The sequence below is a fragment of the Phacochoerus africanus genome, chromosome X (assembly GCF_016906955.1).
Source record: "Phacochoerus africanus isolate WHEZ1 chromosome X, ROS_Pafr_v1, whole genome shotgun sequence".
NCBI lineage: Eukaryota > Metazoa > Chordata > Mammalia > Artiodactyla > Suidae > Phacochoerus > Phacochoerus africanus.
The window spans coordinates 87,665,634-87,737,722 of record NC_062560.1 but is presented as its reverse complement, the minus strand read 5'-3'; the positions used below and the strand labels follow the sequence as shown (position 1 = coordinate 87,737,722).

At 42.0% G+C, this 72,089-nt stretch overlaps 3 protein-coding genes across 3 annotated transcripts in view; 1 reads left to right on the top strand and 2 right to left on the bottom strand.

Annotated features, from left to right (window-relative positions):
* LOC125118087 (nuclear RNA export factor 2-like) overlaps nt 1-6,148 on the bottom strand; it is a 14,857-nt gene extending 8,709 nt beyond the window's left edge. The window contains exons 1-4 of the mRNA XM_047764230.1: nt 6,002-6,148; nt 1,047-1,182; nt 809-992; nt 422-575 (exon numbers count right to left, since the gene is read on the bottom strand). Coding sequence (XP_047620186.1) covers nt 422-575; nt 809-992; nt 1,047-1,182; nt 6,002-6,148 — 621 coding nt within the window. The remainder of the gene's footprint in view (nt 1-421; nt 576-808; nt 993-1,046; nt 1,183-6,001) is intronic.
* A 25,152-nt stretch (nt 6,149-31,300) lies between these two features.
* On the bottom strand, nt 31,301-42,846 carry LOC125118086 (melanoma antigen preferentially expressed in tumors-like). The gene is made up of 5 exons (XM_047764228.1): nt 42,759-42,846; nt 41,557-41,671; nt 33,703-34,002; nt 32,630-33,232; nt 31,301-31,811 (listed from the first exon to the last, which is right to left on the bottom strand). The coding sequence occupies exons 1-5, from the start codon at nt 42,844-42,846 to the stop codon at nt 31,301-31,303; spliced, it is 1,617 nt and encodes a 538-aa protein (XP_047620184.1).
* Nucleotides 42,847-67,590: 24,744 nt separating this feature from the next.
* The window catches only part of BEX5 (brain expressed X-linked 5), a 10,276-nt gene continuing 5,777 nt past the window's right edge, over nt 67,591-72,089 (top strand). Inside the window, exon 1 of the mRNA XM_047764227.1 lies at nt 67,591-67,655. Within this exon, the coding sequence (XP_047620183.1) occupies nt 67,591-67,655 (65 nt within the window). The remainder of the gene's footprint in view (nt 67,656-72,089) is intronic.

Sequence of the window (72,089 nt, the reverse complement as noted above, 5' to 3'; positions counted from 1 at the left end):
TTGCTCAGTGGGTCAAGGATCTGGCGTTGCCGTGAGCTGTGGTGTAGGTCACAGACGTGGCTCGGATCTGGCGTTGCTGTGGCTCTGGCGTAGGCCAGCGGCTACAGCTCCGATTGGACCCCTAGCCTGGGAACCTCCATATGCCATGGGTGCGGCCCTAAAAAAAAAAAAAAAAAAAAAAAAAAAAGGCAAAAAACAAATAAACAAAAAATAAGACACACACACACAGAACAAATTACAACCGAATCACTATACTGTACACTGGAAACTAACACAGTGTTGTAAACCAACTGTACTTCAATAAAAAGAAAAGGAAAGCCTTCCTCCAAATAAAGCAACATAATGTGTTTAATTAATGTGGTCTTCCTTGTACAGGGTTCCAGAACGTCCTCTCCAATGCAGACCTGGCCAAGCTACTCACCGTGACCTTGAACCAGCTCGACAGGGTTCTGTCTTGTGTGTTCTTCCCCTTTTCTCTCTCCAGAAGTTTTCTATCTCTCCACACAGTAATATGGATGTGGCCCTCACTGTGCCATCTTACTCTCCTCTTGTCACGTCGGGCAGTATAGGGAGAGCTGCAGGGGGAACATGGAGAGAAGAAGGGCGAGTGCCCATCAGTGCTCAGAAAGTCATTTACACACCCTTGCCTCTTTGACACCAGGACTACAATGATGATTTCTCAACCACTGGTCCACTTCTAGCATGCTTCGTCTTTCCAGGGCAAGGAGGAGAAGAGGTCCATGGAGAATGGGAGAGCTGCACAATCCCAGGGGCTGCCGCACGCAGACCCTGCTGCCCGGTCACTTACTCTCTTCCTTTGGGGTCCACCTGGACATCCCTCATCATCACATTTCCATCCTCCTCCTGGAGCCCTGAAGGCTGAGGCTCATATCCACCATGTTCATAATGAGGGCTCCTCTTGCTCAAACTATGTGGGGAAGAACTCCAACCTTCACTTCTTTCTTGAGATGAACTACCCACATCGTCATAGTCTGTAAAAGGGGAACGAACAGATGAGCGTGAAGACACGTCAGTGGCCCACTCACCTTGTACCCTGTCCTGGGCTAAGAGGATGGTAGGGCAAGCAAAGCACCAACCTGCCCTAAGGGACCCATCCCACACACCCCAGAAAGGAATCCCTTCTGCCTGTCCAGGTAGGAGGGCCTTCTCTGACTGATGGCACTAGCAGGGGAGGAGCCCAGGAGGAGGAGGAAGGGGGAGGGGGAGAAAGGGGATGAGGGGGAGAGGAAAACTGTGTCGAACCTTTGAAAACAAGAGAGCGGGATTTATAATGAACAGAGGCGTGTGCGTCCCTGGGTTAGACTGGACCCCAGCCACATGCCAGGAAGGTGCCTGAATCTCATCTTCCCTCAGGGCTTTCTAACCACCACACCAATCCCTGGGAGGCGACCTCTCTCTCATGCCTCCCAAACCCAACCAGCCACCAGACTGATTCCACTACCAATCAGCAAGCTCAACTTCCTCTGTCAGGGCAGCGTGAGCTTTAAAGTCAGGCGGGACCCATGTAGCAGCCTTCTCAACTGTCCCCCTCCCTCCAGCCCTGCTCTCTACAGTACTCCGTTTGAAGTGGCCAGAGTGACCTCTCTTGAGGGCCAGCCTGAAATGCCCTTCAGCTCAGGAGGTGACTCCTTCTAAGCTCAGTTCTTCCATAACTAGGCCCCGAATGACAACCGGCATGATGTGTCTACTACCTGACATGCTGAATGACAACCAGCATGATGTGCCAACTACCACTTCCAGGTGTTTGGGGATTCTTCACTCTGCTTTCTGTTGCTGATTTCTACTTTGATTCCGTCATGGCCAGAGAACACACTGTGGGTGACTGAACTTACTGAGGTTTGTTTGAGGGTCCCAGAGATGGTCTGACTTGTTTGGTGAATGTTACACAGACCCTCAGGCGAAAAATCCTATGCTGCTGTCACTGTGTAGCTTGTCCTATTTGTCATGCAGATCCTGTCAGTGTAATGTGTTATCCAGAACTCCTATATCCTTGGAGACTTCTCTCTAGTAATTCCATCACTTGCTAAGAGGCAGGGTGGGGAGGTGTTGAGGGCCTCAACTCTAATTATGGACCTGGCCGTCTCTCCTTTCAGCTCCATCTGTTTCTGCTTTGTGTACCTTGAGGCTCTGCTGCCTGGTGCACACACATTGAGGATCATTGTGCCTCCCCAGTGGCCTGATCCTTTTGTCATGTTCTAAGGCCTTTTTGGTCTCTTATTCTTTACTCTGACCTCTCCTTTTTGGATTGCTGAAGCCACAGGTATGCTTAGCAAGTGTCTTGGTTATACCTCACCCGGTAGCCACCCTTAGGAGTTGCGTTGCCATTCACGCGTCCACCCACAAACTGTCCCCACCGACATATCTAATTCACCACGTGAAAAGCTTTGGAAGCTATTTTGGCAGCTGCAGAAATACGATGGTGTCAATGACCTCTCCCATAGGTGGATTCACTAACGGTATTTTATTTTGACCACATTCCACTGAAACCGTGAACCAGCAGATAGGCCTACTAGTGGTTGGGGCGGCGGGAGTGGGGGTGGTGGGGGGGAGGGATGACTGTGGTAACTGCACTGCGGGAAACCGGCTTCCTTTGGGGTTCTAGCACTTTGGGTTCTCTAGGTTTGTGTGTTGTACATTTTGTACATTAACGATTCCATGCTGTCTCAGGGCATGGCACGCTTATGAGCAGAAATTCTCCCACTCACTGCCGATCACTCCTCCATGTAGTGATTACGACCTGGGCTCTCATTAAGTCCTCTGGGGAGTCACTGCTTTCACTGTGTGGCCCGCTGTCAGGACACTCCCGCTACTCACAACCTCTGGGACCTGCCCTGAGCGGCACTGGAAGTGACATTCAACTCGGCGAGAGAGCACTCGACCCACAAATGCCACTTCTTCAGTCTCTAAAACTTGGAGGTGGCCTGGAGGGCTCTCTTTCTCCCAAGCTCCAAATCCAACTGGTTGGGAAATTCCCTTGCCCCCCCCCCCCCCAAAGTATGTCCAGAATTGAGCCACTTCTCACCACCCCCATCACTACCAACCTGGCCAAGATACCAACATCTACCTCCTGGATTCTATGACCATCCAACTTGCCCCTCTGCTGTTCATCCTGGCTCCCCTACCTGGCTGTTTTCAACCCAGCAGCAAAGCAGAAGTCAAATAATTTCGTTCCTTTACTCAGCACCACAAAACAATGGTTTGAATCTCATCAACATGTTAAGAAGCCACGAGTGCACAATGATACTAGTCAACCATAACAACAACAAAGAGGAACCTGACTGGTGACCTTTGGGAAATGCCAGGAAACCAACTCATTTTCATGAGAATCTATCATTAAAAGGAAGAAAATCAAATATTAATGGAAAGAGTAAGGGCACGTGGTCAACATATGGTGTATAGGCAGAGGCAGAGTCATTTCGAGGACCGACATTACGTCAGAAATACCATGGCCGAGGGGAAAGCGGCAAACTGAGCTAACAGCTCCAGCGGTCCCCAGGCTGACCAGCTAAGTCGGGTACCTAAACAGGCCCCTCATCAAGGTGATTCAGATACAAGCAATCTCAGGCATCGCCTTGTTTTGGGACTCTCCCAGGAGAGTGGGCATGTGATCAAAAGCCACAAAGGACCATCACACACATGTGCCCACTCACATACACACACACACACACACACACACACACACACCCAGTGGATACAGGCACAGGCACACATGCATTCACTTACTGAACACTTGCATGTCAGTGTGATCCCTGTCTCACAGTCCTGCTGCCACAATCAACGGTGATCACAAGAATATCATAAAGCAACTAGTGCTTCCCACTCAGGCTGCCTGAGTTGCCCCTCAGGCTCCACCACGGATTAGCTGATCCGCCCAGGAAGAAATAGCCGTTAGAATCCTTTATGACATCACGTGCGTGTTCCTATGGCTCCTTCCTGTGCCACTTTGGAATCCTGTCGACATCACCGCCATGCCACTAGGCGTCTGGCACCTGCATCCCTGCTACGGTAAGGAAGGAACAGGGCGATTAGGAACCAGTGCTTGCCCAGCAGCAACCAACAAGTGCTCAGTGTTGGGAACTCTCACTAGACTTATTTGACCTCCACGCAGAAACCCCATGACGACTGTATCCAAGGCCACGAATATGAGGGGCACAGGGGTCTGATACATTTCCCAGGATTCTCAGACGAGTCAGTGTCCCCACCTATCGGTCCATCTCCGCATCCTAAGTGTTCTCCCAGCTACTGGTACTGGTTCTCTTTTCACGGTGAGCTTTCAGCAATCAGGGGCAGACTTCTGTGATTACACCTGGGATGATGTTTTGTGACCAGGACCTAGTCCCTCCTGCTTGGGCGGGTCCAGGTGCCTCTTCACAAAGCCTGCAGAGAGCTCTGCTTTGAACCTGATGGAGAAATCTTTTTGGATCACAGGGTTTGTACATTAGCAGTCCTCTTGGGCTGGCAATGTCCAGCACAGAATTAACAACGAATTAATATTCGCTAAAAGAATGTGTATAATGGAGATTTGGGATCGTCAACAAAGCCACATTTGAGAATCCACACGTCTCAGCCATTTCTACCCACACCTACCTATTTCAGAAAGGAACAAGAACAACAACAACAACAACAAAAAACTGCGCTGCAGAACTGTCTCACGACTTGCCTGCAAAACTAGCCTGTGTTGAATCTTGCTTTTGCAAAACAAGTATTTTTCACTAGCGTACAGTTAGAAATAGAGCCAAGCCCCTCCCTGTTGATTAGCACTAGAACTACGGCTTTTCTGATCACAGGAAGGAGGCGTTGGTAAACAAGTGGTGACAGAAACAAGGAGACGCTTGCCTTGAATCCAGAAGACATAGCTTCTTCGTGGATGTCTGGTGTGTGGGGGGGGAAGAGTTCTGGACCTGCAGTTATGTCTGTGGGTGCTCGGCTTTGTGACAGACAGTAAGCACGGCCACAGTCTCAGAGCAGGGGAGGAGTGTGTGTGCGTGTGCATGGGCACATGTTAATGCTGTGCATTCTAAGCTTTTGTAATTAGGTTACAGATACACGTGTTCCAAATCATGTTGGTGAGTGCGTAGCCACCAAAACTGGATCCTCCTCTACATTTTCTGCATCCCACGGTATTACGCATGCCCAGTGTTTGCCGCTTGCTCTTAGTCTTGGTATGCTTTTTTTTTTTTCACTGATTTTTTTCATATTTGTCTTTGATTTTTTAAATTATGAAAGTAATAGAGTTCTCTGTACCGAAGGAATCTAACAAAAAACCTAAAAACAACAACAAAAGAACAATACCCATGGGTTGGCCAGGGTTATAGCGCATCCCCTGCAGTGGAGGCCAAAGGACCCAGTGGAGCACAGCTTGGGCTTGGGCTTCAGAGGAGGTCCAGATTTGAGTCCCTGCTCTTTGGCTCCCCAGAAGAACCACACAAACGCTTTCCAACGTGAGACATAGCGTCCTAGGGACAGTTGGTGATAGTTATAGCAATATACATTTTTGCTAACAGCATAGGAGAGCCCAATTTAAGCATATAACATGCTTAAACCATTTCAAAGTCATTCTGATCCTGACATTTCACATTTTGAATTCATCACACAAAGTATCTCCTACCTAATGACATACCTACAGTTACATGGCTGTGCTTCAAGGCTCTTTGGCGCAGAAGGACAATGGGACCAAAGAGAGGGTGCTATCATCAGAAGAGGAGTAGCAAGGCCCATCCTTGGAATCAAGGATAAATGGAAAAGAAGGGACGTGAGTACCTGACCCACAGAGTGAAACGGCCAAGGAATGGGTGTATGGGTCACAAAGATGAGAGTGAGCACTGGGAAGAGAATGAACCACAAATGGTAACAAGCTCTGAGGACTGAATTCGCCCTGGCCACTTGCTCTCCTCCCCCTGCCCCCCGCTTCCCCCCCCCCCCCCCCCCCGCACTGGAAACCTTCCTTTCTCTCCATGTGTAGTTTGTCTGTCTCTGTTACTTTGCCTTCAACTGGAACACCAGTGAAACAGTTCCCACACTGTCTGAGAAAGGAGAGACCATACAGGGGAACAGCATGCAACCACGGGCCTCTTGGACTAAAGGCTGGAGTGCAGGGCTTCTTGCTTCCAGACACCACACTCGTCATCGCCCATCCAACTTTGTGTGAGTCCCATCCCAGTGCTCATTTCAGTCCGAACACAGAGCCGCTCACACATTGCTGATTCTGGGCAAAGGCTCTGAGGTCAGATCGACCGGGGTTGGAAAATGGTGCTAAATGATGGTCCAAGGCAAGTGACTGTGACCTTATGGTGATTCAGTTCCTTGCATCCCACACACCACCCCACCCCCTGCCAAACTGAAGGTAGTAGGAGTTTCTGCCTCATGAGGTAATTGTGAGAACTGAATTGGTATATATGAAGATACACGGAAAGCTTCTGGAGAAATGCCTGTGACCGATGAGCCCCACAAGTAAGTTAGCTATTACTCGGTCATGTACTTAATAAACCCCTGGTGTTTAGTAAGGGCTGAATGTGTGTTAGTGGCATCTGTTGTTCCAAAAAGGAAAATGGATGGCTGTGTGGGCACAGGCTACAGTGTCAGCTACTCAGCTATCTTAGAAAGGGGTCCATAGTAAAACAGGGCAGCCCTGGTGGGAAATAATCTGACATACTATCTAAGGGAACCAAAATGAAAACTTCAGAGGCTGAAACAGGCATGTGGAAGGATTAAGTCTGTGGGGGGTGGGCTTAAGTCCCCATTTCCAATCTCTAGGCAAAAAAAAAAAAAGCATCATTATTCAAAAAATAGTTTAGGCTTAAGTGGTAGGCTACAAAAAGCAACACAGAATATTCTTTGACACCACGTGATACAATGTGAAAAAAAAGTCCAGATATAAAACTGTATGACACAGTATGGTTCCACCAAAGAAGATAGGAATGAATGTTTATGTTGTTACGTGTAAATATAAACACTAAAAAGTCAAGATAAGGCAACCCGTGAGGATGTCAACCGTGTTTCTAAATGAGTGGCTGGAAGGCACAAGGGTTACACGTTCGGATTTATGCTTCACTTGTGTTAAAGGATGTTCATGCCTGGCTCAGGGTTTTCCCAGGTGCTTAGGGGGAAGCACTATACCTGTTGGCTCCTTGTGCAGCATCATAGGAACAAGTTAGCACTGATAAGCTGATGCAAGTCTCTCCCTGCTCATTAATAGGCTGTATCACTTTAGACAACTCCCCAAACTGCTCCTGATTCATGGTGCTTTATATGTAAAATTCAGCGGTTTAGGTGAATCAGCACCTTAATCAAGATCAAGACCATATACCACACCCCCCCAAAAGGTTCCCAGATAACCTCCTCTTCATCCTCTGGCCCCTCACAAACTTTGATTGGCTTTCAGTCTCCTTCCTCCTCTAGAATTTGGTATAAATTGAATCAAACATTTCATAGTTCTTTGTGTCTGGCTTCTTTTAACTCGGCAACCTTTTTTTTTTTTTTTTTTTTTTTTTTTTTGAGATTCATCCATCCACGCTCTTGCCTTTTTCTTGCTGAGTAATCTACTCCTGTATTGATTTGGTTTTTACCTTCAATGTTGTTTTAATGAGGTTTCAGGAGGAAGTGAAAGTCCATCCTTCTGTCCAATCAGCCAGCTTCTTGGTCAGTCTTCTGTTCTTGTATAAAGGATATCATTTAACTACCTTAAGGCCTTTTTCAGCCTCTTCTATTTTTTCTATTCCCCCAGTACCATCACTCCATGTGCTGAGTTTGTTCTGTCCCTTCCATGCTTGCCCTGGGTTGTGACTGCCTCCTGCAGAGAAGACTTCACTGTCAAGTCAGCCCAGGGCTCCTGGGAGCTTGACTTTAATCCATATCTGGCTCTGGGCTCACCAGTGGTTTGATTTCCACCCTGACCCTACCACTGGTGACCTCTGCCTTACCTCTGAGATTCCCCATTTCCCTCCTTCCTTCCTGCCTGCCTGCTTTCCTGCCATCCTTCCTGCCTGCCTTCCCTTTCTATCTCTCAGGAGACTATTCTCCACTTCTTACACAGGAATTCTTATTTCAAACTTCCCAGCATTGCTACATATTTATTATTATTGGAATTTATACGCATTCATTATTCCAACAGGATTATTCCAAAACCACAGGTATGAGATGTTTACATGAAATACTGTAAAACAGCTGCACTCTCATCATTTAAATTGTTCAGGCAGTTCTCAACTTGGTTTACACACGTGAGCCACCTGGGGAGACTGAGAAGCATCACTAGCTCCAGGCCACGCCCATGACGATGAAAACAGACTGGGGTCAGGCTAGGGTAGTTACATTTTTAAAACCCTTCGTGTGATCGCAGGGTGCAACCAAGGTTGAAAACCACCGTGTTATAAGGCATCAGCTTTCAGGGTATGCTTGCTAGAAGACCTTAAGAACGCCTACCCCCTCATTTTTCTGAACTTCCAGTCAGGGCTGTTCTGGGAACCTAGTGATTCCATGAGCTTAGAGCAGGGACTGGCAAGCTATGGTCCATAAGCTTTACCTGGCCTGCAGCCTGTTTCTTTTTTCCTTTCATTTTAACGGTTTTATTGAAGTATCCGTTGATTTCCAATGTTGTAATAGTTTCGTGTACAACCACGTGATTCAGTTTCACACCTACAGCACATTTCAGATTCTTTTCCCACATAGATTATCACAGAATCTTGGGTGGAGTTGCCTGTGCTATACAGCAGGCCCTGGCTGGCCAACCATCCCTTATACCTCAGTGTGCATATGGCAACCCCAAACCCCCTGTTTCTGTACAACCTACAAGCTAAGAATGATCTCTACATATCTGAATGGTTAAAAAACATCCAAAGGGGAATCATATTTCCTAACTTGTGAGAATTATCTGGAATTCATACATCCCTAGCCATGCTTACAGTTTTATTGGAAGACAGCCGTACTGTGTCTGGGCCAGCTTTTGCTCTACAATGGCGGCTTTGCATAGCTCCAGAGGAAGCTGAAAGGCCTGCAGAGCCTCAAACATTTGTGATCTGTCCCTTTCCAGGAAAAGTCTGTTGAGCTCTGGCTTAGAGCAAGTGCCCTTAAAGCCAGTGCACAGTAACTGTGGTAAGTGGCTGACAGTCCCTTTGGCTAAGCCTGGGAAGAAGATTTACTGTAGTTACTTGGGACTTCATTGCAGGGTGTGCCCTTCCCCCGTAGCCCACTCATTCACAGTGTTCTGGGTCAAGTGAGGGAATAGAGTAAGGGATTATCATTCACCCTCCAGATAGCTCACGTCACCCGTTCTAGAGTTTTATTTATTTCTTCTTGTGTTCTTGTACTTTATTATTAGGAAATATTTATATTTTACTTAGTTTTACATGGATGAATGCAACTTTAGAGGATGGTCAGGTATTTCCAGAACCTAGGGATCTTTTGATCAACTGGCCACCCAGATCAATATTGCTCTAGATTAAACCAATGTGTGACTACCCTTTCATCCTTGCTGTTTACTGAGGTCAACATCACTTACCTTGAGGCAGGAGCTTAACTGCTCCTACTGGGCCTGCAACTCCAGGATCCCATCACCCCCACTGCAATGAGGTGACCATGTCAATGGAAGGACCTCCCATCTCATCCGTGGCCTACACTAGTCAGCCACTTCAGAACACTTCAAAGACAAAGATGCCCCCTGCACTAATATGTTTCTCAGTGCTGTGGGGAAAGGAGTGTCCTCTGAGTCCATAACAGCAGCTGCCTGGTCCACCAACACACTGACTTCAAACGCATCTCAATTCAAGGGACCACAGGTGGTAACTCTTGCAACTCTCTCACCATGGCGTGCCATGGAACGCCAATGTTCCATCCTCTAATCACCTGGATCCTTACTGTCTTCAGAGCCTCTTGGGCCCAATAACTTTTCCTAGATGCCCACTTCCTTCTGGGGCCTTCCCTTTGCTTGCAACCAATTTTGCTGTCAGGTATTCTACTCATCAAAATCCCCACTTGTTTATGCCAGAATTTGTTCCAGCTATTTTACGAAAAGTAAGACATTCTTAATAAACTGTGTGGCACAGCTTAGGAAAACACTGTGAGGGCCAGAAAAGTGGGCTTGGGTGCTGCACAGCCAGGGGTGCCCATTCATGCTATGGGGCTGTGACAGCTGAAACACCATTGCTTCCTGCATGCTACCTGACATGTATGCGTTCTAGAGCTGCTCTTAGGGCTCCATAAGAACCAGAGGCCCCTCCCATCATCCACAGTTGACCATGTCACTGAGCCATACATGGTTTCCACATCATTCAGTTACATACATCTCCAAGTCTCAGGATGGTGTATAGGCCTGATAAACTCGAGATTTCATTTAGAACCCTAGCTGTAAAGGGTTCTGGTAATTGTGTGTACACACACACACACACACACACACACACACACACACACACGTTTCCTTTCATGGTTTTAGCTTCTTAGCCTCTAAAGAACAGGAAAGCTTATGAGTGTTTCAGAATGGAAATGGTACTTTCTATTTGTTACAATTATTTTGTCTATATTAGTCTAACACTCAACAAACTTATGAACCTCAAGCATCAACTTTAATTTTCTGCCACCTCTCTTGAATTTATATGAAGATGACTATATGATGTTGACAGCTGTATTTTCTGTATACACTCATGAATTCACACATATATATATAGATGCACATATGTATTCTGGCTTACTGTTCTGCCTACAGAGGTAGAAGCGGTTGGGGAAGTCATCTTTGTCTCTTTTCTGATTTTAAATGGAAGGTGGTTTTTTTGTTGTTTTGTTTTTTGTTTTGCTTTTTAGGGCTGCACCCTCGGCATATGGAGGTTCCCAGGCTAGGGGTCTAATGGGAGCTGTAGCTGCCGGCCTACGCCACAGCCATAGCAACACCAGATCCGAGCCACGTCTACGACCTACACCACAGCTCATGGCAACGCCAGAGCCTTAACCCACTGAGTGAGGCCAGGGATCGAACCCGCAATCTCGTGGTTCCTAGTTGGATTCGTTAACCACTGTGCCACGACAGGAACTCCGGAATGTGTTTAATGTTTCACTATTAGTATGCTGTTTGATGTAATGGTTGTTGTTAGTTTAAAGAGACTTCTTCTGCTTTATTGATTCCTGAGAATGACTGTTGTTGTCATCGTTTACTGCTGATTGGTTGTTTAACTTTTTTTTGTAGGCTTTTTTTTCTTTTTCTTTTTCTTTTTTTTACTGAATACTTTGTGATTACCGTCCTTTCCTCCTTTCCTTATTCCCCTGATGGGCTCAATTGCATCACAGGTGTCCTAAAACTAAACCAACTTTGCATGCCTGGGATTATACCCAACTCTGTCCTACTGAGTTTCCTTTTGGAGCCATGGCAGGATTTCAGTTGCTATTAATTTATCTTTAGTTTTTGCATTTGTGAACTGAGATCGGCTAATAATTTTGCCTTCCCATGTATTCTCTGTCAAGAATACTTTGAGTAATACTAAGATTTTTCATTTCTTCAGCATGGAAACTTGTGGTTTTCTCTGAGATCTGTCTGTTGACTCTAAATTTCCAATATATCAGCATAGCTTTTTCCTAGCACTATTGTGTCATTTGACGCTTTGTTGAAACTGCAGGTTTGACAGCTTTTTTCATTCCAAAGTGGCTTATCTTTGCCTTATCTCTGATTTTCTTGGTCCTCCTGGGGAGAGGGTTCCTTATTGTCTTATCTCTTTAAAGTGCTTGCAGCTAGCATTTTTAGTTGTTGAACTCTGCCATCTCTGTTATCAGTTTCCTTAATGTCTGCTCTTATTTTTATTATCTTTCTTTGACAATAGCGGAAAGACATGAGATTACTCTTTGTACATTAATGATCAGTGAGCAAACTTTTCATCTACCATCAGGTTTTATTTTGTAATTTTTATCCTTGAAAATAACGGACACTCAAATGTCCAATCCATTCATCTATTTGGACGAGAGCTGCAGTTTTGCCATGCTCGTGTCTTTAGCCAATGCCACCATGTCTCTTCAGGTCCGCTTTTGGCACATCAGATGATTAAGGCAGAGGGAACAAGAACATTGAAGTAATAGGATCTCTATTATAAATACAGGTGACCCTCAAACTTCGTGTACAAGACTTGGATTGAAACGGACAGTCTATCCTCACCTAGGGATAAGGTAAATGATATTTTATCTAAAATTAATTATATATTAGTTTTCATACTGTTTTTATAACTTTGCTTTCAAAGAATTACATAAATTTAGAGTATGCCTCATGCTCTCTCTCCCTCTGTGTCTACCTATCTCTAGTAATTAGAGAAACTCTGTATCAGCCCATCATCAGCACAGGTATGTGTTTTGTTGTTGTTGTTGTTGTTGTTGTTTTAGTATATATCTGTTTCCCATGGCGTATCATGAGTGTGACTGTGATACTGCATGCCATAAAAGTTTGGTAATGATTCTTTCCTTCGTGTATTGGCTAGGCTACCATGAAGCAGTGGTATCCATCACACTAGACAACCATAAAGCAACCATATTGCTGCTTCTTCATTATCAGTGCACGAATCCTTATACCTGTAAATGAATATGAACTTCACTTTCACATCATCTTTTAACTTTTGGTGTCTAGTGTTAGTAATATGTAAAACATCTACAGTGTTTTGGATCATATAATACAGTGTGGATGTAGGTACTGACAGAATGATTATTCTTGTAAACAGATGATGCAAACTTTCAGTATCCGTAAACAGAGTACGGTAGCGTACGTGTATTTTCTCTTCATACAGTTGTCTTTTCTTTGACCGACTTCAATGCGAAAATACACTCTATAACACATGTAACACCCCAAATAGGTGCTTTTTTTCACTGTTCACGTTATTGATAAGGCTTCTGGTCAACAGTAGTTATATTACATTTGGGGGGAGCCAAATGTTCTATGTGAATTTTTCAAGTGTGCAGGGGCTTGGAGCCCCCCCACCCCACCCAATCCCCATGTTGTTCAGGCATCACCAGTATATATGTATTTGATTTAAGTGAATAGCATACAATATAGGAAAGAGTATAGAAAGACCATCGACTTTGAAAACATGCCCGTCTGGATTCAAATCCTGGCTCTGTCCCTTACTGCCCAGATGATTTATGCAAGGATTCAATCTCTCAGAGCCTGAGCTGCATCAAGCAGGAGTCAGTGGTGTTGCTTGTCAAGTGTTTCCGTTTCTCCCCTGTCCCGGGGCGCCTGGCAGTACTGCACTTCCTGATTTACCCCCTCAGTTTGGGCGGGGCGATAGATGTGACTAGTTCTGGCTAATGGCTTTGAGTGATACGTGTTATTTCTGGGCCAGAACGTATAGTTGTTGGCTTGACACCTCTCCAATGCCCCGCCTCCAGCTCCCTTAACCTCCTTCCCTCAGGCACAGGGATTGACAACTTTCCAGATGGTGGCTGCTCTGTCAGTTCGTATCCCTGAGACATTTCAATAAGAACAGATCAGCTCTCTGACATCTGTCACCCCGTGACAGCTGTGCAATTGCCACAGACATGTAGTGGGAGGTAGGTATCCGCCCCCGAGCCTTGGGGATTGTCTATTACCACAGCCCAGCCCAGCCTCTCCTGACTCGTGTATTTCTATCGGTAAACTGAAGTAACACCCTCTCAGGGTTTTTCTGAGGGTTACGTGAGTTGACTTACACGACGAGGTCACCACAGTGCTTGACTCATGATAGGGACTCAAAACAGCAGCTTTAATGGTTAAATAATAATAACAAAACTGTTTTGGAAACCTGTGTATTGGGACTATTTCAACGAGAGGCACTGTGCCTGCTGATCCTGATAGGTAAGGTGTATCTTGCTTTCCCGAGGGGGGCGCTATATTTGCTCTATAGTAGACAAGACTTCTTCACAATTTGCACTGATGCGCTTATTTTTGCTGCCACGCTATCAGACACATGCTTTCTGAAGAATGAAGAAGTGAAAGGGCTTAAGGAGGAGAGAGACTGGCCAGTGAGATAAGATAAAATGAATTCAAGAGCAATAAGCCATTTCTTCATGAGAAGAACAGATGGTGATTATTACAAACAAAAATTCCCTTGTTCTCAGTAAACAAAGGCGCGAGGTTTGAAAGTGCTGGAAGATTTCGTCTGGACAGGTTTCCCCAGACAGTTTTCTGAGGAATGCTCCTTCCTCAGATGCTCTATGGAACACTGTTTCATTCCCGCATGAGCTGGGAAAGCTATCCCTCCCCTTAGGCTTATGATTGCATGTTGGCATCTTATCTAAGAAACCTCCTAGCATGAGGAACTCCATTTACCTTCAGTCCTGTGTGTCCCACGCTTCTCTAAAGGCGAGTCCATTTTTGTTGTTGCTGATTTGGGGGCCTTGTGTCTGGCAGAACCAGCTTGGAAGTGCTGAGATGAGAGAAAAATAAAGTGGATTATTTAAGTGGCATGTAATATGAACTATCACAAGCGACAATATTCTTGAGCCATGTGTTTCAGTCCCCTATCAATGTAAACATAATGTTGCTATCTGCTCAGCTTAACCCATTCAACACCGGTTTCATGATGTACTAACTATGAGGAGCACCTGGGATCGCACCGAAGATTTTTTTAGGTCGCGTCACTAGTATTTTCCAAGCGAAGGAAAGGGGGGGAGTTTTCAAGAAAGAATCTAAGCAGGGAGGGTTAGAAAATCAGGGGGGAGAGCAGAAACCACTAGTGTCTGCCCGGATTACTTATTTAAACCTTTCAGAGAACCTAAGCACCAAAGGATTGTGACTCCACTCCCAGAGGTATTTTTGTAAAACTACTGAACTTCAAATTAAGTATAAGAAATAAGGTCTGAATCTTCACGTCAGGGCCACCTTGACACTGTTACTGAACTATTTAGTTCCTGAAGATGCTGTCCCTCATATTCTCTCTCTCTCACTCTCCTTCCCACATTCTCCTCCTCCTCCCCTTTCCATCTCCCTCTCACTCTGCTCGGTATCTTCCCTGAGCGCATCTCTGGAATGTCTGCAGGGGAAAGGTATCTAGGGAATAAAGGGACTCTGCAGAATCAAGTAAGTGGCACAAGTTAAGCACAGAGTTGGAATCGTCTATACACGCTGGCATCGGGGAGGTCTCTGGTGCCCTTGATGACAATACGTTAGAGGAGAGCCGACAACGCCATCACTCTGAGGACAGGGAACCAGGCAGGGTGATGAGCTTTCACCGGGGGCGGGGCAGGGGTCCCACCTGGCCTCCAGGGCCCTGCTGCTGAGAGAGGACACACAAGTCCATAAACCCCAGCTGCCCTACCACCACCCCACGCTCCCAGGCAGGACCTTCTCGTCCCCCACTTCACTCTACCAACAACAGCTCCCGTGAGCCCGGATTCAGGTTGCACACTCACACGTTCTCTCTGCCAGGAGTACAAGAGTTAGGCCACATTCGGAAGCGCTCCCCCTACCTCTGGCCAACCCTCTCTCGGGCCTCTGCTCTGTGGTCAGGCTGTGGTCTGAGGTCACCCTAGCGCCGGGAAAAGCCCCCTTCTTGGGAGTGAACTTCTAGAACCGGCGGGCAACCCTCCCACCTGAGTACCGCCCACCGCGGCAGGATACAAAAGTGGATGGAAAGGCTGGGATCTGAGCAAGAGTCTCATCAAAGTTCCCCCTGAGCCAGGGCACCCACAGCCCGTGTAAAGGTCTTCTGCACCTATAGGCCTGACTCCTTTGAAGGCCAAGCCGAGCCCTTCAGTAGACCGTGCCCACGCTTTAAGGGCAGACTCTCCTCACGACCAAAGGGCGTCACATGACCACCTGAACCACAGAGCTCAGAAGCCCTCCACTTTCAGGGAACTGAGAGGGCTGGGTCTCACGTGACCACGACCTGGGGCCATAGGATCCACGTGACCAACATCCTTCTGGAAGAAGCTGCAGTGCTCGCACGACTCAGAGGGCCTTGTGTGCCACGTGTGGTGCCTATACATGAATGGGCAGAGTTAAGTAGCCCACAACCTTCACGTAACAGAGGGGGCTGAACTTGCCATCTACGTGGGGGGGACGGAGGGGAGGGGTACCAGGCCCTAGCACCCCATGACCCTAGGCAGTGGATCACAGTCAAGGGCTCAGTCTTCCACGTCCTGGCAGCTAGTAGGGGTCACATGAGAGAAGGGTCCACATGACAGGCAGGATGTAGGAGTCCATGGTGCTCTAGTGACTTGAGGGACTGGATCCACCGCATGGTCCCTGAGGCAACAGGGCCCAAGAGACCACATGATCTTTGGGTTTAAGAGCCCAGGGTGGAGTTCCCATCATGGCTCATGGCTCAGTGGTTGACGAATCTGACTAGGAACCATGAGGTTGCAGGTTCGATCCCTGGCCTCGCTCAGTGGGTTAAGGATCCGGTGTTGCCGTGAGCTGTGGTATGGGTCGCAGATGCGGCTCGGATCCTGCGTGGCTGTGGCTCTGGCGTAGGTGGGCGACTACAGCTCTGATTAGACCCCTAGCCTGGGAACCTCCATATGCCGCTGGTGTGGCCCTAGAAAAGACGACCAAAAAAAAAAAAGAAAAAAAAAAAAAAAGAAGAGCCCAGGGTGATGACAGCACAAGTAGGGCTGAGCCGGCCAGGGAGCTACTGTCCACAGGATGGCAGCATCCACATGACCTGCAGCCTTGGGAGCCCACAGTCTCATGTGCCTGGGAGGGTAGAGTCAGATTGGTGCCTGCAGGGTCCAAGGACAGTAGGGTTGCCCTTGATCTTCGTGTTTTACAAGAACATTACCTTCAGCAGAACTGAGATCTGCGATTGCCCACATTCTGGGACCTCCGCGATGTTACTGCCTCCAGGTGACCTCCTAAGCACACAAGCTGGGTCTTGACCTGCTCCCATCCCTCCTTCCTGGGCTAATTTTATGTGCCTTTTTTCCCTGATAGCACATAACATTTCATACATGACAAGTTAGCAAGTAAGGATGAAAGATGCCTCCCGAAAACCACAGTCCTGGGCATACTGTAGAAACCACTGTAAGAGCCGAAGCCGTGGGTACAGCTAAGCACTGTTGACTTCTGTTTTGTGCTGGTCTAAAGGAGAGTAAAGCAAATCTAGTGAGTTTTAGTTGTGAATTTGGGGGTGGGGGAAAAGGTGTAAAGTGATTCCTGTGGGCCATGCCCTCTAAAGGGAGAACTCGTTTAAGAAAAGTGACTCTAGGGATTAGGTTCTGTTCCGGAATTTTACAGATGAGGACATTGAAGTCCAGAGGGGGTAAATCAATCAGTTGACTGAATAGTCATCACTCATACTGAAGGTGACAAACCAAGAGTTGCCCACAGGCAGTTTGGCTGCAGACTCTGTGTTCTGTCACCCACCAGCTTCCTCACCAGATAATAACATTGGGTTCAGTCTTACTAATTCACAAAACCTGGCAAATCAGCCCCAGTTCCTGAAAAGTTGAGACCAGGAGAGATGTCTTTGGAATGCCACCTAAATAATGTCAAGTACTCTCAATGGTTAGACCCAGTCAAAGTTGAGACAACTTAATGACCCATTTAAGGCGTATGTATAAATGTTAACTTTCTCTCTCTTTTTTTTTGAAGAGCTGCACCCGCGGCATATAGAAGTTCCCAGACTAAGGGTCGAATGGGAGCTGTAGCTGCCAACCTACGCCATAGCCACAGCCACAGCAAAGCAGGATCCGAGCTGTGTCTGTGACCTACACCACAGCCCGCGGAACTGCCAAATCCTTAACCCAGTGTGCGAGGCCAGGGGTCAAATCTGAGTCCTCCTGGATCCTGGTTGGGTTCGTTTCCGCTGAGCCACAATGGGTACTCCAATCTAAACTTTGTCCAATATATGAAATATGTGTATAGAAGAGTGTAGTACGAAACAACTGATGTTAGTTGAAAACCATTCCTTCTTTTAAAAAACTTGGAAAAAGGAACTGTTGTAAAATTTAATTCCCTTGCCTGAAACACAGAAACTACAAACTGTGAAATCTCAGTTCAGTAGATTTTGTACCATACATTCTGTCTAGGTCTCCCCAGAAAGGGCAGAGAACAGAGCAGGCAAATATATATTGTAGGGTTTTTGCTGTTGTTGTTGTTGCAATTCCACAAGCACTTGTTTGTGTGGGAAACTGCAGCTTCATCCACAGTAAGTATGTCCAAAGTAAGTATGGCCAACATAATTTGGTCCTCTCTTTCTGGCTTGCTGGCTTAGGCTGTCGATGCTCCACATGTCTTGGGATTATTTTGCTAGTTCCCTCCTATGTGGCACAGCCGCAAAACTGAGCTGAAGAAATTGGGACTGACCAAATTTTCATGTGTTCAAAGCGAGGAGTTTAAAGAAGAGAAGAGACTCTGTTTGTGACTCCAGGCCTCCTGGAACATGTCATAATGTTTGGAGTGAAGAATAGTAAAAACACAACACAACACAACACAATGAAACAAAACAAAAAAAACAAAGAACAAAACAGTATGTGTGCAAGTCAAGACGGCTCGTGTAACTGTGCAGAAGTAGTTGTGGGACACGTAAGTCCAGGACAGAAAAATGGAGGCATATGTTTATTTAAAATAGAGCCTGTTGTGAAAAGCTGGATTTAGGAAACATCTATGTACAGTCAAAGTGTGGAATATGACATCAGGCCCTGATCTACGTCCCAAACCTAGTCCTTACAATTAGATACACATGAATAGATCCACAGTGTAAGATGCAGGAAAGGTTTATCTAGCCCACCTCTCTCAGCTGACAGTGGTTGGGGTCAACTGTTTTCACCAAATGACATGTTCTGGGCTTCTCATTATCCTCTTCTTTATGTCAGATTTTGCTTCTGTCAGACCGGATACTCAAATCAGTCATTCCTTCTCTGAGATGATGGTCAGGAGTTTCTAAGGACCTTTTAAAAACATTTGGTTACATCAGTGGGGCCCTGTCAGCACCTTCTACTACATCCTGCGGGTGGGGGTGGGGCAAGGGAGAAACTCAGTGGTTGCAGAACTGTGTGTCTGGGGTCCAGTTTAGGAATTACGTTTATCAGGCCTTTGTTTATTTAGGTAGGCATCAAGATAAGCCATTGCACGTGATTTGGCAGGAAGTAATGGAACCGACTTTTCCTTCTTTTTTTTTCTTTTTGGTTTGTTTTGTGGTGGACATTTTGGAAGCTGGTGTCTGTGGCTTGAGGGGGAGGAGTGGCTTGATGTAGAGCAGTGGGAAAGGGGAGCAACAGAACAGCAGTGCTGTTGTTTACCTAAAAGTAAATACTCGAATTCTTCTGATGCTAACACAGATATGTACAACTGAACCAGGTGTCCAATGTGAATTTACTTTCAGAAAGCAAAGTTGACTTCCGCAGCCAGGGTGTACAGGAGATGTCATGCAGTGGGGCTGTGTCCTTATGGAAATTGCATCCAGGACCTGATTTTCTCTGCCTTTTTGGTGAAATTCATCAACTTAACTGGAAGTAACTTTATTGTCCGTGTTAAGCAGTGGGAAAGTAGAGAAACAGTTTCAGTTAACGTCCCACGGTCCACCCCCACTGCTCACCACAACGGACAGTTCACCAGCTCTAGGCTGAGTATAAAAGGTTGAATAATAGGCTCATCCTGTGCGGACTACCAGAGCAGAGAAATAGAAAATTACATCCACAATTAAAATTTCTTCTTGGAAAGGGATGGAGAGGAGCGAGAAGATAGGAATTCTATCCAGGGTGTTCATGCATGAGCTCCGTCGTTTGTGATGCCGTGACTCTCCAGTACAAGTTGGAAACCCCTTCTGTGTTAAAACCATTGAAAATAAAATTGTGGTTCATAGATTTTCCTATTATTAGTAGAGAATAAACTTTTTTCCTGGATTGCTTCCTTTCATCCACTCAAACATTTTTTCCATTCAAAACATCGTTCTAGGGTGTGACATCAGAAAGTTGGCAGAATAGGAGTTTCCAGCCCTCACCTCCTCAAATTAACATTTATTTTGTCAATGGACCATGGATGAGAGTGTCTTTGTGGGAGTCGCATTGTCCAGTAGTGAAGTTGCAGCACCCTGCTGCAGTAAAAAAAAAAAAAAGAAAAAGAAAAAAGAAAAAAAGAAAAAAAAAAATCCCAAACCAGACACATTGAAGAGGGTAAGAACATTTTCACTTTACTGATATGAGTCTTCCCCCAGGGTTACACAGAGTAATGCCTAGAGAGACACCCTGAGTCAGCAATTCCCCCCATGGGGGATTGTGAGGGTGTGGTGAGCCCCTGAATTACCAAGTGGTGTTAGATGCTGCCTAAGTATCCCACTTCCTTCTTGCCCAAACTGAGAGCACAGAGGTGAGGAGCATGCTGAATAAACTGAGACCGCAAGGGGCAGGGAAATGGGGCCAGGCCTCACCGCAGACAGGGCACCAAACTCAACAAAGGGCTGCGTTTCTACTAAACTGCTTCACGGACTGTACTTCAGAAACCTCATAGGACCCATCACCTGCAGAAGCACCAATTCGCCCAGGAGCACCCCCAGCACTCCATGTGCTCCTCCCCCTCAGAACTGGCATTCCACTGATGCCCCTGCAGACGGTACACTCAAGCCTCTATGGACCATGCACAAGAGCATAAGGAGAACCAGCACCACACACACTCTGCTAGATTGGGAGAAGGCACACACCTTAAATACTTCAGGGTGTCACCCTAGAGAAAATAACCAGGGAGCTGTCCACGTGTGTTAGCTCTGTGCAGTCGAGGAAGGCATACATCATCCTAACAGTTCCTTCACAAGGGGGAGCAGGAGTGGAACAGGTGAAGCCACGGAAAAGGCTTCAGAGACCCCTCAGTATCCCTAGCTTGGCTGGCTGGTGCAGGTGCTTCTCTCATGAAGAAGGCCAGGAAAGACTGGTGGAGGAGATTTCTTCTTCAAATGCAAAGACACCAACATGAGATTTCCAGGAATAGGAAAAACCTAGGCAGCCCAACCAGTGACACAAGAGAATTTCCCAGTAACCAATCCCATAGAAATGGAGGTCCATGAATTGCCTGATGAGGAATTCAAATAATTGTTTGAAGGATGCCCAGGCAGCTGCAAGTCAACATACATAGACAACTCCACGAAATCAGGAAATCAATACCTGAACAAAGTGAAAAAGTCAACAAGGAGATATAAATCGTAAACAGAGAACCAAAACGAAATTCTGGAACTGAAGACTGCAAAGGATGACATTAGAAATATAATTCAGGGAGTTCCCGTCGGGGCGCAGTGGTTAACGAATACGACCAGGAACCATGAGGTTGCGGGTTCGGTCCCTGCCCTTGCTCAGTGGGTTAACGATCCGGCATTGCCATGAGCTGTGGTGTAGGTTGCAGATGCGGCTCGGATCCCGCGTTGCTGTGGCTCTGGCGTAGGCTGGTGGCTGCAGCTCCGATTCCACCCCTAGCCTGGGAACCTCCATATGCCACTGGAGCAGCCCAAGAAATAGCAAAAAGACCAAAAAAAAAAAAAAAGAAAGAAAGAAAGAAATGTAATACAGAGCTACAACACCAGACTCCATCAAGCAAAAGGAAAAAAAAAAAATCAATGAACTCAAAAACAGGTCATCTGAAGTTAGGTAATCAGAAGAGAGAAAAAAAAAAGAATGAAAAAGAAAGGATATGCCTATGGGTTTTTTTTTTTTTTTAATGCATGAGAGGAGACACAGGAGGAGAAGAGATAGTGAGAAAGAAGAAATCCTGTTTCTAGAAATAATGGCGGGAAAGCTTCCAAATGCTGGGAGCGTCATGGACATCCGAGCTCATGAAGCTCAAAAGTTCCCCAACAGTATCATCTCACAGAAGGTTATACAGGGACCCACTGTGATAAAAATATCCAAAGTCGAAGGAGGGAATTTTGAAATCAGTGAGACAAAAGCCGCTTGTCACAAACAAGGGCACAGCATAAGGCCAGCAGGAGACTGCTGCAAAGGGCCCCTGCAGACCAGGAGCATGTGGGATGATCTAGTCAAAGTGCGAAAGAAAAAAAAAAAAAAAAAAAAGCCTGACAACCAAGAATACTCTATTCAGAAAAAGCCATCGTTCAGAAATGAAAGGTAGATAATGACATGCCCAGACAAACAAAAGCTGAGGGAGTTATTCACCACTAGGCTTGCCTTACAAGAAATACTAAAAAAAAAAAAAAAAAAAAAAAAAAAAAGACACTAATTAACAATGTGAAAGCCTAGGAAAGCATACAACTCACAGGTAAAAGGAAGCCTCTAGTTAAATTCAGAACACTCCAACACTCTAATGGTGGTGGGTAAAACACTTGACTTTAGTATAAGAATGAAAAGACAAAGGTATGAAATACAAGTACAGTTGTAAAAATTTGTTGATGCACACTAGGTAAAAAGACATAAACTGGGACTTCAACGCGGTAAAAATCCGGGGGAGAAGAAAAAATGTTAAAGCGTAGTATATGATCAAAGTTAAGTTGTTACCAGCCGAACACAGACGGATATAACCATAAGGTGTTTTATATAAGCATTGTGGTATCCACAAAGCAGAAATCTAGTGTGGGAAGAGAAAAGGAAAGTAATCAAAGCATAGCACTAAGAAAAATACCCCGTCAAAACAGAAAGGAAGACAGCAAGAGGAAGAACAGAACTAAGGAGCTGCAAACTGATAGAAGACAACTGACAAAATGGAAATAGCCCATTTTGTTACTCAACGGCAATGACTTTAAAGATAGTAATTTTATATTTGATGGGTTATATCCCCATTAACAGACATAGAGTGGTGAAAACGATTGACAAGGAGTCAAGAAATAGATACTTAGTGTCTACAAAAACACATTTTGGCCTAAAGGACACATAGGCTGAAAATGAAGGGATGGGAAAAAAAAAAAAAAAAAAGACTAGAGAATGCTAACTAGGAGAAAGAAGCAAGAGTGGCTGTACTTACTTCAGAAAAAATTAACTCATTTGAAGTGTCACAGGGCGTTAATCATTAGGTTATGATACTCAGGTGAATTCATCAAGAGGATAGAAGAATTACATATGTTTTCACATATGTATATGGTGTGAAATGGTGACTGTTTACTATAATCAAGCTCATTAACATGTTTACCACCTCCATGTTTACCTTTCTTTTCGTGGCAGGAGACTTAAGATCCACTCTCTTAGCACATTTCAAAAACCTATAGAGTGTTAATCACTATGGTCTTCATGCTGTACAGGAGAATTTTTCACTCTGAGTCCTATGACCACCATCTCTTAATCTTCCCACCGCCAAGCCCTTGGTAAACACCATTCTACTCCCTGCTTCTAGGAGTTGGATTCTCTCTGACTTGTTTTAGATTCCACATATAAATGATCTTGTGTGGTATTTGTATTTACGGGTCTGGTTTATTTCATTTAGCACAGAGCCCTCTAGGCTCCTCCATGTTGTCTCTAATCACAGACTCTTCTTCCTTTTAAAGGCTGTATAATACTCGTATGTACCCCATTTTCTTTATCCATTCCTCCCGTCAATGAACCCTTAATTTGTTTCCATATCTTGGCTACTGTGAGTAATGTTACAATGAGTAGGGGAGTGTTTTGCTACTTGTGTATGTACACCCTGAAGTGGAAGTACTGGATCTGGATTGTATGGTAATCTACTTTTTAATTTTTCGAAGAACTTCCATGCTGTTTTCCACAATGGCCTTAGCAGTTTACATCCCCAACAAGAGCACACACGTGATCCCTTTTCACTATGCCCTCAAAAACATTTATATCTCAAGTCATTTTCTTGGAAGTCATTCTAACAGATATAAGGAGAAATCTTTTTGAGGTTTCGATGTGCACTTTTCTGACAACGTGAGCTCTTTCAATGCATCTGTAGGGCATTTGTATGTCTTCTTTGAAAGAATGTCTGTCTGTTCATGTCCTTTGCTCCCCTGACGCCTGCATTTTTAACTTGGATTATTTGGGTTTGGGGTTTGGGGGTTATTTTGGTTTTGGGTCTTTTGCTGTTGAGTTGAATGAGTTCTTTTTATATCTTTTGGATATTAACCCCGTATCACTTAAGTGGTTCGCAAATGTTTTCTCCCATTCTGCAGGTGGCCATTCCTTTTGTTGTTTCCTTTGCTGTGCTGAAAACAAATTTAGTTCGATGTAGTCGCACATGTTTCTTTTTGCTTTTGCTTGTTGTACTTTGCCGTCAAATTTGCATTTGACGATCAATGCTAAGACCACCGTTGAGGAACCCTTCCTATATGCTTTCTTTGAGGAATTGTATGGTTTGAGGGCTTGTGCTTAAGTCTTTAACCCATTTTAGGTTGACTTTTATGTATGGTGTCAAAGAGAAGGATCTTGTTCCTTTTTTTCTTCTGGAGATACCCAGTTTTCCCAACACTATTTATTGAAGAGACCATCCTTTCCTGACTGTGTATTCTGGGTGCCTTTCTTGAAAATTCACTGACCGTGTATGCATGAGTTTATTGCTGGGCTGTCAATTCTATCCCCCTGGCCTATGTGTCTGTTTTTGTGCCAGGGGCATAATATTTTGAATACTATGGCTTTGTAATAGAATTTTTAATCAGAAATTTTGATGATTCCAGTTTTGTTCTTCTTGCTCAAGATGCCTTAAGTGATTTTGGGTCCTGTGATTCCATATGAACACTAGCATATTTTGATTTCTGTGAAAAAATGGCTTTGGAATGTTGATACAGAGTGCATTGACTCTGTAGATTGCTTTGGGTGGAACAAATAGTTAAACAATGTGATTCTTCCAATCTAACAGCATAGAGGTACTTCCATTTACTTGCATCTTCCCCAGTTTCTTTCATCAACACTTTGAAGTTTTCAAAGTACAGATCTTCCACTTTTGACATTTATTCCTAAGTGTTTTGTGTTTTCTTTTTTTTAATGCCACTGCAAACAGGATTGTGCCTTAATTTCCATTGTGGATAGTTTGTTGTTAGGGTCTACAAGTATGATTGATATTTTGTTATGAGCAACAACTACGACTGGGCAGTCTTCAGTGGTGAAAGATATGGGAAATCCACAGGGTCCTAGGGGGCTATTAAAGTCCTCAGTGCCAAAGGCTGCTGGGGTTCTCTGAAGAGCAGGACACTGGGGACCATGGTGGCTCCTGCTTTGTGGCTGATACTGGTAGACCCTGCTCTTCTTGTCCCTGGGTGGCTCCTGTCTCCCAAGCCATCTGGGTGAGGGTGAAACTGAAGCAGGTCCATTCTGCAGTGGCCTGAACAGCTGGGGAAGCTGGTCCCTCACCTTTCTCTTCTTTTTACTGCGAAACTCTCTGTCCAGGGAGAACCCTTTCAGGCTGAGCAGTATTGATCTGGGGGCGGGGGCACGGAGGGGAAGGCGTGATGTTGCTAGCAAAATGATACTGTTCTTCCTACCCTTTTGGGGTGGTTCTTCCTAGGTTTTCTGCTCCACGAGGTTGCTGCAGCTTCTTAAGCAGACTCCTGTGTCCTCTCAGAGTTATTTTGTTTCATGGGAGCTGTCTAATGGCTGCTTTTGTAGGGAGAAGGAGGCTGGGATCTCCTACTCTGCCACCTTGCAGACATCTCTTCCCAGCTCAGTCTTAAGCAGCCTTATGCAGCCAGGTTCCTGGGAATGGGTCTTTTCATCATTCCTGTCTTCCTCCATGCAGCAGCCAAACTCAGCCTTGTACTAGTGATTGATTTTGTGCAGGAGAGAGTTTCCTGCCTTCACCTCCTCAGTGGTGGGAGATCTCTGATGTTATTGGTAAAGGGTGATGAGCCCTAGACACTTTCCTTCTCCTTAAGAAACGGTAAGGGTTCTTTCCTTCTACCTTCCCATAGCATGCCTGTTTGCCTGTGTGTGACCTATTGGTGATAAACTTTGCTTAAAGCTTTTGGTTCATTTGAGAGAAGGGTATGGGCGGGGGTGAGGATTCATGGCTTTTCTGCAGCAATGATGTCCCCTCCAGCCAGTGCACATCACTCATGAGGGTTCTCTCTGTTCTCCTCCCCTGTTCCCAGTCTTTCTTGTGGGCACCTAGTAGAGGTCCATGGATAAGTGCATGCAAATGAGTGTGAACTCCCTTTGTGTCCGGAACGCTCAGAGATTTCCTACTGTCAATGAGCCCACACTTGACCTCTACAACTCATTGAACTTGTGAGTTAATTCCTTCTACCCCACTTGCACAGGTGGTTAGGGCTCCTTCTTCCTGTGTTGTTCCAGAAGTCCATGCAGCCAGTCTTTCCCTGGAGAGACCTGACCCTCCTTGGAATTCAGTCTATTTGGTTGTCCTATAGGGACTTTGGCCCACTAATGGGCTCAAGTGAAATTATGATCGTGTAGCTTATGTGGCTCTTTCTCCTCGATTCGGTGAGCATGATGCTCTTCCCAGCTTTATGCTGCTTTTTCATGCAAGTGGCACTCTTTACACTGAAGCTTCCTTATCCTTGAGACTCTTACTCTACTTGATTGCTTCAGTGAGAAGTAATGTAGTAGCTCCAGTTTCCTAATGAAGTATGCTTCGCAATGAGTTCTTAGCTACAGAGAACTAACAGGTGACTGATTGCCAGCATCGTGCAGGGGGGTAGGGGGAGGAAAGGACTAGGTGAGGGAGATTAAGAGGTACAAACTTCCAGTCCCAAAATAAATGAGGCACAGGAGTGGGAAATATCATCAATAACCGTGTCCTATCTTTGTATGGTAAAAAGTGACTTGTAGACCTATTATCATGGTGATCATTTTGAAAGGTATAGAAATATCGAGTCACTGGGTTGTGTACCAGGGCTTCATATACTGTTGTAGGTCACTTACATTTCAAAAGCGAACGTGGAAACAAACTAACTCATAGAAAAAGAGATCAGATTTATGGTTACCACCAAAGAAGATATACAGATGGCCAACAGGCACATGAAAAAACCCTCAACATCACTAATTATTAGAGAAATGCAAATCAAAACTACTATGAGATACCACCTCACACCTGTCAGAATGGCCATCATTAGCAAGTCCACAAATAAATGCTGGAGAAAAGGGTACCCTCTTACACTGTTGGTGGGAGTGTAAATTGGTAAAAGCACTATGCGAAACAGTATGGAGGCACCTCAGAAAACTAAATATAGAACTATCATATGATCCAGAAGTCCCACTCTTGGGCCTGTATCTGGACAAAATTTTCCTTGAAAAAGATACATGCACCCCTATGTTCATCGCAGCACTATTCCCAATAGCCAAGACACGGGAACAACCTAAATGTCCATCAACAGATGAATGGATTAAGAAGAGGTGGTATATATACACAGCAGAATACTACTCAGCCATATAAAAGAACAAAATAATGCCATTTGCAGCCACATGGATGGAACTAGAGACTCCCCATACTAAGTGAAGCAAGTCAGAGAGAGACAGAAAAATACCATATGATACCACTTATATCTGGAATCTAATATACGGCACAAATGAACCTTTCCACACAAAAGAAACTCATGGACTTGGAGTACAGACTTGTGGTCGCCAAGGGGGAGGGGGAAGGAGTGGAATATAGTATTGAGAGTCCGGGGTTAATAAATGCAAACTATTGCTTTTGGAGTGGATAAGCAACCAGATCCTGCTCTATAGCACAAGGACCTATCACTAGTCACTTATGATGGGACATGATGGAGGATGATGTGAGAAAAAGAATGTGATATATATATATATAATGTGACTGGATCACATTGCTGTCCGTAGAGGTTGACAGAACACTGTAAACCAACTACCATGGAAAAAATAAAAATCGTTTTTTAAAAAGGCAAAAAAAAAAAAAAAGTTTGTGGTTATCAGAAACAGGAAATGGAGGGAGGGATACTGAGTTAGAAGGTAGTCAAAAGGTATAAACTTCCAGTTATAGTTTAAATAAGTGCTAGGGATGTAATGCACAACATGATAAAATACTTACCTCTGCTATATGAATTATATGGTAGTTGTTGAGGATGTAAATCACGAGAGTTCTCATCGCAAGGCAAACATTTTTTTTTCCTATTTCTTCATCATTGTATCTATATAAGGTAGGGATAGTCACTAAATTTATTTTGGTAACCATTTCACGATGTACGTAATTCACATCATTATGCTATACACCTTCATCTAATACATTGCTATATGTCAATTATATTTCCATAAAACTGGAAGATAGATAGATGATAGAGAGATAAAGAGAAAGAGAGATAGATGAATACTTTTTGAAAATGAGTTCTAAGGCTTTGGTCTCCTGCAGCAAAAGAAATGAGTTGCTAGACTTGTGCTGGTCTGTGTTTGTGACCCTAACAGAGCAATCGAGGGCTCTGTTGTAGAAATAGCCATAAATTCTTTGAATGTCTTGTTATTCTGCAAAATCATTTTTAATGATTCCCTCTCTGACAAGTCATTTAGGTCATTCTTCCAATCTGCAGACAGCAAAGTATTGGGAACCACCAGTCTTGCCAAAGGAATTTCTAATCATGCCATTCATGTTATCAATACCACACCAGTCATGTTCCTAATTATCCCTTTGCTTAGTGCTCTAGAATTTCCTCTTTATTGTGGTTTCTAAGGGAAAGGCAAGGCAAGGCAAGACAGATCGAACAGGTTCAAGATGAGCCAGTTTGAGTATTTTCGGTGGCCACTTAGGAAGGGGGGTGGGTTTCTCTAGTCTTTTGGTACCTGCAGTTGAGATGATTAGGGCAAAGGGATAAAGGCCCAGAGTGTAAGAGCCCTGTGAGAACCCAGACACAAGGTGATGAGGGGTAGAGCTCTGTACAGATTGGTCTGCATAAGAAAAGCAGGCTCAAAATCAAGAGTCTGCTATCTAGGAATAGCTAGCCTTCACAGGGGCAGTCTCTCCAGTGACAGCAAGGATGTCCAGATGTCAAAACATTAGAAAATACAGAAAGTAAAAACACATAATTATACACAGCCTAAACAGAAACAGCCCCTGCCTGCATGGAGTCTATGGTCTGGTGTCCTCTTGTCCAATAAAGTACAGTACAAGTCACATCAAAACAAACAAACAAACAGAAAACAAAAGGAAAACCAAAAGAAAGAGTTTAAAAAGGTATGATTTCGGTTGTGAGTTTGTCATAAATGCCTTAATTAGGCTGAGACATGTTCCCTCTAGACACACTTTAATGAGTTGTCATCATGAATGGATGTTGAATTGTGTCAAATGCTTTTCCTGCTTCTAGAGACAATCATGTGATTTTTATCTTTCGTTTTGTTAAAGTGGCGTATCACACTGATTGATTTGCAAATACTGAACCATCCTTATGACCCTGGAACAGATCTAACTTGATCATGATGTATGATCCTTTTTATTTTTGGATTTGTTTTGCTAATATTTCATTCAGGATTTCTGCATTTACAGTCATCACAGATATTGACCTGTCATGTTCCTTTTTTGTAGTGTCTTTGTCGGGTTTGGGAGGCAGGGTAATGGTGGTGGCCCTGTTGCATTTTTATTTTCTTTGATGAATTCAAGTGCAGTGTGTTATCAACAGGGTAATGGTGGTAGCCCGGTTGCATTTTTATTTTCTTTGATGAATTTAAGTGCAGTGTGTTATACACGCCTCATTACTTAGATATTTTAACATACCTGTCTTTTAAGTCAGAACTGAGCAGCAAGTGGAAATAAAAACAAATTATAATTTTCAATTACTAATTTTGAAACTGTTTCTCTAAGTCTTTGAAATTCAGTGTATCATTTCGCATGTAAGCAATAAAAATAATAACTTAAAAAAATTTCCTACTGAGTCTTTGAAATGGATTTATCATACCAACATATTAATAATATAATTGTCATTAATTACTTTTATGCTCTTTCTCTTAAGAAGGATGTGTATATATATGTATGACGGGGTCAGTCTGCTGTACAGAAGAAACTGGCACAACATTGTAAATGAAGTATACTTTAATAAAAAAATAAAAAATGAAATGCAATCTGTATTCATCTCAACAAGGAAACACTACATACAAACTACTAATTATTATTCTTTTTTTTTTTTTTTGGTTACCAAATCATTGACATTTTCCGTTACCATTTCAACATGTAAACAATAGGAACAATCTATGCATTAAGTTTGCATTATGTTTTCTCAATAAGTCTTTGAAATGAAATGCTTTATCACTTTGACATGTGAACATATAAACAGATAATTATTTTAACATGTTTCTTACAAAGCCTTTGACATACAACGTCATCATTTCAACATGTAATGATATAACACAACTAAATTTACATTCCTTTATCTTTACCGTCTTTGTTATACAGCATGTTATCATTGTAATATGTGCATAATACAGGTAAATTATCAGTTAGCTCTCTCTTACTAACCCTTGGATACACAGTGTGCATTTAACACTTAGGGTGCATCGCATTTGAGAGTAGTCAAATTTCTAGAGCTTGGGAGACGCATATGGTTAGAATGGAGCATACGCAACAGTGAAAGGTCAGGTAAGTGTGGAAGGGCAGGCGGAACGAATACATAATGGAATACTGTGTACTATGGAGGAGATGCCTATGGTACATTAAAAGAGAGCAAGAGCAGAATAAACCTAGACATAACAGAAAACCCATCTGAGGAGGTAACATTTAAGCCATGAACCTAGGGCTGCACAGGTGTCTAACAACATAAAGAGGCAAATAGGGTATGAGCAAACTATGTCAGGCAAAACGCAGAAAAAAGCCTGGTTTATGGGGGGATAAATAATTTCCCAAATGCTCTGAGAAAGAGTGGAGAAACTGATAAATCATGGGAACATGAGAGCAAGGACTCTGTCTTTCTTAGAAAATAGAACAGTACCTAAATCACAACAGATACTTGGTGAACATCTGTGGCATAAGGAATAACTGAGCCAGGGGCCTGTTACTGAAATCAGGCAGTAACACGCTGGTGAAGACACCAGTAGGTAGTGGGCACAGTCTGCTTGTTGCCTATTACTTGAATATAGTTTCTCATAAGCAACCTGACGCCCAAAGAAATACAAGCAGTTTTCAGATCACTAGTCAGTAAAATTATTGGTTTCAACTGTTACCACATCTAGGGAGAGTTTCAATTGATGTGACTTGTGTCAAGTGCCCATCAATGGACCAAAGGCTGAGGACAAGGAAATGATGTATCACAACTCGGTTAGCTTAATGTGGTTAGTAACTTGAGCATTGTAGTTAGTAACTAGAAGATGTAGAAGACTGTGGGCAAGAGAGCAAGAAGACCTTTCAAATTCCTCTCTTCAATTTTTAACGTTCCTCTTTTGGAGAGGTCGGTTACATATCCAATATTCCTAACCCTGGTTTCCCGGAACAGTCCAGCTTGAAAAATGTGTATCTACAAACATGAGCTTCAGGCAAAGCAAGGGATGCTTTACTGGCCACACGTCTGTGTGGAAACAACTCCTTTTCCTGTGGAAATCACTCAGAACAAGTGGTCCAGTTCATGTCATCCCGATGGACCACCTGCAGCATCACCTTCAATTGGGCCTGAACCTCAGCAAGTTTCTGGCGGTCCAAACTGTCTTGAAAATTCCATTCGTCATAGCAATGGACAGGAACAGGGTAAATCACATGCTTCAGGTTCGTCAGGGCTGTCAAGTGCTGCAGAAGGCTCTGGAGCACAGACATTGTAATGGGGTTGAAGGCAAAGCTAAGGACACGGAGGTGGGAGCAATGGCTCAGGGCTGGGAGGACAGCAGAGAGAATAGAATCAGTTATCACACAATTGTTGATCTCCAAGTGTTGCAAGGTGCCTGAGACCTTCTCCAGCAGAATCTGAAAGGGCTCGGAAACTTCTGGGATCTGGTTGTTACTGAGATTCAATACCCTCAGGTGGGTGGCCTGAGAGCTCTGGGACAGAACAGTGAAATCTCTAAGAGAAAGGCCACAGAAAGATAGATACAATGTATCCAACTGTCCTGGCAGGACTCTATTGAGAGAAAAAAGAAAGGTTATTTCAGAAGAATGAGGGCAATGGGTCCTGAATCATAGGTTCCTAAGGCTCTAAAATAAACAGCTGTGTCCAGATTTTGCAACAGTAGTTAACAGTGTGGACTGGGACCAGACTTTATAGATTTGTGGCCCTGAGAAAGTGACTTTTCCACTCTGAGATGCAGGCTTGTAATCTTGAAAATGTGTACAACAGTAATGAATCTATAGGGTTGCGCAAAAGATTAAGTGAAAACATTGCATGCACTTGGTAGATAGGACATAATCAGTGTTGGATCTGGTTCACTTCTTGGTGAGGATGGGCCTGGGAAAGCAGCCATAGGAGGGTTTCCTTTGACTGGCTCCCAGAGGACAAGCTCTCCAATCAGGGTCTGTGCCATGGAGAAAACACAGGAGCAAGACGATCTGGCGGTGTTAACTTATTTTGGCCCGGGTGTGGGCCTGTACCTTCATGCTACAGCTTAATGGTTCTCCATCTGAATGCCTCCCCTTCCTCTCTAGAGAGCTGTAACATCCAATAGGAGAAGGACTGAGTCTTTTCCACCAATAGGTGTATAGACTTCTTAGAGTGTCTGCCCATAGTTACTGAATCAAGGAATGAATGAGTCAGCACAGCTTCCTTTCCTAACCTTGTCTTCTCCTCACCATAAGGAATCTCTCCCCCTGGGCTACTTTCAAACTCCCAGCAGTGTCCATGCAGAGGGAGAAAGAGAAAGAGGTTACAAGGAGCTTAGGAATACCCAAGCATGGAATCCTCGGTCTTAACAATGAGAACCCCAATCCTCCCCACCCCCTCACCTGAGCAGTTTGTGCAGCTGATCTGTAAGGCAGAAGAAAGACAAGCTGAGCTCCTGGAGGTTGTCCAGCCTCCTAAGCCAGATGAGGAAAGATCTGAAGTTTCTTCTCCTATAAGTTTTAAAGGGAACATTGGATAGACTAAGGCTGTTTAGGTGGATCATCTGAGCCAAAAGTGTGATGACTTCACTCAAATAAGCCTGATTCACTTCTAGGTGATCAATGCACCCCAAATCCAGAAACTGTAGGATTCTTCTAAGGGCAGACATTTTATTGATTTGCAAATCTCTGCAGCAGAGGTGCAAGGACCCACAGCTCTGCTGAACTTTTCTACAAAGAAAGGAGTGGAACCGCTGTGTTCTCATGACGCTATTGAGGGATATGTCCACTAGCAATTCCATGGGTTCCTGAGCTGACTGAGGCTGAGACTCTGAATTACCAATCCCAAGGCACCTGACCCTATGCTTAGCTTCTTCGGTTTTAACTATAGAGTCCTGAGAGTAAATGCATGACTGAAAACAGAAAGGGAATGTGGTCCTGATCTCCGAGCATGTTGTCTCACAGTCTGGGTCATGCCTTAAATCCAGGATCCTCAGTTTTGGCCCCCTGTAAGGAAAGGAGGAGACATAACACATGAGGGGGTACTGATTTCAATATTGCCCAGCAAAGTCAATGATGGGAATTCAGGGACAGAACACTTTAACCCCTAGTTTTCACTTCATAACCATTCACCAAGACATGCTTTCCACACAAATTCGCATCTTTCAATTTTCTCCCCATACCTCCTTCAACTCTGGTCTTTCCCTGTCTGAATGCCCGTGTCCTCCTCCTGTGTAATCATCTCATGGGGAATATCCATCCATTGTGTCCTTAACCACCTCTAGCCTATACACAACTCTTCAAGACACTGAAATCCCAAAGGTGACCACAAGTGTTGGACCAATATAGCTCTGCAGAGAGCTGCACCATTCACCATTGGCTACTTTTGTGGAGATGTTAGGTATTCCCCTGTCCCAGGCTTCAGCATACTGTACCCTCCTGAGCATTCACTATGTCTCCAGTGTTCACAGTCTTACCGAGAAGAGGACTTCTGGGCAGGAAGGATCTGCAGACCATCGACCATGGCTTCCAAGTTGTCATAGTATTTCTCTTGTGCATTCAGTCGCCCAATATGGAGACAGCGAAAAGGCCAAATCCCCACAATTGCCTTTAGTATCTTCTCATGCCCACCCAAGAAGGCAGCATTGAACAATGGAACAAAGAGGTCTCTTGGGATTTCGCCCAGGGCGTGGATAGCTGCAAGCTCATTGCTCAGCAGACTCTTTGCAGCAGTTTCCAGGAGTGTGGCTGTGGTGTGTCGATCCATCTTCATAAACCTGCTTCAGAGGGAAGGATATTTAGAAGTTCTGAGAAGCCATCTATGGTCTCTTATTTGCTTCCAAGGAGAGCTATGGACAAAATATGGATTGAAAATGTATACGGTGGATTGTATGGCCACCTCAAGTGACCTCTACCATGGGAAGAGAATGAAAATAGACTTGCATGTGTAGTTAATACACATGTATACGCACACACACATTTACATAAGATAAAATGCCATTAAATATCAGAGGTAAGTTAGCATAAGACAATATTAACCACCTAGCTTCCATCTTCCCAAAATTTCTCTCAAAAGGATACAAACCAATAAGGGAAATGTAGATCTGCACAAAAGTCACAGCCTCATCATTACTTTAAAATGGAGACTGCCAATAGCTCAAAATAATTGTGAGCAAAAGAGAGACATCATCAAATCCCAGCACAAGATTTGTCACACTCCCATTGCAAGGCTTTCTGGCAAGCAAAAAGACAGACCAAGGAAAACTGCAAGAGCTATAGAAGAAGGAAAACAGTGAAGGCCTTAAAGTTGATTGAAAGCTACAGCAGAATATCTCAGCACAGAATAATTCTAAAAAGACCAAAAAGATGTCCTAGAATGTGAGAGATCAGACTAGAGGGAAGGGACTCCAAAATCTGAGCTTTGGAAGGGACAAGGGAGGATTGAGAAGTGCTGTCCTTCAAAGATACATCTTTTAGGGAAGAATAAAGCAAAGCGGAAGAGAGAAGCATCTGCCGGCAACTGGATAATGATGGGGAAAAGAAACAAAAGGGGGAAATTAAGGATCTTGTAAGACATAAGAGAACCACCAAATCAGAACACTCACGACTTCTCCCTCCATCAACAAAACAAACAAAATAAATAAAGAGATTGTGATGCCAGGGAAAATATCACTAAAAAAAAAAATCTAATGGTGAATATTTTACCTATGATACCAAAAGCAAGGTGGAGGAACATAAGAAGACTAATGAACAAAAGTTTTGTGTTGTCAAACAATAGAAACTGCGCAACTAAAAATGAGAGAAGTGTGAGGAGTAGAAGAAAATAGAACAAACTTTTTATCATAATGCAGTAGGTGAGTGGTATCTAATACTGGGGGGAAATGCATGGACTAGACAGTAAAGTGTGAAGAAAACAGGTGTTTCAGGATGATATATCAAAAAGGATGATATATAGTAAACATGACCAAATATATGTCTTAATGATAAAAGCCAAAACTCAGAACGAAGATACAAATATTAGGAATATTTATGTACCAAATAACACGTTTATATAGCAAAAAAGCAAGGAGACTTAGGTAAAGGAAATAGCAAGGAACAGTTACATTAGGAGATTTACCACACCAAACTTACAAGACTGATCAAGTGGCATTAAAAAAAAGAAGTGGGATACAGACAATCTAAACAAAATGACTTGACAGAAAGCTAATCAGTAAGACAAAATATAATATATAGATAGATATTGAGAATAGAGAGTATGTTCCTGTCAAAACTGGGATGCTAATTATCTCGCAGAGGCATCATTCATTTCTACAAGGTAGAAATATTACAAACAGTCCTCTTTAATCCAAATGCAACAAAAGTTGAAAATGGAAAGGCCTTTCCAGCTGAAAAAAATGTTAAGGCTTCTGTTTTCAAATGTTGAGTTAGGAGTTCTCTTATGGTGCAATGGGTTAAGGATCCAGCATTGTCACTGGAGCAGCTTGGGTTGCTCCTGTGGCACCAGTTCCATCCCCGGCCCAGGAACTTCCATGTGCCCTGAGTGCAGCCCAAAAACATGTTTTAAAGAGGAGATGCAAACTGAAGTTATAAAGAAATCTTTTAAAAGAATGGCCATGCAAAACTATGTATCAGTATCTATGGGATCCATGGAGAGCAGTGATCAGAGACAAATTCACAGCACTAAACACTTTCATGAGTAAAAATGAAAGAATGAAGATAACTGAATTAAAGGATGGCCTTAAAAAACTAAACAACAGCAGGAGTTCCCACCATGGCTCAGTGGTTGACAAATCTGACTAGGAACCATTAGGTTGCGGGTTCGATCCCTGGCCTCGCTCAGTGGGCTAAGGATCCATTGCCATGAGCTGTGGTGCAGGTCACAGACACAGCTGGGATCCTTTGTTGCTGTGGCTCTGGTGTAGGCAGGTGGCTACAGCTCCGATTAGACCCCTAGCCTGGGAACCTCCATATGCCTCGGTGCGATCCTAAAAAAAGACCAAAATAAAAAAAAAAAAGAAGGCAAAAACTAAACAATAACAAAAACCTACACAAAAACAAAACAACTAAATAAATGGAGAGATAAAAGCAGAAATGAATGTGATATAAAATAGAAAAACAAAGCAAAATCCTGGTTTTCAAAACAGACAAGCCACTAGCTTGCTTGATAAAGGAAGAAAAGGACAAATCACAGATAGATAAGATAATAAGTGACAAAGGAGAATTAATCATTGAAACAGAAACAGTAAGAGATTACTCTGCCAACCTTTACGCAAGTAAACTTGAACATCTACATGAAACAGGTAACCTCCTGGAGAAATACAGATTCCCAAAATTCTGAATCTACTGTTAGAAAGCTTAAATTAGCTCACTTTTATAGAAGAAATGAAGAAAGTTATTAAGGAATTACCCTCAAGAAGGACCTTGCTCAGATAGTTTTACAGGCGAATTCTAGTAAACCATCAAAGGTTATACAGTACCAAAGGTTGAGGAGTTATGGAAGAACATTAGAAAGGAAGGAAACTTCCCTAACTTCTTTCAGGAAGCAAGTAGGATGCTAATAGCTAACATGTAGATACCAAACTACTAAACAGAATATTAGCAAACATCCAACAATACATCTAGCAACCAACATACTGTGATCAAGCGGCTTTTATGCCATTAATACAAGGTTGGTTCTATACTAGGAATTCCATTGATAGCACTCACCATAGTGATATAATTAAGGACAAATATCATATGACTATCACCATAGATGCCAAACAAACCTTTGGGAAACTTCAACACCATCCATGTTTAAAAAAGAAAAAGCTCAAGAAAAGAGGGACCAGAGACGCTTTCTTAACATGATAAAAGATATATAATTTATTCCTAATGCCAGTAGTTTTTCAGTGGGAGACTACTAGGGGTTTTCCACTAAGGTCAGGAACAAGAAAAGTATGCCCACTTTATCATTCCTATTCAGTCTTCAACTACAAGGATTAGTCAGTTGACTAAAGAAATCAATTAGATTTATAAGAATGAGTAACAAGAAGTAAAGCCACCTCTATGTGCAGATGATAGTACAGTATACCTGAAAAGCCCTGTAGAAACAATGACAAATTCAGAAAAACAATAAGAGAAATCAGCAAGATAGTGGGATATAGACTTACATACAAAAATCAATAGTGTTTGTGTCTGCAAATGTCATATGCTATGACTTATATGTGGAATCTTAAAAAAAGCATACAATGAACTTCTTTGCAGAACAGATACTGACTCACAGACTTTGAAAAAACATGGTTACCAAAGGAGACAGGCTGCAGGGGTGAGGAGGAAGGGAGGGATGGGCTGGGGGTCTGGGATGGAAATGCTGTAAAACTGGGTTGTGAGGATGGTTGTACAACTATAAGCATAATAAAACGCATTGAGTTAAAAAATAGTGTTTGTGTCTACACACACACACACACACACACACACACACACACACACCCCTGGAGGACACACTGGTAAGGAAAGTCCCATGTTACAATAGCTACAACAAAGATTAAATGCAGAGAAATGAACGGAATGAGAGCATCTATAGAAGGAAAATTTTCAGACACTCCTGAACGACATAAAAGAAAACGTGCATAAGTAGAAAGACATTCAATGTCCTTGGATAAGAGTAACTCAACATGAAAAACATGCCAATTCTCCCTAGACTCATGTATAAATTTAACGAAATCAAAAATCTCAGTAAACATTTTTATGGAGTCAGACAAATGGACAAAAAAATTAACATCTTTAAAAACACATGCAAGAACAGCCAGGATGTAAGTGAAAAAGAAAACCTGTGTGTGGCAAGTAGTGATACCAGAAATTAAAGCACACTATAAATAAAGGCTCTGAATTACAGCATATGGTACTGGTACATGAATAGACAAATAGCCCAGTGGTATAGAATAGAAAACCCAGAATTACACTGATTATATGTGGAAATTTTAATATATGATAAAAGGGCATGTAAAAACATTGGGGCAAAGTTGAACATTGAATAAATGATGCTGGAACAACTGAGACATTAAGAAAGAAAATCAGTGCAGATCCATATCGCACACCGTTCACGGAAATAAACTGGCGATGGGTTAGGAATCTAAACATGAAAAATGAAACCGTAACAAGGACTTAAAGAAAATATGGCAGAACTCGTCTTTCACCTCAATGTAGAGAAAGGCTTTCTAACTGTGGCTCAAACTTCCAGAGGCAATGAAAGAAAAGAATGATCAACGTGACTACACAAAAATGTCTTTAAAGGGATGGCAAATACATTATAAATAAATCAAAAGGCAACTGACAAACTGGGATAAAGTATTTGCCACATACCCCATAGACATACGAATACTCCCCCAAGTATATATAAAATTCAGAAGTATTGAGGGACAAAGGGCTCACATGTCTATAAAAAATGAGCAGAAAGTTTGAACAGATAATTCACAAAAATATATAAAACAGTCCTCAAAATATAATGAGCCAAACTTCCAGACGAGCAGACAAATGCATACTAAAACCACACTGAAATATCATTTCTCATCTACCACACAGAGGTCAGTGGCAAAGGTCCCAAAGGCAGGGCAACGAGTCCTTGTTAGTGAGGCCGTCACCCTTATAAAGCTGCTAGTGGGAATGAAAACCAGTACAACCCTTCCAGAGAGAAATTTGGAAGTACCTAACAAAACTATATATGCACTTAACTTTTGGCCCAACAACCCAACTGATGGGAATATAACTTGAAGATATATTTCCACCAATACAAAAATACTTATGGACAAGATTATTCACAGTAGTATTGTCTGTAATTGCAAAATGTTGAAGGCAACGTAAATGCCCCTACATAAAGGAGTCATCCAATGCCAGTGACACAGCCATTCAAAGGAGTCCAATGCAACCGTAAAAAAGGGCGATGAAGCTTTCTATGAAATAAGGAGTTATTTTTTGGAAAGCTGTTAAGTGAAAAAGGAAAGGCGCAAAGGAGCATTATAAAATGCTGCCTTTCACTTAGCAGACAAGGGAATATAAGAGAGCATATAAATATCAATTCATTTGTGCAAAATAAATACAGGAAAGGTGAAACCAGAAACTAAAGAGACTAGTTAATCTACAGAGGGAGCAAGCAAAAGAAATGGGGAATGGGAAGGGGGTAGAAGGGATGGGGAAAGAGGGACATTTGAACAGATGTTTTTGTGTTGCTCTGACTCTTTGAATCACAGTAATATTTCACATACCTCAAAATTAAATAAACGACATAACTAGGATGGGTGTGTGTGTGGGGAGTGAAAACTCAAATACAAACACCCCAAAATTAAACTAACTAACTAACTAACGAATACCTTTACCACACTGAAGAGGTGAGGAAGAAAACAGCTGAGATAAGAAACTTGGGAAAATACTACTTTGATTACATGCTCTGAAGCTTAAGACATAAAGCATCATACACAAAGACAAGCTCTTCGATCTGTTTCTAGCAAGGGTATTGGGTGGATTTCTGCAACTACTTCATGGACACATCAGGAAGACACAAATAAGGAAATACAGATAATGAGAGCCAGGTCAGGGGAAGAAATGACAAGGCTAGAATGGATTAAAAGGAAAAGCATCAGTATGAGTTCCCGGCTTTTAGTATCTATACGTGTAGGTAGGTAGAGAAATACAGAGTTATTTGTAAGCATTAGGATTTACAACAATAAATATATTTCCTACATTTGTAGAAGAAGAGGGAGCGCCTATCAGCAATGAAACCCCAGTAGCAATGAACACACACTGAGATATCGGTTTGTAGGTGTCATTCTTCAAGAAAAGGAACCAGGGCTCCTTGCAGAAGGGGTTGGATTTCATGGCCGTGATGGGGAAAAAAAAAAACATGATGAACTTGAACACCTTACAATGCCAGCAAGGAAGTATACAAAAAAGGATTGGGTCATTTTGAAAGAACATAGAACCAACCATAAAGAGCTCCCAATCATCAAAGCTGGAACAATTCAAGTAACTAAATAATGATATAATTTAATAAGTCATGGTATAACATAGTTCTTCATGAGTCACTACTGACATAATTTGAATAAATTATTTGACTCAAAAACTTGGAATACATTTTAGGAAATAAGTTTTATAAATAATTTGAAAATTCTTAAATAAATAAATGGAGGAAAACAGTTCTTCAGCATTCCAAAGAATAAATGTAGCAGGAAAAGGGAAATAGAAATTCACCATAAAGTAATTAATTGTTATAGGCAACATCCACAGATGGATTCTAAAAGGAATGAATAAAAGTCTGAGAAGAAATGGAGTTCCTACTGTGGCTCAGCAGGTTAAGGACCCAAAACAGCCTCTGAGATAATGCAGGTTCCATCCCCGGCCTCGCTCAGTGGGTTAAGGATCCACTGTTGCTGCAAGCTGCAACATAGGTCAAAGAGGTGGTTCAGATCTGGTCTTGCTGTGGCTGTGGTGTAGGCCACAGCTGCAGCTTCCATTTGACCCCTGGCCCAGGAACTTCCATATGCTGCAAGTGCGGCTGTGAGAAAAAAAGAAAAAATTCAAAGAAGTAGGATATTTTCCTACTCTTCAAGCATTTCCAACACAAAATATACATTACTTAAAAGTGGGGAAAATGGTACCACTACAAGGAAGCAACGGAGCTGTCACTAACTTAGTCAAGTGATGAAGATGAATATCATCATTAATGCAACCGATGGACATCATGTACCCCTGACATGATGCTCAGAAAAAGTCATAGAACCACTTTGGCAGTGTTGTGGTATAAGGCCTAGAATTAAGGCACAATAACACCCATGATTTGATCTCCTGGGGAAAACCTAGAGGGCCTCGTATGGACTAACCACAAGTTCCCCTCCCTTTGTGCTCCCAGTCTTATCATGGGAACTAAGCAGTGCGTGCTTGCCCAGTTCACCACCTGCCCAAAGAATTATTCAAACAAGCCAATCACATCCTCTTATGTGAACCAAGGGCTACCTCGTGCTCTTGTTACTACACACTGCCCCCACCCCTGCCCCAGCCCCTGCTTGTTCACCCTTTCCCAGAGCATGAGTCCTATGAGGCTCTACCTGGGGAGCAGTGTCCTTCTTCCTCAGGCTGTGGGTAAATCTTACTAATGAGCAGCTGTGGACAGCATCTGCCCAGTGTCAGGTGTCCTGTGTTCAGCCCCCACCCCCACAACCCTAGAGGGGAAATCTCTCCATCACAAAAGGGGCGAAGGGGAGGAGAATAAAACAGGCATTCTTGCCAAAAACGTGTAACTTTCAGTCTACTCACAAGAAAACATCAGACAAACCGAAATCGACAGACACGCTTTAAAGTACCTGACCGGTATCTTCCAAAGTGTCAGGGTTGGGAAAAACCCAGAAAGTCGGTCAGCCTGGAGGAGACCAAGGAGAAATGATGGCCAAATGCAATGCGGTACCCGAAATGGGAATCCTGGAATTGAAAAAGGACATTACTGGGACAGATGGTGAAATTCAAATAAAGTATGTAGACTTGTTACTATACTGCAGCAATGTTAATTTCCTAGTTTTGATCATTTTTCTAAGGTCATAGAAGATGTTACCATCAGGGAAATACGGGTGAAGGGACCATTTCTACAAGCTTTCATTAAGTCTAAAACAATTGCAAAATGAAGGAAAAAAAAAAATCAGTGGTTGAGAGTTCCTGTTGTGGCTCAGTGGTAACAAACCCGGCTAGCATCCATGAGGATGCGGGTACAATCCTTGGCCTCACTCAGTGCTTAAGGATCCGGTGTTGCCAGTGCACTGTGGTGTAGTCTGGAAGCTACATCTCCGATTCAACCTTTAGCCTGGCAACTTCCATACACTGCAAGTGCAGCCTTCAAAAGCAAAAAAAAAAAAAAAGAAAAAAGAAAAAAAGAAAAAGAATCAGTGGTTAAAGGAATGTTTATTGTATACATGACACAGTAGTTTAGGAATAGATTCAACAACTGAAATAGGGGTAGGAGGATGGATAGGGAGTTGGAGGAACATTCATGCCACATCATCCATTAAAAAGTATTTCAAACTTTTTTAGACAGCCCATAATAAGAAATGCAAGTGCAGGCCTCTCCAAGATGTAGACGAATATTTATTTGCTCTTCAGATGAGAAAAGCATTTGTGCATATAAAAGAAATGGAACGCTAGATAAATAGAAATATATATAGCTTTCAATACTTACAATTTAAAGTCTGGGATATACACAATTCAATACTTACAATTTAAAGTCTTGGATAGCAAAAGGAACCACAAACGAAACTAAGATGCAAAGGAGAAATATGACTTGTTTAAGAAGAAAAAGGCTGATGGAGGGATTTTAAAGCGCGAGCACAAAAGGATTAGCCACAGAACGGAGGCGAACCCACGTAAGGACCGGGCGAGCACAGAGGATGGACAGGAGAGAGGACCGTCGAGCAATCCAGTGGACTGCCTTCCTTCCTAGCCCATAAGCCTTGACCCTGGAAATTTCAGGCCGCCAACAGAATCGTATTTTACAGAAAAAAATGCTGATGTAACTTACCTGAACTGGAAGAAGGGTCGGAAGAACCCTGAGCGGTCCAAGACCCCAGTAGTGGGATCCAGCGCAGTGCGATCGATCGCACGGGCATGGAGACTCCGTGTTGGCGGTGCCTGGCGTTCTAACGGTTCCCTCTCAAAGTTAAAGTTTCAGGAAGAGGACTTGGATTGGCGCAGCTCAGGTCAGATGACCCCCCCATCCATCAATCATCTCTTAGTGGGAGGCGGGGCCAGATTCCAGACCCGCCCAGAGGACCCGAGTCCACAGGGGATTCTGGGTGAGAGGGTTAAGCTCATGCGCAGCCCCACTGGCCTGGGTCTCCTTGGGTGGAAGGCCAGGTGCGATGCCGCTCCCTGTGGCCTGGGCGCTCCTTGGCCAGGATCTCTGCCAGGCCGGCCCTCCAACCCACAGAACTAAGGTCGAGGTTTATGGGCTCCGCAGCAGGGGGTGTGAGTTTCGATACCAGTGGCCACTGGATGATGAAAAGCCTTCAGACTTTAGTGTCCCCAGGGCTCTGCTCTGTTGAACAAGGGGTCACCCCCCTCCTCCCCGCCAAAGACAGGAAGAATGTGTTCTGACCTCTGCAGTCAAGCCAGCATAGCATTTACCTTGACATTTGACAAAAGCAGTAGAACGGAGAAAACGTCCACCTGCTAATAACCGTCCAGTCCATTGCAAGGACACTTAATATAGTTCTTTCCTATGCTATCCCTGACTCTGATTCCACTTTTTTCCTGTGTCCTTTTCCCTTCCACGTTATTTACCACCTTTGGGAATACAATATATTCTAGTCAATTTTTAAACGGTCTGCCTCCCTCAGAGGAAAAATGTTAATGACAGGAGGGCAGGAATCTTGGTTTATTTCTTCCTTAACATATCCCAAGGCCTGATAGTATTGCCTGATTCAATGGATACTCGAATCTTTTTCAAAGGAATTTCTCTCCAGCCACACTGGCCCCTCTTTTGTTCCTCTAACACTGACTCGCCCAGCATGTTCCCATCCATTATGTATTTTCCTGTAACAGCCTGCGCCCAGATATCCCTATAGCCACCTTCCTTACTAAAGTCACCTCTCTGATCACCTTATCAGACAACTCTTACTTTACTTCATGACATCTAGCATGTGATCATAGCTTTTGTGAGGTTTCATGGGGTTTTGGTGGTTTGGGTTTTTTTTCCTTGAGTTTTGGTTTTTTTTTTCTGTTTTCTTTCTTCAACATTTCTTTCTTACACTCTAATTGCACATAAAGGGGTAGACCGGCCAGGACTGTTTTAATTTGTGTAGTACTGTGTCATCTTTCAGTAGATTGGGGTAATGGCATTGTCGACTAAAAAAATTACACAACCTGAAAGTTGAGAGTTGCATTTTATTGGGGGGTGAAATTAGCACTTAAACCCAGGAGACAGCATCTCAGGTAGCCCTGAGAAACAGCTCCAAGGTGGTGAGGGAGGAGCTAGAATATAAAGGGGTTTTTGCAACAAAGGACAGGGAGCAGGAACAAAAGAGGCCTGGGCTGAAATCATTCCTCTGATATGCACATCCGCTATCAGGGCCAGTATCCTGAGTTTTCACAGCCTGTAGGACTCACCAGCTCTTACCTTTGGAGGTGACCACATTCACAGATGCCCATGACAGTCTTTATCCTTAACTACAGACCAGGCTGAAGTACCACCCAAGGAGGAAAAGGGGGAACATCAGGATAGGATGAAGGGGAGGGGGAGGTGCATGCAGCACCCACACATTGTACAAAAGTTTGTGGCTGATCTCCTGAAGGTCACTACCAGTCCCAAGGAGCAGACCTCACCATGAAGGATTTTAGTGTTTTTCTAGATATGAGGAGATGCAAGAACTGGGCACCTAAAATCGCCTCCTAAAAATGTCCGACTATGTGAAGGCCTGTTCTTCCAGTTTTCCTAGAGCACAGGGTGTCTCACTCCTGGTCTCCACCCTGAGCCCGCTCAGGGGGTGCCGCAGGTTGGTCGCTGCAGTGGCTCATGTTTTACTCCATGTAGAGGCCGATGGCAAGTGCCAAACGTCCATTCACAGGATCAAGTATCTGAAGATTGGATCCCTGATTTTATGGCTTTACTGCTTTGTAGCTACAGGACCTTGGCCAGGCACATTAACTCTTCCAAGATTTCGTTCTCCATCTTCAAAAGGACATGGCAATTGACGTGACTTCTCAAGTCTGTTGATTGGGTTTCATCCAGATAACGCATATACGCATATACGGTGTTTAGCAGGACACTGGACAGTGTTGACAAAGACATGATCATGGATATTTATCATTGACTGTATGTTATTATCCGAATTGAGCCTCAAGAGCATGAGAGTTCTTCCTAGTCTCTAGTTCTGAAAAACATTTTGCGATTTCCAAGAAGTCACCTTAAACTATACTGTGCTTTAGACTGATTGTGCTACAGGCAAAAGGAATAATAGGCCCTGTCAATGCTAGTTACCGCTAGTTGTTTAAGAACTGTCTAAGTAGTTAGCTCACCTTGAACCCAGTGTCACTTTTTTAGTGGGCAATGGAGAGTTGAAGTGCCTAGATTGTCCAAAAAAAAAAAAAAATCTAAAGAACCCCAGGGAAAGATAATGAAAAGTCCATTCCTCCCTCAAAGGACAAGACGTTAGCCCAGCCTCATGTCAGGTTCTGCCCAGAGAATCCTGAACAGAAAACAATTGAGACATCCGATAGGCAGGCCACCTGTACAGACAGCAACTGGGTGGGCTGCAGTGATCATGCACCTAAGAGATTTCTCTAGGTGGACCATGGCTTGGTGAAGCTGGAATAGCAGAAACATTTGAAAAGGAGAATTTTAGGGTAATTCTTTTCTCTCATATCCCCAGAACGAATTTTGAAAACAGTCTTCTCCTGTTTTTAATTGGCACAGGATGCAATTTCTGCTATTTGTACATAGACCAGAAAGATGTGCTTTATGTATCTTTGTTTCTAAAGCTTGGCGTGACAAACATAGTCCAATCAAATATGGAAAACGGTCAGCATATGACTGAATTGGAAAGCTGGTTCTCTCTGAAAAAATGGTCAAATGTGAAAAGGATTACTCTTAATAAGTAAAAGTCTGGTTTCATTTTTTGATTTCAGTAAATGTATAAATAATACTCTATGACATCTGCCTTCTGAATCCCAAATCTAGTATTGGTAGGTGGATAGTTAGAGAGAAAGCAGGCTAGAAGAAGCCCAGTCCATTGCCCTAAAACTCGCTGCCAGGATCTATGCAGTTTCAGTAAGAGATACATCATTTTTGAGTTCTGTAATTTGCACTTGTTTCTCTCTTAAAACTTCCATTGTCTTTGCTGGATTTTCAATTATTTTTCAGTTGTTTTCAGAGAATTTGTAACTCTTGTTAATTACTTTTAAGAAGGTCACTTGAGATTCTTGTCATTACTCTAACATCATTGACCTCAGTGTTGGCATCTGTAGGTTGTCTTTTATTATTCAAGGTGTCAAGTTCTTGATTCCTGGTACTGTGATCTCTATCATATGCTACGCATCTTGGATACCACATTATAAGACTCTGGGCCCTATTTCATCTGTATTTTTTGCCTGATTCTGGGGTGTAACAAGGAGTGGTATGGGTCATATGTTCAGATTTCTGCTCTGATACCACCCTAGAGAATGTGGATTACTGACTCACACTGCTTCTGTGGTAGCTGAACTCCCACCCGAGCCCTGGATACCTTTGCAGTGACAGAGAGGCACCAATGTACAACACTCTATTGCCTCAGAATGGGGGTTTAAGCTCAGTTCCTCCCGCCCACCCCCTCCCTGGGCCCTGCTGACACCAAGGAAGGCGGATGGGAATGGCAGATTTAATTTGTGGCTGGCCGTAGGGCTGGGGCAAGAAGCTTGGCTAGCTTCCCACTGGCCTCTGAGACATCAAGGGGAGGAAGGGTGGAGCTGAGTGCCAGGCATCCCTGCCCCCACTGCATGTTTCTGTCCTGATGATGAGTGGAGGTGGAGGCTCAGCTCTCAGTGGGGCTTAGCACACAGAGGGGCGAGGGAGAAAGTGGAGTGTTGACCAGTCCCATTTCACACCACCTCATTACTGCTGGATGGCTGTGGAGGTGCAGCTTACCACTGGCCACCACTGACAGCCGCATGGGGGTAAATGGAATGCTTACTAGTCCCTATCCGCACTGCCTTGTTCAGTGTCATTGACATTGAGTGTAGTTGGTGGCTGGATCCCTCTGACTCTACCTGACAGGTAAATTGGATGGTCATCACCTGCTTCAGAGAGGCAGGGTGGAAATTTCGCTTCCCCCGTGGCTTCTGAAGCCTCAGGGGGTGGGGGAGGGGTTTGTGTTTGACTGGAGAAGGGGGCGTTATTGCCAAACAGGTTTCCTGTGTTTAGATTACCCTTTCCTTGGGCTAAAGGAATAGACTTTTCTTAGAGCTTTGTGTCTGTCAGTGTTGGTGGTTTTGAGCTGGAGGCTTCAGTGGTGCCTTATCTGGACCTTTGGGAGGAAATAAGAAGACCAAGGGAACTCGTTCCTGTTTCCTTGCTCAAGTTGCAAGGGCACTAACCAGTTTGTCTTCTCTCCACCTTTTAGAGTTTCCATTGCTTGCTTGCCTTGCTCTGTCCAGGGTGTTCTGATGCAGGGAGACCACTGGGGAGTAGTGGGATTGGAGTTTTCCAGGACATTAATTTTTACAATTATATTTTGGGAGTTCCTGTTGTGGCTCAGAGGGTTATGGACCCAGCTAGTATCCATGAGGATGGGGGTTCAATCCCTGGCCTCGCCCAGTGGGTTCAGGATCCTGAGTTGCCATTAGCTGTGGTGTAGTTTGTAGATGTGACTTGGGTCTGGCATTGCCGTGGCTGTAGCTCCGATTGAACCCCTAGCCTGGGAACTTCCATATGCCGCTGCTGTGACCCTAGAGAAAAGTATGGCTCTAGTTACTACCAAGGTCTGCTCATCTTTTGATCATCCTCTGGACCAGAGAACAATTCCTTGATAAGAAAATGTAATGTCAAGCTTTCCTTTTTGGCACTTTGCTTCTCCTTGAACTTCCGGAGCTTCTATAGCCCATGATGGGCTCTTTCTGAAATGTGACAAATAAAATTCATTTTCTGAGTTTTCAGGTTTACAGATATGATGCTCATTTAACTCCCCCTTTTACATTTCTTTATAAAAATATGTTTCTCTAAGTAATGGTAGAATACTGGTTGCAGACCATTGTTTTGCTTATCCAAGTTTTCTTTACAAATGGAAGTCTAAAAGTTCTGGTCTGGTTTGCTGATGTGATTCATGGGTGAACATGTCAGCTACAGATGAGACCCAGGTAAATTTTTCTTTCATTTTCAAGATTGGTGTTCCAGATCTGATCACAAGGTTGGAGGTTGAAAACCTGTGAAAACTTCAAAATGTGAGGGAGAATATTATATTTCCTTTGTTTATTACTTCCATGGTTTGATGGAGGGGGCTCATGAAATTCCTGAGTAAATGGGAGAGAATGAAGAGACTATTATTTAAAGAATACAGAGAACACCTATACAAATAATTTAAAAGATCAAGTATCCATTCTCAGTCATCTCCTATCAATGATAATTTTTATTTTTTTCCTGCAGAACTTGCTTACATATGTATTTGTGTCTGATTTTGCATTAGACTCCCTGCTCAGGTTGAGGAGCCTAAGCTCCAAGTCTGTCTGTGGGTCTGTAAATGGAAAGTCTTTCTTTCTATGGTTTTGAGGGTATAATATTTTTTACAGCTGGAAACGTTTAATACATTTGATTTTTTTCCTTAAAATTAATCATATCTTAGACTGCTTGGCTTATTGCATCTGACAAATGCTGAAATAGTTTTATAAAAAGGAGTACATTAATTCCCAGTGCAGAAACTGATCTTCCATTGCTCTAAATGTGCTGGCCTTTCAATATTAGATTAATATGCAGAAGTCAGTTGTCTTTCTACACATGTGCAATGAATAACCTAAAATAGAATTAGGAAAGTATTTCCATTTACCATGGTATCAAGAAGAATAAAATACTTATGAGTTAATTTAACAATCACAAAATGTACATCTGCAAGCTAAAAATATTGTTGGAAGGAATTTAAGATGGTGTAAATAAATTGGAAAATATCCCATGATCATGAATATTAAATATTATCCATATTGAGCCAGAGACAGAATTCAATGCCTACCATAAACATTGCACATTACTTTGTGAAATTAAAAACTTGATTTTCATATGTGTATGGAATTGAAAGGAACCTACCTTAGTCAAAACAAACTTGAAAAAGACAATGCAAGAGGACTCATTGTTCTCTATTTCAAAAGTTTCCACAAAGCAATGGTAATTGAGATACTGTGAGCCTGGCACAGGGATAAACATACAGCTCAACTGAACAGAATGGAGTCCAGAAACAAAACCAAGCATCTTTGGTCAACCAATTTTTAACAAGGGCTTCAAGACCATTAATGGGGAAATAGGATAGCCTTTTCTGCAAATGTTGCTGGGACTATTAGAAAGGTACATTTGAAAAAATAGAGTTGGAACTTTATCTCACACCATATACAAAATTTGACATCAAGTGGATCAAAAAGCTAAATGTGAGATCTAAAACCATAATATCCTTAGAGGAACATATAGGGACAAATCTTCATGATTTTTGCAAAGGATTCTTAGATACAACAATTTTATTGCCCAAGAAAATATAGACATTAGGAACTTTATCAAACGTGACAATTTTGTGCTTCCAAGGATACTGTCAATAAAGTATAAATAGGATTTTTCATGTGGCGCAATGGGTTAAGGATCTGGTGTTTTCACTATTGTGGCTCCCGTCACTGTTGTGATGTGGGTTCAGTCCCTGGCCTGGGAACTTCCCATGCTGTGGGCATGGCAAACAAAAAAACAAACCAAAACAAAAAAAGTGAAAATTGCACCCATAGAATGGAGGGAATTATTTGCAACTCATATATCTGAGAAGAGAGTTATATCCATAATTTGTAGGGAACACTTACATCTCATTAATGAAAAGACAGGTAACCCAATTTTTTAAAATGAGAAAATGATCTGAATAGACATTTCTCCAAGGAAGTTATAAAAATGGGCAATGAGATGCTCAATATCATCAGTCATTTGGGAAATTCAAATCAAGACCATAATGAGGAGTTCCCACTGTGGCACAATGAGTTAATGATCCAGCTTGTCTCTGTGGAAGCTTTGGTTCCATCCCTGGTCTGAGGCATTGGTTAAGGATCCAGCATTGTTGACGATGTGGCATAGGTTGCAGCTCCAACTCAGATTCAATCCCTGGAGCAAACTGCCATATGCCATATGCTGAGGGGGTGGCCTAAAAATAAAAGAAAACAAAACAAAACATAATGAGATACCCCTTCAATCCTACTAAAATAACTAGAATCAAAAGGCAGATAATACCAAACACTAGTGAGGATGTGGCAAATTGGAACCCTCACACACTCCTGGTGGAAACTTAAAATGGTGCAGCCACTTTGTAAAACACTGCAAGTTTCTGAAATGAATAAACAGTCACCACACAACCCAATAATTCCACTCTATATATCCAGTAGAAATAAAAAATATGTTCACACAGAAATTATAGATTAAAATTTATAGCAACATTATTCATAATAGCCAATAATGGAAACTATCCAATTGTCTATTGACTCACTGACAGATAAACAAATTGTGGTAAATCCACACTATAGACTTATTCAGAAATAAAAAGGAATGATTTGCTGATATATCCTACTGCATAAATCAACATTGAAAACGTTATGCTAAATGAAAGAAGCCAGTCACAAAAGACCACGTATTATATAATTTAATCCACATAAAATGTCCAAATATTTTGTCTATAAAGACAAAGTAGATTATTATTTGCTTAAGGCTTAAGGTATGGAAGTATAGAAGGTGACAGGTCAAGATTTGGGTGTTTCTTCTTGAAATGATGAATAAGTTCTAAAGTTGACTGTAATGGTGGTTGCTGTGAATATTATAAAGGCAATTGAATTGTACAGTCTGAGTGAACCCTATGACATGTGAATTGTATCTCAGTAAAGGAGTTAAATATACAAAACGAAACAAAAAACCCCAAAAGACATAAATCTATACACATCAAACTTAAAATAAATATCAAATAGTCAATCTTTTAAGTATATGTTTTGAAAGAGATTAAATCTATAATTAATAACCTTTAAAAAGAGAAAACATTGGAATTCCCATTGTGGCTCAGCAAGTTGAGAACCTGATGTTGTCTCTGCAAGGATGTGAGTTTGCCCCCTGGCCTGTCTCAGTGGGTCAAGGATCCAGCATTGCCATAAGCTGCAATGTAGGTTGCAGATGCAGCTCCAGACCAGTGTTGCCATGGCTGTCACAGGCCCCAGCTACAGCTCCAATTCAATTTCTGGTGTGGGAACTTCCATGCTCCACAGAAGTGGCTATAAAAAAGACCAGAAATCATCAGGCCCAGATGGCTTAATTGGTGAATTATACCAACATATTTCTGTAAGAAATTATACCGATTCCCTATAATATCTTCTAGAATATAGAAACAGAGAGTACTTCCTTACTCATTCTATGAGGCTGAAGTTACCTTAACACAAAAACCAGAGAATGATGTTACAAAAATAGAAATGTACAGACCACTGTTTCTCATGAAGATAGATGCAAAGTCCTCAACAAGGAATTAGCAAATAGAATCTAACGAGATATTAAAAATTATACCCTGTCACCACATGGGATTTATTCGAGGTATGCAAGGCTTATTCAACATTTGAAAATCAATTAATATAATCTCTCACATTAGCAGCTTAAGGAAGAAAACACTCATAATTACATTAATGGATGCAGAAGAAGTATTTGGCAAAATCAACACCCATTAATGATAAAAGCTCTCAACAGCATGGGAATAAGGGGTAATTTCATCAACCTAGTAAAGAATGTCTATAAAATCCCTGCAGATATCATCATACCAATAGTGAGAAATTAGAACCTTTTCTTCTAAGATCAGGAACGAGACTAGGATGTCCCCTCTCATTGCTCATTTTCAGGTGTGGACTGGAAATCCCAGCTAATGCAATAAGGCATAACCAGAAACTAAAATTATGCATATTAAAAAGGATGAAATAAAAGTGTCTTTGTTCACAGATGATATAATTGCCTGTGTGGAAAATCTGAAAGAATCAACCAAGAACTCCTGGAAATAATAGATATAGCAAGGTTTCAGGATACAAGATGAAGATAAAATAGTCAATCACTCTCCTATATAGTATGAGGAAATCTATGAAACTCTGGTGAATAAAATAAAGAACTAAACAAATGAAAATATTCCATGATCATGAATAAGAAGATTCAATGTTATCAAGATGTCATTTCTCCCAAACTTTATCCATAAACCAAGCACAATCACAATCAGAATAACAGAAAACTGTCTGGGGCTAGAAACAAACAAATTATAAAGTTTATATGGAGAAACAAAAGAGCCAGAATAGCCAACACAATATTGAATGAGAACAGAGTTGGAAGAATGATACTACCCAACTTCAAGACTTGCTCTTAAGCTACAGTAATCAAGACTGTGGAAATCATGAAAGAACAGACATATAGATCAAAGGAACAAAATAGCCCAGAAATAGCCCCACATAAATAGAATCAACTGACCTTTGACAAAAGAGCAAGGACAATACAGCAAAGACTGTCTTTTCAAGAAATGGCCATGAAATAACTGGATAGCTACATGTGTAAAATGAGTCTATTCACAAATTTATACCTTCACAAACATTAACTCAAAAAGGATTACTTACAGACTTAAATACAAAACAATAATACACCTAGAATATAACACAGGAGAAATTCTAGATGACTTTGCATTTGGCAATGATCTTTTAGATATAATACCAATGGCACAGTCCATGAAAGAAATAATTGCTAAATTGAGCTTCATCCAAATTAAAAACCAGCATGCTGGTTTAAACTAAAAACTCAGCAAAAAGAAAATTAGCAGTGTGATTGGAATATCTGAATGGCACTTCACCAAAGAATATATACAGAGGGAAAACAAACTTATGAAAAGATCCCCAATACACTATGCCACTGGGGTATTATAATTAAACAACAATAACATACTATTACACAACTTTTGGAATAGCAAAAATCCAAAACACCGACAATACCAATTGCTGTCATGGATGTGGAGCAATAAGAACACTCTTACTATTGATAGAGACGCAAGATGGTAGAGCCACTTTGAAAGCTAGTTTGGCTGTTTTTTTTAAAACTAAACATACTCTTACAATATGATACAGCAATTATGTTCTTTGGTATTTACCCAAATAAATTGAGAACTTATACCCATAGAAAAACATGCAAATGGATGTTTTTTAGCAGCTTTATTCATAATTGAAAGCAACCGAGATGTCCTGTCCTGCAGGTAGATGGACACATAAACTCTGGTGCATCTCTATAATGGAATACTATTCTGCATTAAAAAGAAATGAACTATCAAGGCATGGAAAGATGTGAGAGAAGCTTAAATGAATATCATTCAATGAAAGAAGCCAATAGTATAAGGTTATATAATGTATGATTATACTTATGTGATATTCTAGAAAAGGCAACACTATGGAGACAGCAAAAAGATGAGTGGTTGCTTGGGGCTCAAAAGGATGAAGGGATGAATAGATAGAGCACAAAGGGTTTGGGGAAAAGTGACATTATTCTATTTGATACTGTATTTGTGTATATATATGTCATTATACATTTGGCCAAACCCATAGAATTTATAATACAGAGTGAACCCTTATGTAAACTACGGACTTGGGTAATAAAGGTGTGTCAGTATAGATTCATCTACTGTAAAGACTGTACCACTCTGCTATGGGATGTTGATAGTAGGGGAGGCTGGGTAATGGGAGGTATATAGGAACTCTCTGTCCTTTTTGCTCAATTTGCTGCGAACCTAAAATGCTCTAAAAATAAAGTCCATTAAAAATACATTTCATATCTGAGAAGTCTTCATAAAAACTGAACAAAACAAAATTTATAGATGAAGGACAAAATTATATCGAAAAGTGAAAAAGAAGTCTGCAATATTTCAAGGAGAAAGTATGAAATTATGGAAACAAGATGTGAATATAAGAAAAAAAATTGGAGTTCCCATTGTGGCTCAACAGGTTACAAACCTGACTAGTGTCCAGGAGGATGTGGGTTCGATCCCTGGACTAGCTCAGTGGTTAAGGATCTGGCATTGCCACAAACTCTGGCATAGGTCACAGATGCGGATTGAGTCTGGTGTTGCTGTGGCTGTGGCTTAAGGTAGCAGCTGCAGCTCTGTTTTGACCCCTAGCCTGTGAATTTCCATATGCTGCAGGTGTGTCCCTAAGAAGAAAAAAAATTTCTAAGATATTGAGAAAGTGGAGGAACCAATGGCATTGACCTACAAGTCCTAACTGTATTTAAACGTAATTATGAGTAAGCACGTGAGCAAGCCAGTTGGAAGGGGAAAAGATTGTGGCCAGACATTAGGATGTTTGAAATCATTGTTTCGGAGGAAATGAAGCAGTTTATAGTTTTTTTCATTCACTCATTTAATACATTTTTATTGGATGCCTCCTATGTGCCAGACACTATTCAAGGTACCTGAGTAGTGAAAACAAAAACAAAAGCACAAATGACTCGTGCCATTGTGGAGTTGGTATGTTAGGAGCCTTTTGCTTCTTGACAAATTACTCCAAAATGTATCAGCCTTCAACAATAAGCATTCATTATCTTGAACAGTTTATAACAGTCAGGAATTCAGGAGAAGCTGAGAATCTTTCATGAGTTTACAGTTAATATGTCTGCTAGAGCTATTGTCATCTGAAGGCTTGATGGGCTGGAGGATCTGCTTTCAGTTTCAGTCACATAGCTCTTGGAAGTGGCCTCATTTCTTCACTAGCTGTTAGCCAGAGGCCTCATCTTCTCACTATATGGGCCTCTCCACAGAGCTTCTCATGACAGGGCAGCTGGCTTCTGCCAGAATGAGTGATCTGAGAGAGAGAGAGTGAGAGAGAGGGCAACCAAGATGGAAGCTCTAAGTTCTTTTAGAACCAAATCTCAGAAGTAGCATACCATCATTTCTGACACGTCTAGGTGCTGGGGGCACAACAGTGAGCAAAGAGGTCAAATACCCTGCCCTCTTTCAGGAGACTTGGCAGGCATGAAGACATGGATATATACACACAGTTATAGTAGCTCTGGGGCAGATAAATTAGAGCAGAAAGAGTTAAGGCACTCTCTTTATACTGGGTAAATTTGGAGGATGGAAGGCTTTTGTCATAAAGATTTGCCTATGTCTTTGGTATTCAGGTACCAGATCTTAATATTCAGAATGACTAACCTCTGAAGGCTGTGAATTGTCAAGAGATGACCCAAATAAGATCAAGGACTTTTGTGTTGCCCCTGCCCTTGTGCATAATGAGAAATGCTACCCTCACAAAGAGGTGAGGGAGCCCCTCACTCCTAACTACAGGTTATAATCAGCCATAAGCGCTTTAATTTTTTCTTTTTTTTTTTGCTTTTTAGGGTCGCACTCACAGCAAGTGGAGGTTCCCAGGCTAGGGGTCGAATTGGAGCTATGGCTGTGGGCCTATGCCATAGCCACAGAAATGCTGGATCTGAGCTGAGTCTGCTACCTATACCACAGCTCACAGCAACACCGGATCCTTAACCCACTGAGTGAAGCCAAAACTTCTTGGATCCTAGTGGGGTTCGTTAACCACTGAGCCATGAAGGGAACTCCTAAGCTCTTTAATTTTACTTTAAAAAAATGTTATGGTCACACCTACAGCATATGGAATTTCCAGAGATTGAATCCAAACTGCAGCTGCAACCTGCACCACAGCTGCAGCAACACCAGATCCATTAACTCACTGCACTGATCTGGGAATTGAACCTGCACCTCTGCAGCAACCTGAGCTGCTCTAGTTGGATTCCTAACTCACTGCACCACAGCAGGAACCCCACCATAAACTCTTTTATAACAAAAGCTTACTCTGTCTCTGTCTCCTTAGTGCCCAGTACAGGGCCTACCACATTGTGTGTGCTCAGTAAATGTTTTTCCCTGTGCTTGGAACAGGAGTTTTTTTGGGGTTTTTTGTTTTGTTTTGTTTTGTTTTTGCTTTTCATGGCTGCACCCGTGACATATGGAGGGTCCTAGACTAGGGGTTGAATCGGAGCTACAGCTGCCAGCCTACACCATAGCCACTGCAATGCTGGATCCGAGCTGCGTCTACGGCCTACACCACAGCTCATGGCAGCGCCAGATACTCAACCCACTGATTGAGGCCAGGGGTCAAAACTGCAACTTCATGGTTCCTAGTCAGATTCATTTCTACTCCACCACGATGGGAACTCCCAGAAGATTTTTTTTAATCTATTCCATATATTAGATGCCCAAAGGATATTTGGTGGACAAATGAATTGAGTAAAATCCAATAATTCCTACATAATGTGTTCTAGCTGTATTACAGAAGAACCCAGAAAGGACGGGCAAGATGGGTCTCTATTTCTTGATTTCACTAAGTGATGAGGTGATCTAGGTAGTACCATTGAACCTGAGTGGCTTTCTGTCTAGAAAGTCTACTGAGATAAAATGTAAAATATAAGAGCTGTTACCATATACTTAATATTATTTTCTTCAAGCTATCTTTATTAATATGGTCCACATCAGTATGGACGGGAACATACTAGCAAAAAGATGGGAACATACAAGCCATAGGCACTAATTTAAAGATTTGTTGAGGGAGTTGTTGTAGCTCAGTGGGTTACAAACCCAACTAGTATCCAAGAGGATTCAGGTTCATTCCCTGGCCTCAGTCAGTGTGTTAAGGATCCAGTGTTGCCATGAGCTGTGGTGTGGGTTGCAGGCGTGGCTTGGATCCTACATTGTTGTGGCTGTGGCTTAGGCTGTTAGTTGCAGCTCCAATTTGAACCCTAGGCTGAGATATGCCATACCTGCGGCCCTAAAAAACAAACAAGCAAAAAACCAAAAACAAGATTTGTTGATCAAAACCTATAACAAAATTGACATTGGAATATAATTGGCATACCCCTCTAGTTCTAATCTTAGTAAACTAAATATGCCAGAAATATCAAATACACCACATTTGATATCCATTTATCATCTCCAGAAATATTTTCCAGATAAGATTCCCTTGCAGCTAATAAAATAATATACTATCTTCCTGAGTTCATAGACCTTAATTGGAATTTTCCTAACAAAAACATTTTGATATGAATCAAAACTACACCTTGATAGGATCAATTTTAAAATATTCAGTAAACTTATTTGTAACAAAATAAATAGCCCCTGCACCATTTTTATAAAGCCATATTTGCTAGATTTTATTCGGATGCAAATATTTATTGGTGCATTATCATGTGTTTGCAAACAATATTGTTATTAGTATGTCTGTTAGTTCAGGTTCCCTGAGAAACAGACACCAAGTTGAGGCTTCTGGGAAAGAAATTAATTGGAGGAATGCCTGAAAAAAATAAAAGGGAGGGAGTAGAAAAGGACAGGGAGAGCATTCAGACCACAACACAGGGATGACAGCTGTGAAGAGAGAGAGAGAGAGAGAGAAGAAAGAGGATTTTGTAGGAAGACACTTAGCTCTAAGGTTTCTGACAGGCTGTTGGGAATACCATGAGCCAACGCTGCCTATTAGAAGAGTCCTCATCCTGAAAGAAAGGACCTGCACTGGTAGCCTCCACCTACACCATTACTTCTCACTTAGTGATTATTTGGAAGCAAGCTAAGGGAAGCATGGCTTTGGTGCAGTGGTGGATGGAGAGGGCCATCAGCTGAGCTGTTAGTCAGCTAGGCTCCCCAGAGCCACCAGACCTCCTAGCAGGAGATCGGAGTGGCATAATTTCATAGCCGCCACCATTCACCTTCATACTGCACAGATCTACTTCTCTGTGCAGGTTTAAAGAATAGCTCCTCCTTCATTCCTATGGGCCTGTCTTCAAGAGGAGAAATTTGAAGGGAGAGGTTAATGGGATAAATTATGGCCCTTTCTGCTGCATTTTGTCTGGGCCAGAACTGGTAATTTTTATCTTCCTTTTCCACTATCCATTTTAAATTTCCCTCACTCTCAGTTATTATCTTATCCTATCACAATGTGATTTCTCTTCTTGCCTGCAGGTCCCTGGACACCAGTAGTCCAATGCTTGTCATTCAGTGTGATACCTGTTGTGACTCCATGGACCATTTTGGTAGGAAGTAGACACACTCCTTCCCCCCCACCCTTGATTCAAGATCCAGTTCTTCCAGTTGAGGCCAAAGCCCAATATTGTGGTCTATATACTGCTTCCTGGAGAATGATACCTATTTTTTCAGTGTTACTATTGCTTGGTGCTTCAACTGTGCCTTTAAGCATGTTCTTTGAGGTCAGCTCCTTCTAAATAGTGTAATATGTGATATGACTAATGGATCTCCTTGTCATGGGCCCATTTCTGGACATCCTTTACTGTGAAGTGGCTGTGCAGATTTTATACTGGGCAAGATTCCATGACCATGGATCAGGCCCTCAAAAATGCCCCAGTTTGTGGTACTTACTGAGGCTGTGCAAGCAGAAAACAAAAACTCATACCCTGCCAGCATGAACCTTTTGACCCTTCCAGGATAGAAAGAGTCCAAAATAGTCAACTTGCCACTAGGTAACCTATTGGTCTCCTTGAAAATAAAGATATTTTGGGGAAGCAGACTTGGTCTCTGTTGCCACAGGTTGGATATTCATAATGGGAAGCAGCTAGATTATCTTGATATGTAGACTTTGTGGCTCTTGGGTCCATATATTAGCTCCATTTCTGCCATCATGGCCACTCCTTTGAGGTGCCCACCCCAGTCCTTAGCAACCACCACTGTACTCTGTTTCTATGAATTTGGCTTTTTTAGATTCCACATATAAGTGAGATCATACAGTATTTGTCTTTCTCCAATTTCGCTTAGCATAATGCCCCCAAGATTCAACCATGTTGTTGCAAATAGCAGGATTTCCTTGCTTATGTGGCTGAATAATATTGTGTTCTACATATACACCACCACTTCTTTAACCGTTCCTCTATCAGCAGACACCTCAGTCATTTCCATAGTTACTGTGATTAATGCTAAAGTGAACTTAGAAGTGTAGATATTTTTTGAGGTAGTGATTTCATTACCTGCCTTTATGACTTGATGATTTTTCATAGTGGTATGCTTTATCTTTTGTGTACCTTCTGGAGGTTTTTGCTTTGTGGTTCCCATGAAGCATAATACATAAAATGTGCTTATAGGTATAATAGCCTATAGTAACTGATAACACAGCTTTAGTCACATACAAAATCTCTGCTAATGTATTCCCAACACATTTTATATTTTTGATGTCACACTTTATCACTACTTATATAGTGGATCCATTAACAAATTATTACCGCTATAGTTATTCTTGATACTTGTATCTTTATCTTTCATACTCTAAGTAAATGATTAACATAACAGCATGTTACGGTATTACAGTATTCTGAATTAGACTATATACTTTACCAGTGTGTTTTATATTTTCATATGCTTTCATATTACTAATTATTGTCCATTCATTTCAGCTTGAAGAACTTCTTTGAGTATTTCTTGTAAGGCTGGTCTAGCAATGATAAACTCTCTTACCTTTTGTTTGTTTGGGAAAGTCTTTATCTCACTGCAATTTCTGAAAGATAACTTGCTGGATAAATATTCTTGATGGGCATTTTTTTTCTTTTAGCGCAGTGAATTTACTATTCCACTCTCTCTTGTTCTGTAAGGTTTTGGCTGATAAATCCATTGATAGCCTTATGGAAGATTCCTTGTATGTGAGGAATTTTTTCCTCTCGCTACTTTTAAAATTCTCTTTGTGTGTTTAATTTTAGGTAATTTTATTATAGTTTGTCTTGGAGATAATCATTTTACATTGAAAATTTCAGATGTCCCATTGACTTCATGATCTTGGAGGTCTGAATCTCTCCCCTGATTTGGGAAGTTCTTAGCCATTATTTCTTTAAACAATTTTATTGTCCTTTTCTACCTCTCTACTCCTTCTGGGACTACAATGCATAGATATTTCTCTTAATGGCATTCAGTAATTATTATAGTCTTTCTTCTTCACTCTTTCTCATTCTTTTATCTTTGTTCTCCGCAGGCAGGGTAATTTCAAAGGCCCTGTTTTCTACCTCACAGATTCTTTCTTCTGCTTGATTCAGTTTGTTGTTGATAAGCTTTACTGCAATTTTTATTTTATTCATTGTAATTATTAGCTCCAGAATTTCTCTTTTGTTGTTTTTTATGATTTCTATCCCTTTGCTAAACTTACTTTTTTCATTACTGTTTTCCTGTCATTACGCTGTCTTTGTTTGTTCGTTTGTTTGTTTTTTGTAGCTCGCTGAACTTTAAAAAGTTTATATTGAATTCTTCATTAGGTAAATTACAGATCCCCATTTCTTTGGGATCAGTTACTAGAAAATTATTATATTCCTTTAGTGGCATGACGTTTCCTTGATTTGTCATGTTCCATGAAGTCTTATATTTCTGTCTTCATGTTTGAAGGAGTAGTTACCTCTTCCAGTCTTTAGTGGCTGGCTTCAAATAGAAATACCTTCCATAATCTTTCTTAGGGATTTGAGGTTTTCTCAGACCTTTTTTATGAATATGCCTGCTCCACACTTCTTATTCTGTCTTAAGGAAGAATTCTTAAGATTGTATGCCTTCTTTTCCTTCTGCAAATCCAGGCTAGGTTCTATAGCCTCCTATTTTCTTGCTTTCCTTAGAGTGGTGCTGAATTTTCAAGTTTTGGGGTTTTGTTTGTTTGTTTGTTTTTTGTTTGTTAGGGGGGTCATGCTTGTGGCATATGTAAGTTTCCAAGCTGGGGTTGAATTGGAGCTGCAGCTGCCAAGCTATGCCACAGCCACAACAACTCCAGATGCAAGCTGTGTCTGTGTACTACACCACAGTTGACGGCAATGCTGGATCCTTAACCCACTGAGTGAGGCCAGGGATTGAACCCACATCCTCATGGATACCAGTTGAGTTCTTAACCTGCTAAGCCACAACAGGAACTTCTGAGTTTTCAAATTTTTATGCTTTCTCCCAGTCCCATAGTGTCTGGCCAGCTTTCTGCAATGCTCACTAGGCATCTGCAAAGGCTCACTCTCCTGCACAGGGAGACAGCTATGTTGTGGAGGTAGGTGTGGATGAGGCACATGGAGCATTGGAAGTGTCCATGGGCCAGTTGGGAGTATCTCTGGGTGAGGAATTCCCAGAAGCTATGGACAGGCTTCCTGATAGAGTGTATGGAGTAGTTAGTAGGATCTTCATCCCTTTGATGACCTTTTCTGCGATTCTCCCAGCCACTCCTTGCACCCCAGTCACACAGTACACCACAGTTTTCTGAATGGGGTGAGAAAGAAATGGGTCTTTTGTCAGTAACACACAGAGCTGAGGGAGTTGGATGCTCACTCACACAATCTGAATTTCCCCATAGACAAAACCACGTACTCAGAAGGTCTCTTTTGGCATTAAGCTGTGCTACTTTGGGAGAGAGGTTATGTGGGTAAAGTGAAATGTTCCTCTTACCATCTAAAATGGATCCAAAATCGGGTTTTGTTTGTTTATTGGTCTTACGTATACGTGTGCGTTGGAACTTCTCTGCTGTACTCTTGGACTTCTGCAAAAGTGCTCTTATCTGTGAGTGATTTTCAAAATCAGTTTTCTTAGAGAGGAAAACAACAGAGCACTCTTATTTCACCATTTTGTTGATGTAACTCTCCAAATGAGAACTGCTTCTGATTCTTTTTTCTTTTTTTATTTTCCCACTGTATAGCAAGGGGGTCAGGTTATCCTTACATGTATACATTACAATTACATTTTTCCCCCAGCCTTTCTTCTGTTGCAACATGAGTATCTAGACAAAGTTCTCAATGCTACTCAGCAGGATCTCCTTGTCAATTTATTCTAAATTGTGTCTGATAAGCCCAAGCTCCTGATCCCTCCCACTCCCTCCCCCTCCCATCAGGCAGCCACAAGTCTCTTCTCCAAGTCCATGATTTTCTTTTCTGAGGAGATGTTCATTTGTGCTGGATATGAGATTCCAGTTATAAGTGATATCATATGGTATTTGTCTTTGTCTTTCTGTAGAATCTCATACTGAGTGAAATGAGCCAGAAATGATTCTCTTTTCTAAGTGGATACGAAGAACACATTCACCAAATCAATAAGTGCACATCAGGTACTTTAAACCTTATAAATGCGCTCTAGCTGTGATACCACATCCAGCACAGCAGCTCTGATTGCAGATACTATTTGGTTGAATTTGTGGTAGCATACTGTTCTTCTTCAGGATTCAATAAGCTTCTCCAAAAATGAGACTGGCAAAGTAAGTGGAGATATGATAGAGACCAGGCCCCTGTATCCATTAGGTCTTTAACAGTGGCACTAATTTCCTTCTTTATCCCAAGAAGATATATTATTTGTGATCTAATTCCTTGGCCAAGTGGAAGGACATTTTCATAAATTTCCACTTGACTTCTCCCACTATGCAAGCTCATACTTCACAGGCCAATGATTCAGTAAAGCTCTTACTCCAAATACCAAATATATAAGTTGCAATTTTACAGTCAGGGAGTGGAGATAAAGACCATGGAAAGCTGTGACCTGACAGTAAACTAGACTTTACATAGAAATTCATCCATTATCTGGTCTCTTTAGGCCCCTACTCTATCAGTTGGGCCATTATGATGCTTCAGGTCTCCCAGATATTAATGTCAAACACAGGCCCTATATTCAATAGTTGCTGAAATATCTGGGTGTTTTCATTTCCCTTACTTATATACAGTAACCTGAATGAATAGCTATAGTTCCTTTTGGCAAAGAACTAGCATAATCATTGTAGTATATACTTGTGATGTTGCAGGGTTCTTCCTTCTAGAGACATGGCTCCCTCTTTAATAATTGTTCTCTGGATCTGAAAATTGGGTTGGGTCCAGAAACTAAGAAATGTGTCATGACTTTTTACTGGGAAAACCTCCCTCAGCCTGCTTCTCTTACATTCTTGTCTTTTTCAGCTTATATATATTGAACAACACCCTTTTGGACTGTCCATCTATGTTCCTCCTAGGGATGCCAGGCTCCATTAACTATCTTCATAACTCCCCCATGGTAAAGCCCCCTTGGCTGCCCTACTGATGCTGCTCATTATAATTGTAATTATGGCCTCCTAGCTTCATGAAGTTAAGAACTGCCTTCATCCCCATTGATATTAGTGACCCAATTTTGTGACCGCATCTCTTACCATCTCTGATCTGAAGAGAGCCACCACTAAACTTCATATGGATGCTGGCACCCATCTTATCCACACATTCCTGATAACCTAGATGAATGATGTATCCTCTGGAACACTATCCTCAGCTGGGTCTTTTCATTTCCCATAAAATAGCCATTTCATCTTGGCCACCTCTCTGAGACTTTGTATTTCTTTCTCTATTGTATATCAGGATGCCTCAAGCATTTCCACTTCATTAAGCATGGGCCATTGTTTTCTCCAGGCTTCTAAGAACCATGCTAATAGCAAATTTGCCCCATCTCCTAGGGTCATTGCTGTTGTTAAATCCCATGTCCCTAGAAGTGCTCCCAAGTTAATTAATTCTTGTTTATCTAGTCTTATATTCAGGTCACCTCAATCAGGTACCTGCAAAATCCAATCCCGGGAGTACATGTATACCTGGATCCCTCTGGTACCTGCTAGGTAATTTTTACATGAAGCAACTTTGAGGTATGATCTCTTTTCTTTCTTATCATTCCTTCATCAGAATGCCCCAAATGGGTCATTCTGTGACTTATCACTAATTAATGGTCTGGAAGCCTTGTGAGGAAGAAGTAGGGGCACCTCCTGAGGATAACAACTGTTTCATTGCTGGGGTGAGGCCTCTGTAAGTAGAGGGGAAGTTCTTATGCTTACTAGACAATCATGGGCTATCTCAGCAACTTCTGAGGGAGGGTTTAGAGTAATCTGCCAAACCACCATTCTCAGGAATGCATTTAGGGACATCCATCTAGATGCACCTATCCCATGTTTCCATATTCTAGATTTTTTTTTTCTACCAGGGACCTGACATTAATATAACACACTTGCTTTAGCTGAGTAGTTAAGTGTCTCTGAAGCTGTGCAACCCTATCAGGGTCCAAGTTTTTGCTCTTCCACTAAAGTAGATAAGATCCTCTTTGAAAGTGAACAGAAAGGCTCCCAAACTCTTATACTTAGCTTTTTTATTTTAATATAATGAGACTATTTATTCAACCTTCTTGCTAGGAAATATAGCAATTTACCAAAAGTACACAAGCAATTTGGGGAAAAAATTAAAGGGATAGTAAAAAGCACAATATTATGAAGCAGTATTGACCTTTAATTGCTTGTTGATGACCTTCAGTTTCTCATTATCGCTCTGCAAAACATCACTAAAACTTAGCAAACTAGTAACAGCTAACTCCACTCTCCTGATAGGTGTTATCCCTTCCCTCTATTTTATTTTTATGGCTGCACTTCTGGCATATGGAAGTTCCAAGGCTAAGGGTTGAGTCTGAGCTGCAGCTGCTGGCCACAGCCACAGCCTATGCCACAGCTACAGCAACACCGGATCCAAGCTGCATCTGTGACCTATGCTGCAGCTTGCAGCAACGCCAGATCCTGAACCCACTGAGTGAGGCCAGTGATTGAATGTGCATCCTCACAAATACTATGTCAAGTTCTTAACCCACTGAGCCACAATGGGAACTCTCCTTCCCTCTCTTTTAAATGTCTATACAACAGCAAGGATGGTGTCATACAGGATTTTCCCAAACTCAAGACTGATGAAATCTCTAGCCATTTTGCCATCATCCTCAGCCGTAGACTCTGTATTCCCACACCAGTCAGGATATTTTTGTTTGTTTGTTTTGCTTTAGGGCTGCACCCGAGGCATATGGAAGTTCCCAGGCTATGGGTCGAATCAGAGCCACGGCTGCTCGCCTACGCCACAGCCACAGCAACTTGGGATCCAAGCCTTGTTTGCAACCTACACCACAGTTCACTGCAATGCTGGATCCTTAACCCGCTGAGCGAGGCTAGGTATCAAACCCACAACCTCATGGTTACTAGTCGGATTCTTTTCTGCTGCTCCACAATGGGAACTCCAGGATATTGTTTTATTTGCATGTTGGGTGTTAAATGAGCCAGACCATAAACTCCACCTTACCACCAGTTGTCTTGGACAATTCCTGGAATCACTTGTGTTATCACTGGTCCCCTGAGAAGTAGCCACCCAAATGGGAATAGATAAGCAAGAGATTAAGTGGGATAAATACTACCAAGGATAAAAGGGAAGGACTGGGAGAAGGTAGGGAGAGGGTTTGAATGGTAATGCAGGTCTGACATTGATGAAGGAGAGGGGGAAGGGAAGGAGGATTTAATAGGAAGAGGCTTAGACTTTAATGCCATTCTGGAGTTTCATCTAGGCTGAAGAGGAGTCCTGGAGCCAAAGACTCTGGTTAGAGAAGTCTCGCATCTCACAGAAATGCAACTGTATTAGTAGCATTTATTGGCAAAGATCAGCCCATGGGATGTATGGCCTCAGTATAACTGTGGTGGTGGATTCAGAGGGTCAGCAACTGAGGCTGTCAGCCAACAATGCTCCCCACCACAAGAGACCTGTGGTTCATTTTCATGGTTTTTAATAACAGAGGCAAAGTTCTAGTTATACAGCTGCTTTACCACTTAAGATTCCTTTAGATTTTTCAGTTTATATTGATCAATGATGCACTATTCCAATCTTTTAAGAATATTTAATGTATTTATGTGCGAATTTACATTTGAATTAGCCACCAATCCTGGTTAGTCATCTCATCACAGATATAAGACATAAACTAGGAGTTCCCATCGTGGCGCAGCGAAAACGAATCCGACTAGGAACCATGAGGTTGTGGGTTCAATCCCTGGCCCCTCTCAGTGGGTTAGGATCTGGCATTGCTGTGAACTGTGGTGTAGTTGGCAGATGCAGCTTGGATCCTGTGTTGCTGTGGCTGTGGCGTAGGCCGGCAACTGTAGCTCTGAATAGACCCCTAGCCTGGAAACCTCCATATGCTGTGGGTGCAGCCCTAAAAAGACAAAAGACAAAAAAAGACATAAACTAAAGTTGTCATACAAGCAATATCAGAAATTTCATCAACTTGGGTTGTAAAATATATACCAGATTATAAAAGTGTTCTAATAAATTTAATGAGCTATTGTGTTATGTGTTGTGATAGTTATAATTTATTCAACTTTTAAGCCAAAAATCTGATGCACCATATCCAGGTTGGCTGGTAATATATATCTTTATTTCAGCAACTGTTATGTCATTTTCTCTTTTGTCACACAATATGGAACTACATACAGCAATGATAAAATTTTCTCACAACAGTCCCAACATATTCATAGCTTTTTCATTTTTTTTTATAGTATGTACAAGGCTTACTGACAAGCTTAGGCTTCTGTGTTTTCAATTTCCTTTTACATTCTGAAGGCTTTGAATGTTCATTTGTACAAATACCATTAATAAACACGTTAAGGTCTTCATTTTCTTTGGGTTTTGTACATTTGAAAAATCGTATTTTAAATAATTTTAATATAAGCATATATTTTTTTTAGGAAAGATATTCCAAGTTGAAGTTTGCTGTCCATAAGGGAAAATGTCCTCAGTGATTTTTATTTGCTCATCCAGATCCAGAATGTGACCATGAATATAGCACTTTATTTTTCTTTCATCATTAAAATTATCCAAAGTAAGGACATTTATATTAGTTAAATTAAAAGTCTTACTAAGGGAGTTCCCGTCGTGGCCCAGTGGTTAATGAATCCGACTAGGAACCATGAGGTTGCAGGTTCCATCCCTGGCCTTGCTCAGTGGGTTAACGATCTGGCGTTGCCGTGAGCTGTGGTGTAGGTGCAGATGCGGCTCGGATCCCGCGTTGCTGTGGCTCTGGCGTAGGCCAGTGGCTACAGCTCCGATTTGACCCCTAGCCTGGGAACCTCCATATGCCGCGGGAGCGGCCCAAAGAAATAGCAAAAAGAGAAAAAAACAAAAACAAAAAACTTACTGAGTCTCAGGCATGTAAAAACACCCCATTTGATAACTTTCATTCCTTAAAAAAAAAAACCCAACATTTCAAAACTGATAGGTTGCCAAAAGTGGGAAAAAAATCCCCCCCAGACCTTACTTTACAGTAAGCTGAATTGTGTTAATAAAAATCAGACTATGCCTTTTTAATTCTCCCATCAGAATGATGTTTAGCAGTTCCCGTCGTGGCACAGTGGTTAACGAACCCGACTAGGAACCACGAGGTTGCGGGTTTGATCCCTGGCCTTGCTCAGTGGGTTAAGGATCCCAGCGTTGCAGTGAGCTGTGATGTAGGTTGCAGATGCAGCTTGGATCCCACATTGCTGTGGCTCTGGCGTAGGCTGGCGGCTACAGCTCTGATTTGACCCCTTGCCTGGGAACCTCCATGTGCCATGGGAGCAGCCCTAGAAATGGCAAAAAAAAATGATGTTTAAATTGAAAAAAAAAATAAGACACTTGTGAGCTTCCTATGGAAGGGCCATTCTTCCACAATGCAGGCATCAGCATACCACTCCTTTGAGTCTCTCATCAGCTTGGATGGCTTCAGTATATATTGCAATGTGCACAGCTGTTGCTATATCTGTAATGATTCCTAATTTTCCCCTTTTCTACTGTTATAATAGAATCCCAGTTTTCACCCCTATGTTGGTTTAATGGCCCAGTAATGGGTCTCGACTTTTACTTTTGGAAGTCTTTCCTGGAAAATAGGCTAAAAGATGTCAGTGTTTGGTAAGCTGGCATATCAGTTATGTTTAAGAAAAGGAATGGCTGATTCTCCTGAATTCTGGCAAGGTAGGTAAGTGGAAACTGGTAAAAGAGGCTTCTGCTATATTTTTATCTGGAAGGATTCTTCCCCCCCCCCCCTTACCCTTTGGCTAGTGTCATTCTGGGGATAAAATCGAGCACCAAAATAAACAATAATAACAAACTAAACCCAGCAATGGCTAAAACAAATAATATAGCATGACAAAGTTGTACTTATCCTAAGTGTGCAATGTTGATTTAATATTAGTAAATGCATAATGTAATTTGCCACATTCGTAGCATAAGTGAGAGAAGAAAAAAGATGATTTTCTAAAAAAAATAAATCAACTTCCAGAAAAGAAGGTATATACAATGAAATGAAACAACCATTCTTTAATAAACTATTTAAAAATTGCAGTAAACTTCAGCAAACCAGGAATAGAAGGATTATCTTTAAAATAACAAATGGACACTAAATGAACTACAGTAAACAACATACTTAATAGTGAAATTTAAAACCGTCTTGGAGTTCTTTTGTGGTGAAGTGGACTAAAGATCCGAAGTTGTCACTGCAGTGGCTTGGGTCACTGCTGTGGCATGAGTTCCATCCCTGGCCCAGAAACTTCCACATGCCATGGGCATGGCAAAACAAAACAAAACAAAACAAAACAAAACCTCTTTAAACAGAAGGATGGCCCATATAACCATTTCTGTTCAACATGGTACTGAGTGTCCTAGTCAGGGCAGTAAGACAAAATAAATATGCATATACATACACACATTATTAAGTGTATTAAAGAGAAAAGAAAACTGATACTATAACTGTCTTTATGTAAAACAAGAAAATCTACAGAAAATAATCATTATTAATATATTTTAGTGATTTTCTGGATATAAGAACAGTATGCACAAAATAATTGCAACAAATAGAAAATAAATTTTTCATTGTGACTATACCATTTACACCAGCAAAATTTGTTTTACAGAATTTGAAATGTCAGTTTGATTAGGTCCCATTGGTTTGTTTTTGCTTTTATTTCTGTTGCTTTCGGAGACTGACCTGAGAAAACATTTGTAAGGTTGATGTCAGAGAATGTTTTGCCTATGTTCTCTTCTGGGAGTTTGATGGTGTCTTGGCTTATATTTAAGTCTTTAAGCAATTTTGAGTTTATTTTGGTGCATGGTGTGAGGGTGTGTTCTAGTTTCATTGATTTGCATGCAGCTGTCCAGGTTTCCCAGCAAGTCCTGCTGAAAGGACTGTCTTTTTCCCATTTTATGTTCTTGCCTCCTTTGTCGAAGATTAATTGACCAGAGGTGTCTGGGATTATTTCTGGGTTCTCTATTCTGTTCCATTGTTCTGTCTGTCTGTTTTGGCACCAGTAGCACACTGTCTTGATGACTGTGGCTTTGTAATATTGCCTGAAATCTTGGAGAGAGATGCCTCCTGCTTGGTTTTTGTTCCTCAGAATTGCTTTGGCAATTCTGGGTCTTTTGTGGTTCCATATAAATTTTTGGATTGTTTGTTCTAGTTCTGTGAAAAATGTCATGGGCAATTTGATAGGGATTGCATTGACTCTGTAGATTTCTTTGGGTAATATGGCCATTTTTACAATACAACCCAGGAGCATGGAATATCTTTCCATTTCTTTACATCTTTAATTTCCTTGATTAATGTTTTATAGTTCTCTGCATATAAGCCTTTTACCTCCTTGCTCAGATGTATTTCCATGTATTTGATTTTTTGGGGATGACTTTTAAAGGTATTGTATTTCTGTATTCCTTTTCTAATATTTCATTGTTAGTATACAGAAATGTGACTGATTTCTGAATGTTGATCTTATATCCTGCTGCTTTGCTGAATTTGTTTGTTTAATTGCTGTGGCCAGGACTTCCAATACTATGTTGAATAACAGTGATGAGAGTGGGCATCCTTGTGTTGTTCCAGATTTTAGTGGGAAGGCTTTCAGCTTTCCTCCATTGAGTATTATATTTGCTGTGGGTTTGCAGCCACATGGATGGAAATAGAGACTCATCCTGAGTGAAGTAAGTAAAAAAGAGAAAGACAAATACCATATGATATCACTTATACCTGGAATCTAATATAGAGCACAAAGGACACTTTCCACAGAGAAGAAAATCATGGACTCGGAGAATAGACTTGTGGTTGCCAAGAGGGAAGGGGAGGGAGTGGGAGGGATTGGGAGCTTTGGGTAAATAGATGCAGTATGTTGCCTTCGGGATGGATTAGCAATGGAATACTGCTATGTAGCACTGGAAACTCTGTCTAGTCAGTTATGATGGAACGTGTAATATGAGAAAAAAGAATGTATACATGTAAGTGTAACTGAGTCACCATGCTGTACAGTAGAAAAAAGTATACGCATAAATAAAAGATTTAAAAAATTAAAAAAATAAACTATAAAAAAAGAATTTGAAATGTACTATAGGTTAGCTCACTTGGAAGCTACTCCAACTCTCTTATATGCTTTCCTATAGTATAAAGTCTGGAAAGCTAAAGAAAGTAGAGCTATGTGAGTATGTTTGAGTGAGTATGCATGTGTACACAATTACCAGAATCCCTTACAGCTAGGGTTCTAAATGGGATATTGGGTTTATCAAGCATATATACACCATCCTGAGACTTGGAGGTATAACTGAATGATATGGGAGCCATGTATGGCTCAATGACATAGTCAGCTCTGGATGACGGGAGGGGTCTCTGGTTCTTATGAAGCAGTAAGAGCAGCTCCAGAATGCATACATGTCAGGTAGCATGCAGGAAGCAATGGTGTTTCAGCTGTCACAGCCCCATAGCATGAATGGGCACCCCTGGCTGTGCAGCACCCAAGCCCACTTTTCTGGCCCTCACAGTGTTTTCCTAAGCTGTGCCACACAGTTTATTAAGAATGTCTTACTTTTCGTAAAATAGCTGGAACAAATTCTGGCATAAACAAGTGGGGATTTTGATGAGTAGAATACCTGACAGCAAAATTGGTTGCAAGCAAAGGGAAGGCCCCAGAAGGAAGTGAGCATCTAGGAAAAGTTATTGGGCCCAAGAGGCTCTGAAGACAGTAAGGATCCAGGTGATTAGAGGATGGAACATTGGCGTTCCATGGCACGCCATGGTTAGAGAGTTACAAGAGTTACCGCCTGTGGTCCCTTGAATTGAGATGCGTTTGAAGTCAGTGTGTTGGTGGACCAGGCAGCTGCTGTTATGGACTCAGAGGACACTCCTTTCCCCACAGCACTGAGAAACATATTAGTGCAGGGGGCATCTTTGTCTTTGAAGTGTTCTGAAGTGGCTGACTAGTGTAGGCCACGGATGAGATGGGAGGTCCTGCCATTGACATGGTCATCTCACTGCAGTGGGGGTGATGGGATATAGAACAGTCCCATCACATCAAAACATTTCCCCATGTCGCTTTGTAGTCACAACCTCTATTCACTCCTACCCTTAGCAACTACTGATGAATTTTCTCTTTTTTACTCTCTTAAATTCATTTTTTATTACAATATAGTTGATTTACCATGTTGTGTCAATTTCTCCTGCACAGCTTAGTGACCCAGCCACACGTATATATACATTCTTTCTCACATACTATCTTCCATTATGATCTATCCCAACAGATTGGATATACTATCCTTATGCTGTGTACAACAATCCCTGTGTTGTACAGTAGGACTTCATTCAGTTTTATATCCCTATAGTTTTACCTTTATCAGAATAGCTTATAAATGGAATCATATTATGGCTGTTTTAAATGTGCCAACCTGGGTAGAATGGACTACGTTTTCTAGGATTCACTTACCTGTATGTCCATAGTTAGAGTTAGCCACAAGAGAGATTACTATGGGAGATTTTGAGGGTGGAAGTCAAGACACACTGCCTCTATATAGTTCAAAGACATTTCTTATTGGCTGGCTCATCTCAATGGTGTAATACATTGGTCAAGCCTGTAATGTCTCCAAACTTCTAGATCTTTTTTGCTTTTCTGACTCCTGGATCTGGGATGTCTATTTAAATATATGGTTAAGGGAACCAGATTCTGCATGACACCCATGCCATTAAGTGTAGAGGCCCTGAGAACATACTCAGTCAGTCTTCAAGGGCTCCAACTCATGCTTATGCATTATAGCTTGTTCTTGTTCTCCCCCAGGTTATACCTAGCTTCTCCTCCTGACTGCTTGCCTCTTGGTTTTCAAGCTTTAGCATCAGATGTGAAGAGACAGCCTTGCAGAAAATACTTACCCAGTTCCCACAGTTGTGTGAGGTCAAATATCTCTGAAGATGAGCTGATTGTGAGAAATGAAAGCCCCAAAGAAACACACAATAATTTCTCCAAGTCAGGACCAACACCCTCCTCCAGCTCCTTGCCCATCTTCTCCCAGGGGCAGTTAGAAATTGTATAGTCTGTCTCC

Excerpts from the sequence above, each read along its gene's own strand:
- LOC125118086 (XM_047764228.1), bottom strand. The coding sequence starts at position 42,846 with ATGCCCGTGCGATCGATCGCACTGCGCTGGATCCCACTACTGGGGTCT. Across the intron at positions 33,233-33,702 it reads GCCCAGAAGTCCTCTTCTCG|GGGGCCAAAACTGAGGATCC; the intron begins GTAAGACTGTGA and ends CTTTCCTTACAG. Across the intron at positions 31,812-32,629 it reads CAGCTGCACAAACTGCTCAG|AGTCCTGCCAGGACAGTTGG; the intron begins GTGAGGGGGTGG and ends TTCTCTCAATAG.